General features: G+C 46.2%; 1 protein-coding gene across 1 annotated transcript; it reads right to left on the bottom strand.

The window, feature by feature from the left end:
* Nucleotides 1-7,723: 7,723 nt before the first annotated feature.
* Nucleotides 7,724-58,504, bottom strand: LOC146348957 (DEP domain-containing mTOR-interacting protein-like). Its single transcript, XM_084848416.1, has 9 exons — nucleotides 58,276-58,504; nucleotides 42,394-42,572; nucleotides 29,439-29,562; nucleotides 27,530-27,708; nucleotides 25,292-25,477; nucleotides 24,373-24,513; nucleotides 20,703-20,773; nucleotides 13,972-14,076; nucleotides 7,724-8,168 (listed from the first exon to the last, which is right to left on the bottom strand). The coding sequence occupies exons 1-9, from the start codon at nucleotides 58,464-58,466 to the stop codon at nucleotides 8,043-8,045; spliced, it is 1,302 nt and encodes a 433-aa protein (XP_084704542.1). The 5' UTR covers nucleotides 58,467-58,504; the 3' UTR covers nucleotides 7,724-8,042.
* Nucleotides 58,505-66,742: the final 8,238 nt, after the last annotated feature.

The raw sequence follows: 66,742 nt of genomic DNA, 5'->3' as shown, positions 1-66,742 counted from the left end.
GGCTAGGGTTCCAATACAGATTGGGGGCCCTGCACCATACTGGCTCCAGGATTTCGAGGACCCTTGGGCAAGACACCCTCAAATGCTCTTGCTTCTCTTCCTCTTCCTCATCATTGCTACCGCTTGCTTGACAGGCAGAGAGGCAGGGAGCCAGCAGGCTGTTTCTACTGCTCCTTCTTCTCACCACCCCCACTGTCTGGGCCAGAGCAAGAGGCAGGGGAACGAGGAAGTTGCAATGGTGAAGAGGAGGAGCGAGTCCAGGGGAATCTTGTCAGTGGGCCCCTGCTGGGGTGTGGGCCCCTGGCAGGTGCCCAGCCATGCCTGCCCTTGACGCCAGCCCCGATATATAACCAGGTGGGGAAACAGTGGAACACTCCAAACAACACGAACAGTGAGAGCAGCAGCTCTTATCACCCATGACCTTGGACAAAAGGACTCAAGCATCACAGAGGCGGCAGGTGCCCAGCCATGCCTACCTTTGATGCCCGCCCTGCACCTACTTTACAGTAAAGATGAAAGAAGAGATAGCTGCTAGGCACACTTTTAAAGTAATGTCTGTTTTGGCCCTGGGAGTTGCCCACTCCTTACAGGAAGTCAGAGAATGAGGAACATAATGAAACAGAGACAGGATACAGAATCACAGAATCATGGGGTTGGAAGGGGCCTACAAGACCATCGAGTGCAACCCCCTGCTCACTGCAGGAAGCCTGATTCCCAGGAGGTCTCCCATCCAAGTACTAACCAGGGCTGACCCTGCTTAGCTGATGAGATCAGGCACATCCAGCCCTTTGCATCTAGTCCATATATCTTTCCTTTCCTTGAGTCCCGCCTTCACACTAGCAGTTGAAATGGTAAGAGAACTCCCGTGTTTTTGTCAGCTGCCCAGTTTGCAGGTACATCGCAGACAAGGCTGCTTTTGTCCATTCCTCGAAGTAGGGGATACACAAAGGAAGTGGGATGGTTTCAAAGGTGGGAGAACAAAGGAAATGGGATAGTCAGGCTGAACTCAATTATGGCCACCTGAAAATAAATGGGATGGTTATAGGTCCCCCTGAAAAGGGGTGGGAAACCATCCCTTTCAAGCCAGGCTCCTACTGCTTCATCTCCTCACTAGGCAGGGCCAGCCCTACCATTCAATACAGTGAGGCAGCTGCCTCAGGCAAGTGAGTTTGTGTGTCATGAAAGGGCAGTGAATTGGCAGTTATTTGACTTGTTGTTGTTATTTTTACTTCCAGGAAGGGGGAGAGGCCACTGTGGGAGCTTCTGCTTCTGGTGCAAAATATTTATTTATTCGTTCATTCATTCAATTTATGAGTTGCCTTATAGCTGAAGCTCTCAAAGCACTATACATAATCAATAAATCCAATGATAAACCATATGAAATTAATTTTAAAGCAGCAGCAATAATTTAAAATAGTTTTTAAAAGAGAGATAAATATCAAAGCAGCTAAAAGATGGAAAGGGGTGATTTTAAAACCCAGCTTTAAACATATAGTTAAATATATGTTTAATATACATATAGTTAAAAAATAAAACAAGCAGCAGGTATTTTAAAAAAAGAAATAACATGGCTGCCCTTATGTACCTTGACCAGAATGGCATTGGCGGTACCATTTGCTTATCTGCCTCAGGAAGCAAAATGTCTTGGGCCATCCCTGTTGCTAAGAAAAGCTTTACTTGTTTAAATTTCCTCATGTCCGGTGGCTGTGAATGCACAAGACCTGCTAGGAGAAAAGGCTCACAGCCCTAGCTGCATGGTGTATTTACTCAGAAGTAAATCTCACCAAGTTCAATGGGACTTCCTTCCAGTTAACTGGATTGCAGCCTAAACTCTATAGTTTATTGGCTCATCAAGCCAAAGGCAAATTAAAGCCTTCAATGAATTGCTTCTAATCCTTGTGATTTGAAGGTAACCTTGAAATCTAGGGCCAAATGACCCATAACTGGGACCTCTGAATGCAGGTCTGAAGTGAGGGCTGGTGTACAGGGTTGTGTGCATAGGGGAGCCCATTATTCCATGCTTGTGGGATTTACTTTGTGGTTTTGCCCAGGTCCACCCTCTGGAGTCAGGTGTAAAATAGAGGCTGGGGGAAGAAGATCGACATAGACTTAGAATTAAGGGACGGGGTTCCTCTGAGCATGTGGAGAAGTGCAGGATTTGTTTTCAGTGCCAGAATGGAGCTCACACAGTGCTTTCAGACACAAATCCATGCCTAAATTTCCTTCAAGCTTTATTCATTTTACCAATCTATTTAAAAAAAAAATGTATCTTTTTGTTGCATCTATTGTTAAAAAAGTTAGGGATCAAGTCGGTCTACCGCAAGTTACCTAGAAATCTACCAGCAGAGCTTCATCTGTCTTCTACTGTCCCTGTTGTAGGATTAGGCACTGTTAACTAATAAAATGCTTTTATGTAGCCTGCAGAATATTCAACATGCTTCACATACATTATCTCAGCAATACTAACAGCAGCCCTGTAAAGTAGGCCAGGATCGTTGTGCTCGTATTGCATGTATGCGTGTGTATGGGTGGGGGGAAAGGTTGAGAGGGTGGCTTCCCTAAGGCCACCTACTAAGTTAATGGCAAAGAAGCAGGACGTGAAACAGTCACAATTTAGTCCAGGGGTGGACAACTTTGGAGGGTCTGGGGGCCAATTTCCAACGCCTGGTGGAACCCACCAGGGACCACCCCTTTCCCACCAAAATCACTGCCACTACCAAATTTCAGCAGCAATTTGGCAGGGCAAAAAAGCCACATTTTCCCTTTAGAACAAGGCACGTGGCGAGCGTGTGACTTGTTTTAATGCAAAATCATGCTGCGGAAAGCCCTGGGGAGTAAGATTTGGCATTAAAAGAAGCTGCACAGTCTCACAGGCCTTGTTTTAAAAGAGAAACACATCTTTTTTTCTTGCCACCACCATGCACCTCTAAAATTTGGCAGTGGCAATTTGGGTTTGGCAGGGGCCACAAAAAAGGGCAGGGGGCACTTAGTTTCTTAATTTAATCTCAGGATACTGAAGTACCACTAATAGAACAATTCTAAATTGAACTTTAAGCATCCTTTCTAATATGGTGCCATTGCCAAAGCTTCTCCTTTCATACATCTCTGGAAGGCAACAGGAACCATGTCCACCTGGTCACACTATTCAATTCTTTTGAATTATATATATACACTATATATATTGGTAAAGACAGAGGTAACATTTTTTAGAACAGCAGGACCAGTTTGAAAGTGCCCTCCCAGCATTTAGTCCAAATGTACCTTTCCTTGCCAGGAACAAGCAGGGGGGAGGGGGGGAACAGTTCTGCAAAGTTTGCAGCAGAAATTGGTTCTGCACAGTGCCAATTGGCTGGTGCCAGTGACTTAATCAAAAAAAATCCCCCCTCCCCAAGCAGTATCACACTTATATTTTCTATTAATAAGATGATAATGAATTGATAAATTATTATATTCAATGTGACACATACAAACTAAAAGGCAGGAGGCCCTCTTGAAGCATGGGAGGGGGAAAAGGGTGATCACTAAACCAGGATCCAATTGGCTGGTGTTCAAGTCATACCAGGATCTAATTTGTTGGAATGCATTCGAAGTGTGAAACTGGGAACAAGCTGGGCTCACTTTCTGCCTGAGGGGCCTGCTGAGATTCTTCTGGTGATATTGTGTCTGTCTAAACTAACTTGCTTCTTCTTAGGGATTGCAAGCCATGCACCAGTATTCTCCCCAAGCAACCAAAAAAGGCCGCCCTTTTCCCCTCCCCAACTGCTTCCCTCAGTGCAGCTATTATAACAACTTGCCAAAACAGGAAATGATGCTATATCACTACCCAGAATGATCTTCAGGGAAGGATTTTTTAACAAGTGCGCCTTTCAAGTTTCTGAAAAGCTCCTTCATGAAAATGCAGCAGGACCTGAACTCTGAATGGTGGGGAAGGGTCACGGGCTTTTGAGCTGTTGATGAAGGGTGGAATTTTCTATTCATGGGTGTGCGGTGGGCAGAGCGAACTAAAGGCAGCAGAGGATATAGTCACAGTAAGGCATTGAGGAGTAAGCCTTGGGAAGGTGGGGTGAGGGAGAGAATGAAGAAAACTTTAATGTGGTATCCAGTGAATAGGATTTTTGCCTTAGGCCACCTAATGCGAAGAGAAAACTCCCTGGAAAAGACCCCGATGCTGGGAAAGATTGAAGGCAAAAGGAGAAGGGGACGGCAGAGGATGAGATGGCTAGATAGCATCACCGATGCAATGAATATGAACTTGAGCACACTCCGGGAGAGAGCGGAGGACAGGAAGGCCTGGCGTGCTATGGTCCATGGGGTCACGAAGAGTCGGACACGACTTAACAACTGAACAACAACAAGAAGCACACATGTTTCTGTTAACTGCCATGGGAAAACTTGAATACAGAGCAAATAGTATGAAATTATGTCCCCTATAATGATGGGGGGCAGCAGAATCACTGTCCCTCTTTTGGGGAACAATCTTGTGCATGTTTAGATAGAAAAAGTCCTACAACTCCCAGCATTCTCAGGGAGTTGTAGGACGTTGTTCCATCTAAATATGCATAGGATTGTGCTGTTGGACACTTAAATAAAAGGACAGAGAGGTGCATTCCAATGGAAAGGGGGAACATTAGGGATGGTGAAGAAAGTCATTCAGTTTGCTTGCCTAATTTTGCACTTTCAAACCACTATGTGAACCAAAACTCAGTTATCCTTTGACATTCACATTTCTCCAAATTTTACAATGGAATTCTCTAATCCTGCCCTACCCCCAGTATACAAAAATGTGTATATTAGGGAAAATAATATTCAAAAAGGCATCACATTAGGAAAACGGCTTGCAAATATGTGTATATTAGGCAAAAATGCACACAAAATGCATGTATAAGGGGCAATGTGCACAAAATGCTTATGAATTTTCATGCAAACTTAAAAAATAAGAATCTGAAAAATATCTCAAAGAAAAAAACTTAAGACTGGAGAAATTTTTAAAGTTCAAGACAAACCAGACTTAAGTCTGGAAAAATGACAACTTGAGAGAAACCAAAATTGACAGATTCATCCTTCCCTAAGTAACATATGACCATTAGAAAATGAACTAAATAGTATAAGGAAACACTTTATTAGAGAGGCCTTGTGCTACAGTATCTTTTGCATCTTCCCTCCCTCTCCAGCCCTCCCTTTTAAAAATTGTCATGTGGGTTGAACTGGGGTTCAAACTTTGAATGAGAATTGTGTCATAAACGTGCATGCCAAGTTTCATCGCAAGCCCACAGTGCTCTGGGGAAATATCACACTAAGGATGGTTTTTAATCCCTCCTTGTCGCCTTGAAGACAGTCTAGGACCACCGCGCTAATGTTCAGACTTGAAATATAGAACTGGGTCCTGAAGGCATACATGAACATTTTTGATATCTCAGCCAAGCAGGCAAGTATCCTGTTATTATGTGTTTCGAAACATTTCTTTCCCCACTTGAAAATGGGTGCGTGGGTTGAGCTGGTACAGAAGTGCAATCTACACCAATCTGTACCAAATCTGTACCAGATTTCATTCCAGTCTCTTAGGGGACAAGGATGAAATCACCTTACAAACAAACAAGGGAGTACTCATCCACTTTAAATAAGTTTAAAAAAAATGTGTGTGTGTGTTTCTAAATGACATTCACAAAAATAGCTCAGATAGCCATGTGTGTATGTATGTACGTACGGGTGTGTGTGTGTGTGAGAGAGAGAGAGAGAGAGAGAGAGATGCATTACCCATCTCTATTGATGATGTCACAGTATGTAATCAGTGCCCAGAATCACTTTCACAACTGCAATGCATATTGCATCTCTCTGTGAACTATGTGTCAGAGAGAAACTGCATTTTCCTAGTGACAAAATATTGTGATTTAGATGCTGAAAAAAAATGGTATCTCTTGCAAGCTGTGAACTACTATGATGAAATACATCTGGAAATCACCTAGCAACACACAGCAAATGAGTAAGATCTCTGAATTTCTTTCTCTGGGGAAAACCCCAAGTGTGGATAGGCCATTAGAATTCATATTTTGTAGAAGGTCAATGCCAAGTCTATATATAATCAGATTGTGATCTCATATGAAAGACAGAACACAATCAGTTCATTCTTTCAGGGTACAAACATACTGACCAGCAGTACTATTATGTTCTACTCTAAATTTGTTTCCGAAGAGGAGAGCAGAATAAATGCATTTCGCTCTGCCAACGCTCTGGAGTAGGCCGTGGCAGCCACAGTGAGTTCTACAATCCATCCTGTGCATGCTCTCCACATACTTCAAGGCCTCTAATCCATGACAAGCCAGTCATATTACCAATTCCACAAGCCCCACAGTCATGGGACTGCACATGTAGGCCTATGGGAGATGGATATAGCATGACTGGGGATAAGAACATAAGAAACGCTGTGCTGGAACGGACTAAGGTCTATCTAGCCCAACATTCTGTTCCTACCGTGGTCAGTCAGATGCCCCAGTGGGAAGCCAACAGGCAGGACGTGAGCAAAGGAGCACCCTCCTGGGATGACCTGGGTTAAGAACATAAGAAGAGCCCTGCTGGATCAGACCAAGGGTCCATCTAGTCCAGCATTCTGTTTGCACAGTGGCCAACCAGCTGTTGACCAGGAACCCACAAGCAGGGCATGAGGGCAACAGCACCATCCCACCCATGTTCCCCAGCAATTGGTGTACATAGGCTCACTGCCTCTGGTACTGGAGGTAGCACAGAGCCATCAGGACTAGTAGCCATTGATAGCCTTTTCCTCCAGGAATTTGTCCAACCCCCTTTTAAAGCCATCCAAACTAGTGGCCATCACTACTTCCTGTGGTAGCAAATTCCACAGTTTAACTATGCGCTGTGTGAAGAAATGCCCACCCCTCGCATACTCAGAGGAAGCCTAGAGTAACCGGGAAGAGGTCCCCCAGGGAACACTAAGTGTCCTCTCATTTGCTCCAAGGCCTCTGAGAGACCAAGTGCCTAGCAATATCCCCTTAATGAACTAGAAACCTACTGGAATGTAAGGCAGGCTTAGTGTGACTGGGAAAACCCTGGGCCATGCTGCACCCACTGTTTATGCATTTCACATATTTCTGGAATGGGCCGAGAACTTGCCAGAAAGCATCAGGTCATGGATCCTCTCAGAAAATGCTTCCACCTCAACTGAAAGCTGTGTTTTCCATTCAGATACCTGTTGGTGCGGGACTCACCCTATTCCTTTTACAGTCCTGTTGTAAGAACTACTGAGAGAATTATGTGAAGCTCACTGAACTCCCTAGAGCATTACATCTATGCAAAGTATTATCACTCCTTCTAATACCAAACTCAGCTGGTGAGTGCCAACAAAATTGTAGGTGAAACAGGACAACTGAGAAACAAAAGGGAGGTGTCAGCATGCTCGGGGGAACTCCAAGTTTTGCAAAAGTACACAAATGTTTAGAACGCCCTCCCCGCTCCCAACCCCCTCCCCCAGCCTATTGAAGACCGAGCGTGCTCAGTGGCAACAGAATGCTGGGTGACTGTTGAAGAAAATAATGGCAGTGATGAGGAAGGGGAATGAAATGGAGTACACAAGGAGAGTGCATGGCTGGCTGGCTGGCACAGTGAAGTCAGGTAAGGATATCTGAGTGGTTGTCATCTTCTCCATTCTAGGGAAGAATTCATTCTGTTTTCTATGGTGGACAGACAATACAAGTGGGATATCACTGTATTTTGGTAACATTTTTATGAACTACTAACTGTTCATAATTACATTTATTTATTACTCTTCTTTTACAGGGAATCCTGCTTCACTATAAACCCTTTTCTCTATATGAAAAGATTCTTGGTGTTTTTACATGCCCACCTTCAAGAAGACTTCAGAATCTAAGAGACATGCTCCATCTCCCATTGGCGTAAGTTAAAACACCCCTTCAGGTTTTAGAGGAGTCACATCCCAGAATGGCTTATTCCTGGTTAACCAAGTGTGGGTCCGGTCTCAGACAAACGTTTGTGTATGTGTGGAGAAGCAAGACCAGTGTGTGCCTTTGCATTCATTCAATGGCTTCCATAACTTCCAGGACAAGAGTTCGAGGTCCTGTCATGATGAGGCTGCTGATGGTCTGATAGTCCAAATGTAAAACATACATCCCGTTCACAGAATACACAAACTGGCATACCTAAAGTGAGGGAAACAGAAGAGATGTTACACCTGGAGTTTCACTAAATTCTGCCTAAAGTGAAATTTGATGGGAATTGATTGAAAGAATCTAGCAATGTACAAGAATTTTGCTCCTGTTTGCAAATCATGTGAACATGTCCCATGCAACCCCGAAAGTGAGCAAAACGTATTTCTCTGGAAATTTTTGCAATTTCCCAAACTTGCCTTTGCATTCGAAAGTGCACATATGCACAACTGTGCACTTCCAAAAATGTGCATTTACTCACTTGTGCACATGCATAAATCCCCCCTCCCCAAAATTCATATTTTCATGCTTTAGCCTACAGGATTAAATGTGTATTTTTGATTGGGAAAAATGCACATTTGTAAAAATACGTATTTTTTTCAATTGGGGGGAAATGCACACTTTTAAAAATACATGTTTTTTCCCAATTGGAGAAGAAAGATACTTGCATTGCATATAGAAATGCAAACAAGGCAAAACGCGTTTGGGAAGAATTTGAAAAACTGCAATGACTTGTACCTTGCATGCTCACCCATCCCTAAAAGAATGTCAGTCAGGTGAAACACCTGTGGAATTTCCTGGGTAGCTAAAAACACATTTCACCATCATCATCATATCCTGTGGGGGGTGTATTTCTCTGAACATTTATGATGCAGTTGTTAGCTCAAAAAATGTGTACAAAATGTGTTTTCCATGGGAAAAGCCTACAAGAATTTCAGGAATAAAAAAAGCATGCAAATTTATTTCAGGAAAAATACATTCCATTTAAAATGTGATTTTTGGGGGGTGCAGTTTAAAAAGAAATTGCAGGCTGATGCAGAAACAGGATGGAACAGACAGATTCAACACATGCAAAACTGACAGGGACCAAAAATAGACTGAGAATCCCAAGGCATGGACAGTTGTAGGAGGCTCATAGCTGAGTGGTAGAACACACGCTTTGCCCACAGAACATCCCACAGGTTAAGTCCTTCACATCTCCAGTTAAAAGGTTCAGGTCACATGTGATGGAAAAGGACTTTCTTGGCCCGAGACCCTGAGAACTGCTGCCAGTCAGACTAAACAATGGGTAGATGAACAAATAATCTGACTGAGTGTAAGTCACCTCCCTATGTTCCCAAATCTCTAGGCATGCTAGAGGTTTAGTTGGGATGTGGACTCAGAATTCTGGAAATCTTTAGGAGCACCCCCCCCCAAAAAAAAAGAACCCTCTCAAAAACAGCCTGATGAGGACTGAGCATGCCCAGTGGCCACAGAATACTAAGTATCTACTGGGGAAAATAATGGAAAACTGGAATGGGAGAGAACAGGAATGGAGTATCTGAGAAAAGGCCATTGTTGTCTGGCTGGCAATGGTAGCTCACAATCTCCACATCACCTCTAAGCAGTTCAAGAAAGCAGCTAAGAGCTCATGAAGAAGTCAGTGTGAAATGATAAACATAATAGTATGTAGCACTTCTGTGTATATCCAAAATGCTTTGCATACATTATCACAGTAATCCTTAAAATAACTTTGCTAGTTAAGACAGTATGCTCCTCCCTATATTGCAGGTGGTGGGAGACAGGCCAAGCAAATGGCTGACTGGAGGGCAGCTTTATTTCAATACCGGTGTTTTGCATGTGAGAATGATTTAAACAGTGAGTACCCAGATGTCATGGAGTAATAAAGCAAGCCTACTCAAACACTTTCACCAGTGTGAATATATATGAATATATATTAAGTGCTGTACTAGGAAGGAGAACAAAATGGATTTCTACAGAAAACTCTGCAGAATAAGCCACCCTCCTTTTAGGAGCAAGGATGTAACTCTCAACCAGAAAGGAACCTGAGCAAGAGGTTTAATTTTCTCATCATCACCAAGGTGGTTAGACTGGTAAGTTCAAGAGAGAGGGCCTTTTCACAGGGGTCCCCACACCAATGGGGTCAGTTTCCATCAGGGCTTGGTCAGGCCCCTTCTTTGCAGGGCTTCAGGAAAGCTCTGAAGTCCCACCTGTTTTCACTGGCCTTTCTATAGTCTGTGGGCTGCAGGTTTTCTTGGCATTATCAGTTTTTATAGCATGTTATTGAATATTTATTGATTTTCTATTGTATTTGTTTTCGCATCGTTTTGCATTGTTTTCTTCTTGTACACTACCTTGAGAGAGGTCTACCCTTAAAGGCGGCCTAAAAATAAATTTAAAATACATACATTTTATAAAATCAGAATCCCATTTAAAAGAAACAGCTCTTCATGATCCAGTGAGACTGGCTCACATGTACCTATTCTATTAGTCTTTCGAGAATCCCATTCTTTCAAAAATTCATCAAACTGATTGGAAAGATAGCAAAAGTGCATTTCTATAAACCATCCCTTGTTTCTTTCTCTGCAAAGCCTTTAGGCAGCAAAGCCATCAACACTCCCCCACCCCCCAGCTTCATTCCTGAGGAACTGATCTCTAGCAAGGAGTGCAAAAACCCCTTACTTTTGGTTTGGTGGTCTCAGGTGTCATTTATTGCCTTTCGTGCTTGAGTAGACAGAGAGGATTTGCTTGTTGAATTAAGCCGTATACTTCTACCTCTATCAGCACTAACTCATCCGTCAGCTTCTAGGTGCTATAGTGGGGCTCTTCACGCAGCCTAGATCTGCTTAGCTTAGGCGTCGACCTGGCCAGCACTGCTGCAAATGTTCTCAGAAGAGAACGCTCAGCCAAATTGTGTTCGTCTGTGTGGGTGGGTGGAGGGAATGATGGTGTGAAAGAGGAGGCAAAACTTAGGCTGGCAACTACCATCCTTATTTTCCCATAATTCCCTGGAATGAGTGTGGTTCGAAATGAAATCCTGGTTGCGGGGGGGGGGGATGATTTCTAAAAGCCCCCAGGAGTGATGCTATGATGACATAGTATCACCCCCAAGGGCTGTTGGGAAAGAAAAATGGCAGCTGCCAGATGGTAGCAGTGAGTTTCATCCCCACATAACTTTACAACCCCAGATGTTTTCCAGGGGATTCGGTCCTCCTTTTGCTTACCCCACCCCCAACCAAGCCAAAACATTATCCATGGAGAACTTTCAGCTCCACCTTAATCAGGCCTCCCCACCACCCGCTTTACATATGAACTGGGTAGACAAGAGAGAAGAAAGACATCCCTATCTGCCACACTCATTGCCAGTTTGGCCAACCCCTAATTCAACTAGTAAAGGATACGATTCAGTGGATGGCCTTTGCCTTATATCAGGGGTGAGCAACTTGTGGTCCTTCACATATTTTGGCCTCCAATTCCCATCAGCCTTAGCCAGCATAGCCAATGGTGAGGCACTGTGGGAGTTGTAGGCCAAAAAATCTGGATGGATACAAGTTGCCCACCCTTGCCTTATATGCAGAGTGTGTTTGTGCGAGCACCTCGTTTGCAAGCAAAGGTATTATTGTCAGGAGTGTTTCTGAGCACAGGGCGTGGGTTAGTAGTTCAGATTCTGAAGAACTGCCAGACATGGGGGAGGTATTTTCCCAGGCTAGTCCAGACATTACTGGGCCGGCTTCTCAGGTGTCAAAGGTCCAGCTGGCGGAGGATGAGGGTCCCTCTTCACCCTCCCCCCTCCATGAGAGATAGCGAACAGGGAGAGGCGGGGTTTGGGGAGTCTGAATTAATGCCAAGGCGCAGACGCAGAGCAAAGAAGGAGAAGGCCAGGGTGGAACTTAGACGGTCTACCCGATTGGCCTTGCATGAACAGCTGCACCCAGAAACCTCATGAGAGAGACAGAGACCTCCCCCACACACACCCTTTAAGTTAGGCTAGTGAGTCCGCCTTCCTTTCAAACAGCGGGCAACTTCCTTAGCTATCTTTTGAACCCCCTGAAGGCATTTCCTTGTAGGCTGAGAGTCACTGAGAATTCGCATCTGAATTCGCACTCTGAAGTATGCATTAAAAGCTGCAGACTGAAGCCTCTTGTCTGTGTTTGATCCAGCATTTGAAATTCAGTGGGGGCAAAAGGAATCCTGACAATTATTGTTTTTTCTCCTGGTCCGATTGATTAAGAAATGACTGACCCTACCAAGCTCAGTAGGTTGTGGCTTGGCTCACTCACTCAAATCTTCTGGCCCTTGCTATGACAGACCCACTCTCCAGCACCGCACTGTGATTTGGCAACTATTGATCTGTGTAAGGATCTGCCAACACAAGACCAGGAAGCCAGCTACCCTGTGAGGTGAACGGCCAGACTGGAGTACCTCCCTAGGCAGTAAAGCATTCCCATGTAATGGAGTAACTCTGCTCATGCAGGCTGGCTGCTGGCTCAGCTCAGCAGGAAGGACAATCCGAGTTTCCTGTTCAGGTCAGGACTTTGCCTGTGCAATGAAAAGTTTTCCAAGCTCTTACAATCGGTGGGTAGGTGGTGCATAGAGGTGAGGGTCCTTTCTTGAAAGGGAGAAGAGTCAGACCTGAAAATCTTTGGGGACTTGCCAATTATGTTTGGCTAAGCACCTTTAAGGCAGGCATGGGGTTCCACAGGCTGATACAAGTTCCCCATCCAGCCTGCTATCTTCTCCCCCAGGCCACACTAGGGATGTATGAGAAATTAATTCCAGTTTGCTTTTGACCAGAATTTACCCAATTCGCACTTCCCAGACCTGAACCTGAATATAATCTGCAGTCAAAGACCCTACATTTCTGAGCTTGCAATGCGATTCACAGAATAAAAAAATGAGTTCCAAAATGCAATGCATACATTTGAAAAATGTGCATGAAAAACATGCACTTTTGAAAAATGCACACTAGCGTGCTTTAATCAGTGGGAGAAAACATTTCAGAAATTTGCACAATGGATGCAAAAAATACATATGAAAATACACACAAATATTTGCTGAAAGGGAAAAAAGCAAGCAAACAAGCTCACAATCCGGTATGCACACGAGTCAAAATGAGTTTCAAGGAGGAGTCTGGAGAACTTCAACAAGCTCATGTTTTGCTGATTTGCGCATCCCTGGGCTGCATCTCCTCTCCTGGCAGAAAAAAGCTCTGATCTCCAATCAGTAACTGATTGGAGATCAGAGCTTTTCCCTGCCAGGGAGAGGGTGTAGTGCCCAGGGACTGAGAGCATTTCTACACAAGGTTTTATTGCACGCTTATGATTAGTCACTCACTGAGGTTTGCGGGTCCTTGACAAGATGTTGTCAACCTCCAGGGCATCTCCCACGCTTTCTGACCTTTATCCCAGTTTTTTTTAAAAAAAATTGTGATAATGGGGTAATACATGTCATTCCACTTTAATGGCTGTCTGAAATTCCACAGTTTTGCTATACCACAGTGCCATCTAGTGGCTGTATAATGAAACATGTAGAAACTGCAGACAATGGAAGTCCCAGAAAAAAAAGCCTGTGTCAGCCCGTGTAAGGAGCCAGTCTTAATCCTGCAAAGAAACTGGAAGCAGAAGCCCCGGTAAGCTGCAGGATACAAAGCCTGGTGTGGAGAAACCCTGAGTGATTCAGTCCTGCTTATTTCTGAGGCTTGTCCTGCTTACTTCTGATTAGACATGCAGAGGCTTGGTATTTGAAAGAGCTGCTGAGAGATTTAGTCCTTTGTTTCTGAGTAGACATACAGAGGCTTGTCCTGCTTACTTGTGAGTAGGCTCACAACCAGAAAGAATCACATTTTGGTCCCACCCACTCTGCCTTTGGCCCCACCCAAGGGGTAATGCAGGCCTCAAGGCCATTCACAGATGGGAGTTCAGCCCTTGGACTGAGAAAGGTTCCCCACCCCTGATTTAAGGGAAGTAACTTGCATGCAGGCTCAGTTCATGAGGCTCAACTTAAGACTGGTACCTACCTTCATGCCAGCCGCAGCAGCTGGTCCTCCAGGATCTACAGCCTGGATGTGGCAAGGCTGACCTCCACGGACCACAAATCCCCAACCAACTGCATCTCCCACAATCTGTAAACAGCAGGGCAGACAAGAGCAATTGTTCTGTTTCTGCATCAACCCTGCAAAAAATGCTCTTTGGTGTAAAAACACAGAATGCTGCTCTTTCTACAATGCTGAAACCCCACCCATCAGCAATATGGAAGGGACGTGTGAGCGGGGGGGGCTGAGTCAGAAAGCAGAGGAAGGAACTAGAGGATCGGCTATCCTTGACTTGATCCTAACCAACAGAGATGACTTAGTGGATAAAGTAGCAGTTACAGGAACTCTGGGGGAAAGCGACCATGTTGTACTTGAGTTCTTGGTTCTAAGGGAAGCAAAAGCCGAGTGTAGTCAAACGCGTACCCTGGATTTTAGGAAAGCTGATTTTCATAAACTCAGAACAATGATCAGTAAGGTCCCATGGCAAGCGATGCTAGCGAGAAAAGGAGTCCAAGATGGGTGGGAGCTTTTAAAAAAGGAAATTCTCAAGGCACAATCACAAGCAATTCCAACAAGAAGAAAAGGTGGAAGACAACAGAAGAAGCCAATATGGCTTCACAAAAAGCTTAGAGATGACCTGAAAACAAAAAAGGACACATATAGGAAGTGGAAAGAAGGCCAAGTAACAAAGGAAGAGTACAGGCAGATAGCAAAGAATTGCAGGGATGGCGTCAGGAAGGCTAAAGCTGAGAATGAGATGAGGTTAGCAAGGGATGTTAAAAACAACAAAAAGGCTTTCTTCAGCTATGTGCATAGTAAAAGGCAGAGGAAAGAAATGGTGGTTCAGCTATTAAATAAGGATGGCAAAACAATAACAGATGACAAAGAAAAGGCAGAGGTGCTCAATTCCTACTTTGGCTCAGTCTTCTCCCAAAAGAAGGTCTATGACCCCCCTGGCAAAGGCGAAGTACAGGCTGAAGGGGCAGGATTGCAGCTTGAGATCGACAGGCATATGGTCAAGGAACACCTAATGACTTTGAATGAGTTCAAATCTCCAGGGCCAGATGAACTGCATCCTAGAGTCATAAAGGAACTGGCAGAAGAACTCTCAGAACCGCTGTCTATTCTCTTTGAGAAATCATGGAGGACCGGGGAAGTGCCAGATGACTGGAGGAGGGCTAACGTTGTCCCTATCTTCAAAAAGGGTAAAAAGGAGGAACCTGGGAACTACAGACCAGTCAGTCTGACATCAATCCCTGGGAAAATTCTGGAGCAGATCATAAAGCAATCCATCTGGAAGCACCTTGACAACAATGCCGTGATTACTCGAAGCCAACATGGATTTGTCAAAAACAAGTCCTGCCAGACAAATCTGATCTCATTTTTTGATCAAGTAACCTCCCTTGTAGACCGTGGGAATGCTGTAGACATCATATACCTCGACTTCAGCAAAGCTTTCGACAAAGTGCCCCATGATATCCTGATGAGCAAACTAGCTCAAAGTGGGCTAGATGAAACAATGGTCCGGTGGATCCACAGTTGGCTACAGAATCGGACTCAAAGAGTGCTTCTCAATGGGACCTTCTCAAGCTGGGGAGAGGTAACGAGCGGGGTACCGCAGGGCTCAGTCCTGGGCCCAGTGCTCTTCAACATTTTTATTAATGACTTGGAGGAGGAGGTGCAGGGAATGCTGATCAAATTTGCAGATGACACAAAATTGGGAGGGATAGCTAATACTTTGGAAGACAGAAACAAAATTCAAAGTGATCTGGATAGACTGGAGCGCTGGGCAGAAAACAACAGAATGACATTGAATAGGGACAAATGCCAAGTTCTGCACCTAGGAAAAAGAAACCAAATGCACAGTTACAAGATGGGGGATACGTGGCTCAACCACACTACGAGCGAGAAGGATCTTGGAATTGTTGTCGATCACAAGCTGAATATGAGCCAACAATGTGATGTGGCTGCAAAAAAGACAAATGCTATTTTGGGCTGCATTCATAGAAGCATCGCTTCCAAATCCAGGGAAGTACTAGTTCCACTCTACTCAGCACTGGTTAGGCCTCATCTGGAGTACTGTGTCCAGTTCTGGGCACCACACTTTAAGAAGGATGCAGACAAACTGGAGAGGGTTCAAAGGAGGGCAACAAAGATGATCAGGGGACTGGAAAGAAAGCCCTATGAAGAGAGACTGAAAGAACTGGGCATGTTTAGCCTTGAGAAGAGAAGACTGAGGGGAGATATGATAGCACTCTTCAAGTACTTGAAAGGTTGTCACAGAGAAGAAGGCCAGGATCTCTTCTTGATCATCCCAGAGTGCAGGACACGGAATAATGGGCTCAAGTTACAGGAAGCCAGATTCCGGCTGAACATCAGGAAAAACTTCCTGACTGTAAGAGCAATACGACAATGGAACCAATTACCTAGGGAGGTGGTGGGCTCTCCCACACTGGAGGCCTTTAAGATGAGGCTGGACAGCCATTTGTCAGGGATGCTCTGACTTGGATTCCTGCATTGAGCAGGGGGTTGGACTCGATGGCCTTGTGGGCCCCTTCCAGCCCTACTATTCTATGATTCTATGATTCTATGAGTCCAATCCCCCTCCCCACACTTTGCCTCTTGGTCCATGAGATTTCTGCTTCTGCTTCTTTTTTTTTAAGGCCTGGTCATCTAAGTGGCCCAGAAGAAGTTGTGGGCTCCAAAGCAGGGAGGGTTGAGTTCCAGGACAGCAAACTATGGCTAGTGAGGCCAGAGGCAGGTGTGTAGGCAAGTCAGGCAGAGGTCAGGATCCGAAGGAGCAGGCAAGCAGTGTGCTCACACTAGAGACAAGCTTTTTTAACTGAGGAGTGAGCTCCAAGGCTAGGGCATTAATAGGGCTTGGCGGTGGGGGATTTGGCCCTCGGGGACAGCTGACTGAATGTTCAGGCAGGCTGGCACTGCAGCTCATGGGGTCAACACGCCGGGACTTTTTCCTTCCCAGGGGCGATGTAAGAATGAATTGCCCTCCCTTTACACAATCAACATAACAGAGACTCAGGCAAGTCACGGCTTTTGTTAGGCTAATGGCGAGCTTTCCCACAATACAGCTTCAGTGAAACTCAAAGACCACCCCAGGGCGCAAATAGCTAATCCCGAGCTCTCTGTTAGGGAAGGCTTTTGCAAGGGAGAGAAGTTTTCACCCACCTGATGATAGGCAGCTTCCGTGAAACCCAAGAAGTGACATATGCCCCTCCCTTAGGGAGGCCCCCTTTGGAGGATGCTCTGGTGGGAGGCTATTTTGGTCTCAGGCCACTCCCTACCTCCGCCCACTTAGACCAACGACACGCCCTTGCACCAGCCAAGTTACGCCCCTCCTCCTCCTCCTCCTCAGAAAGGACTAGGTTTCCCATAGGAGGGGGGCAGTGTCTCGGCTTGGGCCACCTAGTTGTCAAGGCCTTGGGAAGGTTCTTCCTCAACTCCTGGAGATTCTTAGGGAGTTTCCTCCTATGCTCTCTGGTCTAACCGTTCCAGTTCCAGCCCTGAACCAGAATCAGAATCACCAGAAACCGCAAGGGCCCCCCCAGTCTCAGTCCTGACAGGCAGTGATGTTATCTGCCCCCCGCCCTCAGAGACTTTCTTGTTCCCTATGAACTTAGCTGTGGTCCTCACAATTAGGAGGGCTGGACTTTCCCAGAAACCATACACTGTTGTGAGCTGTCTCTGTTGTAATGCAAAGTATGGGCAACTTGAATGGGCAACTAAGACCCATGAGCTTTACCAAAGACCTGTTCCAGGTGGAGATGAGAACTGCTAGAACCAATCTGAGGATATGGATCATTACAGCTGCCTGCGCTTTTTGACTCTTCTTGGAGGTGTGGCTATGGGGACTGTCACGATGAGATGTGGAACTTCAAATTTTATCACTACACCCCTGACTGTAGCCCTAGGTGGCACTCTCAAAGCATGGAGTTCAGCCTGCTGGACCTGGAGAGGAAACAGAACGCCAGTGGCCTAGGAGGTAAGGTGCCAGCTTCTGAACTCCGCAAGCCCAGCTGGAGGCACACACAACGTGGGTACAGAGAGCTAAACAGCAGGCAGTGATGAGGCTGCCAGGAGGGCAGGAGGATTTGAACTGTGTCCCGATCATCCCAGCTCAAACCACCTGCAGCTCTCTCCTCTGACCCGATGGCGCAAAGCATGTGCGAACACTTTAAGAAGGATGCAGACAAGCTGGAGAGGGTTCAGAGGAAGGCAACGAAGATGATCAAGGGACTGGAAACAAAGCCCTCTGAGGAGAGACCGAAAGAACTGGGTATGTTTAGCCTTGAGAACAGAAGACTAAGGGGAGATAGGATTGCGCTCTTCAAGTACTTGAAAGATTGTCACAGAGAGGAAGGCCAGGATCTCTTCTCGATCATCCCGGAGTGCAGGACACGGAATAATGGGCTCAAGTTACAGGAAGCCCGATTCCGGCTGAACATCAGGAAAAACGTCCTGACTGTGAGAGCAATACGACAATGGAACTAATTCCCTAGGGAGGTGGTGGGCATTCCCACACTGGAGGCTTTCAAGATGAAGCTGGACAGCCATTTGTCAGGGATGCTTTGACTTGGATTCCTGCACTGAGCAGGGGGCTGGACTTGATGGCCTTGTAGGCCCCTTCCAACCCTACGATTCTATGGTTCTATGAACCACCAGGATTCTAGTTCAAGGCCTACTGCGCCTAGCACACCACCAGTCTCGGAGAGTGAGAGGTGCAGGTGGGTCCCAGGAGGACCCACTGTCATGGCGTGAGCATATACCCGCCTGCTCAGCATGCTCCTTAGTGTCTTCCATGATCACCTTGAAAAAAGAAACTGGGCTTTCATGCACAATGACAGAAGCTCCTTTTAGAGTACCTAGAAGCATCTCAGGGGGTGCGGGTGGCGGGAGGGCATCTCTCAAGGGACTTCACCTGGTTTAAAACAAGAGGATTAATGCAGCAGCAGCTGCTTCAGCAAGGAGAGGCAACAAGCCATGAAAGGACAAAAGATGTCCCCAGAAGACCCAGGGATTTGCAGGGCAGGACAAGTTCAGAAGTGAAGAAACGGCATGGCAGAGAGGGAGAGAAAGGACAAAACAGGAGCAGGGCTTCCTTTTGATCTATCCAATGATTTTTTTAACTGCACATGATGCTCTAGGACCAGAGAGGGCTCAGCATTAGAACATCTGCTTGCCATTCAGAAAGTCCCAGGTTCAATTCCCAGCATCTCCAGGTGAAAAGGACAAGGTCACAGGTGATAGGAAAGAGCCCAGCTGGAAACTCAGTAGACCCATTGCCAGTTGGACAACCAGCCTTCCCCAACCTGACACCCTCCAAATGGGTTGGACTACAACTCCCAGCATCCCCCAGCACTGGGGATGCTCAGAGTTGTAGTCTAACCCTGACAGCACACCTCTCCCAAAATGAACCGACCCGTACACTACGCTCTGCATCTAAGTTCCTCCTCCGGTTGCCTCCTCCAAGGAAAGTTCAGAAGGTGGCAACTAGGGAGAGGGCCTTCTTGGTGGTGGCCCCCAGTCTGTGGAACAAGCTCCACAATGAGGTCTGTCTGGCATCAACATGGTTATCTTTTCAGCACCAAGTTAAGACCGATCTCTTTTCCCAGGCATTTGGCAGCACATTATTAGCTTTAATAAGTCCTGGATGTGTCTTTAGTTCTGACTGACTGTTCAAAGTTGTTCTTAGTTATATGTTGTTTGTGTATATTGTCTGTGTGCTTTTATGTAAATGGCTTTTAAACTTTGTATATTGTATTTTAATGTTTTAACTTCTGTAAACCGCCCAGAGAGCTTTGGTTATGGGGTGGTATAGAAATTTAATTAATTAATTAATTAATCTGGAGGGCACCAGGTTGGGAAAGAGTGGCATAGACAATACTGGGTTGAATAGACTCAGTATAAGACATCTTCCCATGACCTTTACTGACCCCACCACCACCATCCTACCCCCATTTTCAGAATGACATAAGGAAATTCCGATACAGCTTAATCCAATTAATGCAGCTGCAAGGAGCCCCAAACAGTAGCTTCTTTCTCCAACCACAGTTCAGACACCACTAGGGCCCTGCAATGTAGAGTTCTCCAGTTTAGTGCTCTGCCCCTATCCCAGCTGGGAACCACACAACCCTTTTCTCCATGAGACCTGTTCTTTTCAAAGAGCCATCTGATATTGCCTGTCTCCTTCAGGACCATCTTTTGACTTGCAGGAAAATAGTGCAAGACAAACCCCCAAATGCTTTGGCCATGCTGGCTGGGGATGATTGCAACTGTAGCATGACACGTTTGGAGGGCACAAGATTGAGGAAGGCTGGATTAGACAAATTCATAGAGGAGGACAGGTCTAGCAACAGCCATGAAAGCTAAGTAGAACCTCCATGTTCCAGAGCAATATACCCCTGAATATGAAATGCAAGGGTTAACCGATGGGGAGAACGGTTACTTTCATGTCCTGTTTGTGGGCTTCCCAGAGGCATTTCACTCTCCGTCAAGGGAAGCAAAATGCCAAATTAGACGGACCGCTGGTTTGATCCATTGGGGGCTCATCTGTATCATCCAGGGAAAAAGCTTTACCGCTTGATTCTTCCGCTTGCACGTCCTGCCCTTAGGTGAGGCTTCAGTCTACAGCAAGCAGTCAGAAGGATTTATTTCAACAGTAATGCTCATGTAATGTTCTGATGACCGGGGTCACTTACCGTTAGTGTTTTCTTGAGAAAGGGCGCCCCAGGGGTCAGGAGCTCTTCATTGGTGACAGGCTTCTTTAAGACTTGGAGAGGGAAGGAAATGAATGACAGATTTCATCTGAGAGTCAGGTACGCAAAAGAGTAATGCAGCATAGTGACTGGGCAAATGAATCAGGAATGTTAAGGAGAAAAGACAGAGGCCTTTTTCCTGCATGCAGGTATTTCGGGGGGGGGGGGGAAGCACGCACACACACACACACACACACACACACGCATGCACACACCCCTGCATCAAGGTCAAAGACAATTTGAAGAGGAGCGTATGTATCTCTGGCCTCTACAATGTTAAAAAGAGATTCAAATACATTGTAACACAGCACAGACTTTGGGAAGAGGGAGGAAGGGAATCTATTGCAGCCGGGATGTTCCGAGGCTCTCCCTTCCATGTCTCTGCTGATGAATGCAATGGGCTGGGAAGACAGAAAAGGCTCTCAGACACAGAGACAAGGGAGCTGGGAGGGAGAATAGATCGGAAAGCAAAGAAAGGTGTGTATATGTGGATCTGTGTGTCTGTCTCTGCCTGCCTCTCTCTGTGTCTGTGTGTCTGTCTGACTCCCTCCCTCTCCCTTTCTAACATCTCCAATCCTAAGAATATTGCTTTGGAATTAAGTCCTGCTAACTTCACCTGCCTTAGTCCCAAGTAAGTGTGGACAGGGTTCCACCCTGATTCTAATTTGCTATGGGGGCTAGGGAGGTCAAGTTGCAGTGGCCCAACATGACTCTATCCCCCTGACCAGGTGCCCCACAATGCAGTCCTCCAGGTTTGAGTATGAAGGTGGGGTGTTTGGGACAGAATAGGAATGGTGCTGGTGTAGCGTCCACCGCTCCCTGGCCCAACAGTCTCCCTAGCCGGCATGGTCTCAGGAAGAGGTGCTGGAGTCTCCCCAGCTTCACTCACTTAGGGCAGGTGAACAGGCAGTGACAGCAAGGGGGAGGGGCAGGAGGGCAAGTGGCTCTGGGGGGTGGCAATGGACCCCCTTGCTTGGGTGTCAGCCTTGGCAGGTGCCCAACAATGCCAACTACCGATGCCAGCCCCAATTGCATAGATCAAGTATGTGAAGTGCTTTTAAATACTCAAAAAGCTGAAGAATAATAATAATAATACAATTTATTTTTTAATGAAGATAGGGAGGAAGATAGGGTGGAATGGATATGGTGGTAGACCCAAGTCCTCAAATGCAGGTTGCTACCAAATAGCCAGCAAGTGGTAAGGGGGCAATTTCCAGCAAAGGCATGAGTGGGGTGCTGAATGCTTCTCCCCCCAGCTGCTGTCCCCCTGCAATCCTCTCCCAGCCACTTCATTCTCAACCTCACCTGGATATCGAGGCACTGTATAAATATTCTTATTTATTCCAAGTCCAGTTGGAGCAAAAATTACCGGGGGGGGGGAGGAAAGTGACGGGGGGGAGGGTTAAGTACTCCCTCCCACCTGCTGTCTTTACAGTGGACGTCATCCACCTATCACCCCTTCCTGCATGATTACTGCTATTTGGCAGTGACCCGCATCCGCAGAGAAGAGCCTGCCTCTCTCATGTACTGTTCTAAGTGCTGAGAAATTGGTCAAGAGCTCTTTAGCTCAAAAACTGCATGCTCTAAAGCCCTAGCTCAAACCTAGAATGTATTTTAAAGCATTCACCAAATGGGCTTTAATACCCATTTCAAATGAGCAGGACAAGACAGATTTTGAAATCAGCACATTTAAAGAGCATGGGGCAGTCTCATGTAAAGCAGACTAAAAGGCCTTTGCCTTCTGTCCTGCTTCTTCTATGTATTCAAGGCCCAGGAAACTTGCTTTTTTAGAGGAATGTGCAACAAAGACAAAATCAAATATGGACCCTGCTGTCACTTTGGAAAGGCACTTTGGCAAGTGGGTTGATTCGCATCCAGCCTTCTTCAAACAAGCCTGCTTCACCCTTTCTGAGTGGATGGAGCCTGAGAAATTCCAGATAAATAGGGGCTAAGGTTTTTGAGCTAAGTGCCTTTATACTTCAAGGGTTGCTTTTTTAAAGGGGATGCTTATACCTTTTTGTATTCCTTGGCAGAATTGGAGGACATTTTCAATTGTAGTTGCCCCTCCGGAAGGGATTAAGTTTGCCGAATGCCAGACAGGCAGGTGCAGGGGCAATTATGCCAGGGGATTCTTTGAAGTTTTCAGGGAATGGATTTGCTTCCCTCCGTGTGTGTGTGTGTGTGTGTGTGTTTGCGTGGGTGGGGGTAGGGGGGTTTCTATGCACACACTGTACAGGTGCCCCTAGGTAAAAACCCTGCAAATTGTCAGAAGGATAGGTGTCAGGTGTAGGGAGTTGTGATAAATGAAAACAGTTTGAGGCTTTTTGTCTTCCGCTCCATTGATAACAATTGATTAAGTTCCTCCTGCATCCCTCCCCCAAAGCACTGTGACTGGAAGTAAAAAGGAGGATCCTGGTAAAGTGATTCCCTGGCTGAAACCTACAGCTGTCAGTCACAAAACTACTCTCCTGCTCCTCCCCATCTCCCCTGCCTGCCATTTTCCTTTTATGGAGATGTTGGTGGAGAAAGGTAACCCTTTTTTAACAGTCTGAGACTCCGAGCAACTCTACACCAGCCTAAAATCCCGCATTTAAAATGGGGCTTTCTTCTTCCATTTTAAATGCAGGATCATGACTGACTCCCTTTACACGTGCTTCCTTCCCCCTGCCCTTTTCCCCCTCCTTTTCCCCCTCATCTGAATCTTCCATATGTTTCATTATACAGCTGCTAGATGGCGCTGTGTGCTAGCACCTCTTATTGTCGAGTTCTCCTCTTTTCACGTGGGAACTCAAGCAAAACTCAAGCGCTGTAATTAGCTCATTATCTCCGAGCTTTTTAAACATGGAATAAAGGTCATTTAGTGCGGGAGACACCCTGGAGGTTCACAACGTCGTCTAAGGACCCACAAACTTCCGTGAGTAACCAATCTCAATTGCAGGATACAAGCTCCATGTGAAGAAGCCCTCTGACTCTGTCTGCATCTCCGAATCTCTGAGGTGATCCCAAGGCTTTGGGAGCAACCCGGATCCCTTCGAGCTGCTTTGGGAAAGCCCTGCTTCACCTTGGACAAAGCCCAAATTGTTCTGAAAGAGCAATTCACTTTGGTTTAGATGTACCCCCCTCTCCTGCTTACTTTTAACACCAAGGCTGAGGTTCGAAGTACACATCAAGTGGAGTTTGGCAATTTTTTACTGCATGTTCTTTTTTAAGCTAAAGCAGGCTGTATTTGAGCAGAGGCTGCAGGGGAGAGGTGCTTAATCCTCCCTCCCAATCCCTTTCTTTACATTTTCAGCTCGAAATCGCCCTCCCCAGGCCAGGTTTTCAACCAAATCAGGAACCTCATATCTTCCCTGTATGTTTCCCCACCACTGGGGGGAGGGGGGAATCAGCTTGAGGAAGGCAATTTTGAGACAAAAACAACTGGAAGGGAATGGGTTAAGCAAACTCCACAACAGTTGTAGCTTGAGCCTTGAATTCTTAGCCTTCTGCTATTCCATTCCACACATCCTGGGCCATATTCTACCCTCCGTGATATCGTCATGACCATTCATGGTTCCTAGCCAACTCTGCTTATGCCTAAAAGAAAGAGTAAGCACAGAGGAGAGTTCCTCACCAGATTTGGGGTTGCATTCAACAGCTGGAAGGAACCCCAAGCTTGGGGACAGATTGAAATACGAACTCGATCCTCCAGCAATTGAGGTGACGCTACTCCTTCGAACCGCTGAGACTGTCTTTATTTCCTTATTGGGTTGGACTGAAAGAGGCAAATGGAGCTCAGGTGAAACAAAAATAATCAAGACAGCATGCATGTTTCCTTATTTTAATTCTTCAAGGAGAAAGTTGAGGTTTGATTGACATTTCAGAACCTGAATCTCATCTGTGAAACACACATGTTATTTGGCTTGATGCATGCATGTCCAAGGTCTACCATTTTGAATGCATGAAAGTCATCCCATTTTGAATTTGTGCCATGTTTTGTTGTTGTTATTGTACATTCTACCTCAATCTGGTCTCTCTGTAGCTTGGCTGCTGCTGCTTCTAAGCAAGTTGGAGCCTGAGGAGAATGATTTGCACTGAAGAATTTGTACGTGGCATGTAACCCTGTTTTTTTAATCTGCTGTTTCCTCACTCCAGGTCAGGTTCGAGATCCATGTTGGTGATTGTTTTCCCCCTGGGCTTGGAAGAAAAGCTGGTGATGTAGGGTGAGGGGAAACTAGCATTCTCCTCCTGCCCAAGATGTAGAATGAGGGGGAAACCAATGGGTGAGGGAAGGGGTTAAACATCCTCCTTCCACCCAAAATATAGGGTGAGGGAAGGGGTTAAGCATTCTCTTCCTCCCAAAATGCAGGGTGAGGGGGAAACAGGTGGGTGAGGGAAGGAGTTAAGCACTATCCTCCTGCCCAAATTGTCTCCTCCCAGGGCCCAATTTGCTGAAAAGTAGCAGCAAGTGGGCTGCAAATTCACAATGTGCCCCCACGATAACGCCATCCCTCCCAAAATGCCCCTGAAAAGGCACCAACATCCAGAGTTACCTGACAGGAAGCTAGAACCATTCTGCTCAGGGTTGAGCTTGCGGAGGCAGAAGGGGCTGTCAGGGCTGTCTGAGAGAGCCCTGGGTGAGTTCTCATTGAGCAACTCCGTGAGACGCCTTCTCCGGCGGAAATTGATGCGAAACTGATAGAGGAGGTCACTGTCATAAAAATGGTGCTGGACAGAAACTGAGGAGAAGACAATGAGTGGGGGAAAACAGATTAGGGCAGTGGTTCTCCACAGCGTGCCCCCTTCCCAGGAAATATTGACATCTGTCAGGCGACAGGATTCACCAGTCTTGAAGCAGCAACCTGGGGACAATCTCTCTCTCTCTCTCTCTCTCTCTCTCTCTCTCTCTCTCTCAACCTCTCTTGCTGCACTGGCTCCCAGTCCATTTCCAGGTACAACTCACAGTACCTTCAAAGCACTGTGTAGCTTGCAACCACCAGACCTGGGTACCTAAGCACTACCTGCCTCCACATCAGCTTGCCCATAAGATCATCTTAAGAACATAAAAAGTGCTATGTTGGATCAGATCAAGGGTCCATCAAGTCCAGCAGTCTTTTCATACAGTGGCCAACCAGCTGCCCATAAGAAACCCACAAGCAGGACATGAGTGGAACAGCACCCTCCTGCCCATGTTCCCCAGCAACTGGTGTACATGGACACACTGCCTCTGATACTGGAGGTAGCACAGAGGCATCAGGACTAGTAGCCACTGATAACCTTATCATCCCTCTTCAGAGCCTCTCCTCCAGATGCCCCTTGCATCTGAGGTGAGGCAGGTGGCAAGGTGAGGCCCTTTTTGGTGGTGGCACCAACTTATAGAACGCTCTGCTCAGGGCAGTTTGCCTGGTGCCTACTTTCTTACCTTTTTGATGCCTTATTTTCCCATGGCTTTTAACATCTTTAAACCCTGTTGTAACTGCTTTGATGTTGCTTGTATCTGCTGTTAGCTTGTTATTGTTGATTTCTATTCATTTTGTCTTGTGTTTTTATGCATTTGTCAACCTGCCCTTGAAAATTTCTTTGTGCAGGGAAGGATAAAACTTATATAAAAAAAATGAAAAATAAAGTCTCTCATCTTCAGATTGGGAGAAGTCCTGCTGAATGTTCTTTTTATTCCCTTAGGTACATTGTTTTGAGCTCTGTCCACGCTTTATTCATTGGTTCCTGTTGATCCTGGTTATCTATGAAGATCCCCATGTCATCCTCCAGCTCTTATGTGAGCAATCAAACTAATCTCTGCTCTTCTGACTTTCCTGCTCCTGTAATTATCTCAGTGCTATTACTTCCCCGGTTTTCCCTACCTGACTTCTTTCTCCTTGCTGGCTGATTCCCTCCTTCCTTCCAATTCTCACAGCCTCCACAAGCCACCAGAACTCTCATGGTATGTGGGGAAACAAGCTTGATTTGTCATGAAATGCCTTCCTGCCTTCCATTCCAGATTTAGAACAAGGGGAGGCTCAAAATCTTCCCTTGGTTTCATCCTGGGTCAAGTGGCAGAATGCCAACTTGGAGCTGATATGCTCCATCCATTATACCACACTGTCTTCAATGTAAGCATCTAGGAAAGCCCTTTGTTCCCTACTCACTAACAGCTAATAACCCTCTGTGAAGGTCTGAGGCCTACAGAGGCAAAAGGAAAAATGGTCAGGCTTAAAGGCATGGAGTTTTCTAGTGGGAGAGGGTAACCCTGAGAGGAGTAGTTTCATTTCTCCAGGTAAGTGTCAGTTTCATTTCTCCACTGAAGTTTCATTTCTTCAGGTTTGAAGCAGAATTTTTGGTTTTGAGGGAGGAGGGTATATAAAGAGAGTGAGAGAGCTAGAGAGAGCTAGAGAGCAGCAGTAGCCAGAGCCTGAAGTGAGAGCAGAGTCTGAAGAGGGAGCAAGAAGCAGCAGCCTAGAAAAGTCGAAGGACAGCTAGGGTAAAGGAACTTGCATTTCACAACTTTTATTTTCTCTTAATGCTTTTTGTATTACTCAGCTCTATTGTGTAAGTACCTTTAGTTGTGATTTGCTAGCTTTAAATGTATCAGTAAACTGTTGTGGTTAAACCCCAAGTTCTGATGTGTCAGTCACCCGATGTCTACAGCTTAAATCCCACGTTATTGGGAAAGAGAGGATTAAAAGAAGGAAGGTGAGGCAAGAGATCCTTAAGGAGTTGCTCAGGGGGTCCAGGTCAGTGGTGGAACCCTGAATCCCCCTTTCCAGTTCTTCATATGATTTCCTTCCTCCTACCATGCTGGATTATCCCATGTTCAAAGAGAGTTTGGCAGAGCTCTACAGCCTCTTTCCGGTTCGCTGCCTCTCCTTCCTGAACCAGCCAGTCGATCATTTCACAACCCAGAAAGGTCCTTTGGTATTTCACAGAGTTCTCCTCTCTGACTTTCAGGATGGAGTCTTCCACGCTGATCAGTCTGGAGTCAGGAAAGAGCATGTCAAAAGGAGCATGGTGGGTGTGAGCTGCACTACATATGCAGCATGGCCACATACGATAGCCCTCATGGGACTGTACCACTTCAGACTACAGAGTGGGGGAGAGGGTCCAGCACTGAATGCTCCCCTGATTTTTCGAAACTCCCTACGCTTTGAAACTGAGCTGCTTTTCTCATGTATGAATTTTAATATGGCCACAACCACAAGAGGGCATTCCAGGCGCACTGAATATAACCAACAACTCTGATTCTTCTTCCAAATTATTATAAAGCAAACCCTGCCTATATCATTTTCCCTTCCTTCCTTTTCAAACTGTTGGCTCCCAAATGAAGAACAAGTGTAAATATAAAAACATAAGAAACACCCTGCTGGGCTGGATCAGACCAAAGGGTCACCCAAGCTGGCGAGCACCATGCAGCAGCTAATATAATCAATTAATGCATTGTGCGAAGGAGGACTTTCTTTTGTTTGTCCTAAATCTCAAGCCAGTAAGCTTAACTGGATGACTCTGAGTTCTAGTATTATGAAAGGAGGAGGAGGAAATGGCCTCTATCCACTTTTGCCACATCATGCATAGTTTTAGAAACGTCTTTCATGTCTTCCCTTACTCATCTTTTCCCCCTCTAAACAAAAAAGCCCCAAACTCTTTAGCCCCCCACACACACACACACCCCACCACCAATTTGAGCATTTTGATTGCCCCTTTCTGCACCTGCCACCGTTAAAATGTTTGGATTCACGAAACTTGAATTTCAGTGTCTGGATTGATTTTATTTATTTATTTATAATACGTATATACCACTAGTTGAAACTGTACTTCCAAAAATTCTTTTTTCAAAAAACAGCATTTGAGACTTGAACATTGGATGACGTCCTTTTAGTCTCATTTTTAAATTGAATCTAAATGTAGGCCATTAGCCTGAAATATATTCAAGCAGAAGTCTGTCTTAAAAAGTGCAAAGAGGACTTGACGGTCATGTATGTAACTACTGGAAGCAATGTGTCAACACTTGCCACCAATATTGAACAGATTTCATATTGGAACTTGTTTCTTTTCAAAATGTTTTTACTGTTTTCACATGGTATTTTATTCTTTTTTCTTTGCTGTTCACCACTCTGAAATCTTTTGATGTGGAGCGGTATATAAATATTGTAAATACATAAATAAACAGATTTTCATTTTTTTGCACCCCCCGAGCTTGAGGAATTAACTGTTCCCTTCCTCTCCCAAATCTCTCTGGAAAAAATTAAAATCTCAAAGCTCCAGACAAGTGGCAGATACAGCGGTGATAGCTCCACGTCTTTGAGGGCCCTTGGGCAAGATGCCCTCAATGGGCCCCCTCTTTCAGGGAGTCTCCCTTCTCACCACCATTGTCCCCAGCTGCTGATGCTTCTTCATGTCTTTCTCATCATTGCTACCACTTGCTTGCTTGACAGTCAGAGAGCCAGGCAGCAAGTAGGCCATGGCATCTCCTCTTCCTTTTCACCACCTCCATTCTCTAGGCCAGAGCGAGAGGCAGGTGAACAATCAAGGTGCAGGTGTGAAGAGGAGGAGCAACTCCAGGGGGCTCTGTCAGTGGGCCCCTGCTGGAGTGTGGGCCCCCGGCAGGTGCCCAGCCATGCCTACCTTTGATGCCAGCCCTGATACATAACTAGGTGGGAAAACAGTGGAAAGCTCCAAAGCACGCAAGCAGTGGATGAAAGGACTCACGTCTCATAGAGGCTCTGGCCCCTCATGAACACCTTGACATCCTTGTTGAGGGGGAAGGTTCCATCATCCTTGCGAAAGCGATACAGCAGCTTGGCATCCTTGTAGTCAAAATGTTCGTCACAAACTGAAAGGAGTGCAAGGAGAATATCAGCATCCCCTGACTTAGACTCGCATATTCTACCTCCAAATGTTTGCAGACTCGCATTCTGCAGAGCTAAAAATTCAAGGTGGATATATTTTATTAATTACTGAAAATATTTCTGTTCTGCCCATCTTTGTCAAACCGGGGTAGCCTCCAACCATTTATAATCAAAACATCACAATCTACCAAGTTCAAGGCCAGATCATGTTTGATTCCTACAGGCGACAAAAAGCTGGCTCATAAAACACATTTTAGCTTGGCTCCAGGAGGCAAGCAAGGACAAGCTATGGCAAACTTCTCAAGGAAGGACGTTCCACAGAACTGGAACCACCACCAGCAGTCATAATGCAGGAGAGATCTCTTATTGGCAGAAGCACCAAGGCCAGCTCCACCATAAGGCAGAGTGAGGCAGTGGCCTCAGGCAGCTGATTTTGGCTGTCATGAGGGGGCATCGAATTGTTGCTTTCTCTTTCCAATCAGTTCAGCAACTCTCACATTTTGCACTAGGTTATGGGCACCCACCTTCTGGCCAGTTCTGTGATCGACTATTCAAGGGCACAGTCATTTGGGTCAGGGGTGGAGAACACATGGCTCATGATATCCCCTCCTCAATGCACCACAACCTCTGCCACACTGCCAAAATTCACAGCAGTGGCAACCCCCCCCCCACCTCTTCGCCATCAAAAATAAGTGGCCAACCATTACAGAATACTACCATTGCTAAATTTACCTTGAAAACAAGTTAAATTTGACAATGTTAGCATTCTGTAGTGGGGTTGCCAGTGCTGCTGGTGCCCCACAAAATTCTCCAAGCCACTAGCAGTAGCCTCCCAAAGTTGCCCACCCCCGGTTTAGAGTATCAAGAAATGTTACCTCTTTATCATGAGCGGAACATGTATTTATCTATGTCAGGGTAACTGGTTAGACCTCATCTGGAGTACTGTGTCCAGTTCTGAGCACTGCACTTTAAGAAGCATGCAGACAAGCTTGAGAGGGTTCAGAGGAGGGCAGCAAACATGATCAGGGGACTGGAAACAAAGCCCTCTGAGAGACTGCAAGAACTGGGCATGTTTAGCCTTGAGCAGAGAAGACTGAGGGGAGAGATGATAGCGCTCTTCAAGTACTTGAAAGGCTGTCCCAGAGAGGAAGGCCAGGATCTCTTCTCGATCATCCCAGAGTGCAGGACACGGAATCATGGGCTCAAGTGACAGGAAGCCAGATTCCGGCTGAACATCAGGAAAAAAATTCCTGACTGTTAGAGCAAGACAACAATGGAACCAATGACCCAGGGAGGTGGTGGGCTCTCCCACACTGGAGGCATTCAAGATGAAGCTGGACAGCCATCTGTCAGGGATGCTCTGACTTGGATTCCTGCATTGAGCAGGGGAGCATGGGGTCATCTCTCTCTAAGCCCTACTCACATACTCTGTCATGAGGGCCCTGGTGACAGACTATGAATGGGGATGGGCAGCAACACCAGCTATAAAGCTGCTCATTTCAAGTCTAACCTTTGCTGAAGCAACATCTCCTTGGGCAACCTGTTGGACAGCTCCCCTGCTAATCTGCATCTCCAAATATTGAACTCACTGGACAGCTCCAGGTAAGGCAGGATTTTGAGCCACGTAGCAGGGGTGGAAGGAATGGGACAGGCAGGTTTTCCAGGACCCCAGACAGCAGAGGACAAAGAAGTCTATACTGAGCCATTTTATGCTTCTGGGGCCTGACTACCCCTCTCAGGCTCTGCACACTTGCTGAGGAGTTCACAGTCTCAAAGGGGCAGCCCTCTGGCTGCCCCATTCCTACCAACCCTTCCATGTGACTCAAATTCTGCTTTACTAGAGAGGCCAAGGAGTGTCCCAAGGAGTCAAAGAACAAGATGTTCTGGAAAGCAGGGGACTACAGGAGGAGGAGGTGTTGCGCAGCACTGGCCTGCACCCCAAATGGGCAGTGTTCCAGGTGGCTGTGCTACCCCATTCCTTCCTGGCATTTCTTCAGGGCCCTAACCTGAAGCATGTGAAGAGTCAGCCCTCCTCCTTATGACTGTAGGGCTCAGGGAGAGATGGCCTGCAGCTATCAGACAAGCACTGCACCGCTAGCTCTTGAGCTTCCAGTCGGACACGCCATCACCCTGGAGGTGATCAGCAGGTCTGGAGGGCGTGTGTCCAGGATACATTGTTTCCCTTGAACCTTCAGCCAATGCAAGCTGGATATCTTCCTGGGTGGTGGTCTCAAGAGGGTTATTGATCTCTGCTGAGTACCAGGCATTCTACGGCCAGCAACAGGGTCCTTCTTTTCTTCCGAGGTATCGCCTTGTTCTTGGGTGGAGCTGCCAAGGAGGTGGCCATGGTGGTTTTGTACTAGCTACAGCCTCCAATTGCTTTTCAAGGGCATCACCATATCAGGTGCATTACAAACCTTCAGCACGTTATGTGGAAGGGAGGGAGATTAGAGATCTCTATCTCCCTCCCAACCACAACAATTATGCACGTGCCGAGGCTGTTAACACCTGGCTTGAAGGGTGTTTCATATATATCTAGGAGGCAGCAGAAGGACATGTAAAAATGGGAGATGGTGAGGCCTGCCGGATCTGATCCTGCTTTTTCCAATCCTGCCTGTGCTGGCTGGGGGTGATGGGACTTGTAGTCCAATATGTCTGGAGGGCACCAGGATGGGAAAGGCTGGCACAGGGCATTCAGAGATGTTGTTGTTGTTGTTCAGTCATTCAGTGGTGTCTAACTCTTCGTAACCCCATGGACCACAGCATGCCAGGCCTTCCTGTCCTCCGCTCTCTCCCGGAGTGTGCTCAAGTTCATATTCATTGCATCGGTGATACTATCTAGCCATCTCATCCTCTGCTGTCTCCTAAACATGGGAACTCCATGCAGCTGTTGTCACTGGCAGCTGTTAATCGATTTAGCCCCCATGAGCAATCCCCCTTCCAAGCCATTACGAGACTTAATAGGTAAGCCACATATTGTGGCACCCAGTGACATAATTTGTACAAACGTTGCCACAGTGAAGGGAGAAGTGGCACCTATGGAAATTCCCCTAATAAGAACAGCCCCTCTGGATCAGACCAAAGGCCTATCTAGTCCAATATTCTGTTCCCTCAGGGGGCAACCAGATGCCTCAAGGGGAAGCCCATGAGCAGGACACGAGCGTATGAGCACCTTCTCACTCACGTTCCCCAGCAACTGGTATTCAGAGGCATACTGCATGCATTTGGTCAAAGCAAAGGGAAGCTTTATGGGAACTGATATTTTCCTGATCTGTGTTATTATGGTTAATGTAATGCCCACCATTATGATGGGCTGCATGCTAGATGGCAGCATCCTTTCCCCATAGAATCCAAAGGGAGCCATTCTGAATTGAGACTGCCATTGTCCCACCCTTCGTCTACATGTCCCCACCCCAGTCATCTGCATAGCCCACCCCTGTGTTCTCTTTCATGGTATGATGGCTAGAGTGTCATGGGGGCCAGGGATCTGCTAGTGGACCTGCAATGAAATTTGGCAGTGTGGAATGCTCCTGTTCAGGGTTCCAGCCAGCCAGCCTCTTCCTGGATACTCCATTCCCCCTTCCCCCATTAGTCAGCATTCCATAGCCACTGAACATGCTCTGTCCCCATTGGGCTGTTCTGCCCATTTCTTCTGCATTAGGTTTTCTTTTCTTTTTTTTTCTTTTTATAGCTTTGCATTTTCAGAACCTTGTCACGATCAGCACTCGGAGAATGCATTTCCTACTAGTATATACTATATATAGGTGTCGTGTTCTTTCGTCCTCTCCCTTCGCAATCAACACACTCCGAGATACCAGGCTTCAGGCTCACTACTTTATTACTTAACAAGCAGGTTCTTTACAAATGCAACTCCTAGGAGACTGTCAGGCTACAACGGAAACAGCTACTCCACACAATTATGAACACTAATAGAGGAGCCAAAGTGGAAGTTAGAGAAGTTGCTGGCAGTTTGAACAAGAACTTCCTGGCAAGATTAGCTGGGGCAGGCTCCCTTACAATTGCACCCTCCTAAGTAGGCTATCACACATAGCCAACCTGGAGGAGCATCTAAGCTCCACTTCTAACTTTTCCCGCTTCGCTCTGCGACAGACCCTAGCATCCCTCAAGTCATGCCCCTCACTCTCCTCCTCCCTGAGACCTGGGTTCTCATGGAGGAGGGGGGGGGCCTTCAGGCCGAGCCATCTGTGTGCCAAGGTCTTGAGAACGCCTTTCCATATCTGAGCTCATTAGAGAGGGAGCCTCCCCTGGTTCTGGCTGTTCCCCCATTCAGAGTCTGAGCTGCTAACTATCTCCACGTGCTCAGAATCATTCCTGAAAATAGGATCCTTTGAATCTTCCCTAGTCTTTTCAATGCTGCCATGAGAAGATGCAAGGTTTTTGGACAGGTATTTTTGTATGCTACTTGGAGTTTATATGCAATTTAGAGGATCCTGTTTACATTACCGAGAGAGCAATCCTATGGTCTCTGTGCAGAACCTCCAATATCAGAGGCTCCTTCCTATGTCCTATCAGCAAGAGACAACAGGGTGCAGATCAGGAGGTGGCAGGACTTCCGGGTTCCACCCCCACCCCATTGACAGACAAAATAAATTCCCTCCATCCATTGCTTGGAATGGACAGGAAATATTTTAATCAGCTCAAGAGCTGGTCTAAAGGTTTTCCAAGTATTGGGGCATGGCTGGGGACTGGAAGGGTGTCACGTCCATCAGATCCATGCCCCCCAACACGCCTGTCCATTCCCCACTTCCTGAGGTCAATTCCCATAGTTCTTTCCTGAGCTCAAAGTTCCTATGGCTGGAGTTCCTACCTTGGAAAAAGAGCCACAGCAGAGGTTTCTGTGGCAGCTGGGTGGTGGCAGGAGGGGGCTCTGACATCAGGAAAACCCCTCTGAGGTCAGAGCTCTGGCTAACACCTTGGGAGGAGTGCACACTCCTATGGCCCCTGAGATGCTGTCTAGAACCCAGGCCCCTGAGATGCTGTCTAGAGTTCATAGGATTGGTCTCCGAATGTAATTAAGAGTGAGTAATATATTTTTTTATGATTATACAGAATTGTGTGTCCTGCTTCAAGTTTTTTCATTGATTTGAGAATCTAGGTGTATTGGGAGCAGGGATACATGATATGACCACATCTCTGATGAAGGGGGGGTGGGATTGATTAAGACCAAGCACATTCCATAGGAAGATAACTGTTGGTTATTTAGATGCAGGGTGAAAAGGAAATTACTGTCTCATACAACTATCCTTACACCTCCCTTACACCCCCCCCCCCACAAGCCCATATGAAATAAACAAAGGAAAGTCAAACACAGCAAAAAGCCTGCCCAGCTCTGCACATTCTGAAAGGGATTAACATGGTCTGATGACGTCCTTGATAAGCAGCCAAAAAGGTTCTGTTTCTTGCCAATGTTCTATTATTTAATTAAAAGTCTTGGGATTCTTTTGAAACTACCCTCCTGGCTGTGAAAAATTAATAGCAGCTATTTGGGAGGGGGGGGGAGGTGGAATCAGATGGAAGTGTTAATAATTTACCTAAAACTAATTGCAACTGCATTAGAGTGCCACGGCAGAGTTTAATTTAATTCAAGGTAGATCAGGCTTTCCCCAGGCAGCAGATGTCAGTGAGTAGAATGTTTACCTTGCAATATCATTCAGGCAGAGTCAAAAGATCCACAGACATGGCTCCTTTGAATAACAGATTACCCATACTAAAGCTCAAAAGTCAGTCATTCCCTTCTGGAAATCTTGCCTACCTGCTTACTATTGACCCAAATGCAGGCACGATAAGTTCCCCTCCAGCAGCTGCTAGGGGTGGCATTAATATCTGTGATTTTCCATTCCCAGTGCAAAAGCCAATAGGTGTCCCAATAGGTGTCTTTTGCCAATAGGTGTCCCAACAGGTAGCCAGTTAGAGAATATGGATGTCAGATTCACCTGGGGTGGGGGGCGGGAATAGTGGTTGGATTTATTTATTTGTTTGTAATCTTTATATCCCCTGCGTGGATCACTGCCTTGTTGTGGCGAAGGGGCTTGCGTAACTCAGTGAAGCCATAAGCTATGCCGTGCAGGGCCACCCAAGATGGACAGGTCATGGCAGAGAGTTCTGACAAAATGTGGTCCACTGGAGAAGGAAATGACAACCCACTCCAGTATTCTTGCCAAGAAAACCCCATGGAACGTATCACAAGGCTAAAAGATATGACGCCGGAAGATACGCTCCGGGAGAGAGCGCAGGACAGGAAGGCCTGGCATGCTGTGGTCCATGGGGTCACGAAGAGTCGGACACGACTGAACGACTGAACAACAACCATCTTTATATCCTGCCTTTCCTCCAAGGAGCCCAAAGTGGTGTGCATGATCTTTTTCCTCCTCTCCATTTTATCCTCACAACAACCCTGCAAGGTAGTTTAGGCCAAGTCAACCAGTGAGCTTTATGGCTGAGTGGGGACTAGAACCTGGATCTTACAAGGCCCAGTCCAACACTTGAACCACTACACTACACAGCTGGCTGCCAGTGAACCAGATGTGCCGGATAGGAGGTAGGTAAGATGCACCATATAAGGCCAATTAGGATTTCAGCTTCATTACTGGCAGTAAGAGGTTTAAGCTAAAGTAGGATGCCATTTGGGGTATGTTTTGCCCTGCCCCTTTTCAGCCCCTCTTACCACTGGAATGCGGCCCCCAAGAGTTTCTCCAAAATGGAATTTGAGATTCGGAATTTGGGAGGTTCAACATCCCTTAATTAAGTCAGTTGTGCAGACAATGCTTATACTGATTCAGGTTTCCTTTGTCATGCTCTAAGGAATATTAATGCTTTTGGAATGGAGGGATATGATGGGCAGTGAAGCCTGCTCTAGGAAATAATGTAAGTGAGATGTGCAGCTACGATTTGGATCTGCAGCGCGAAAACTGCGTATCAGTGGAGAAATTCAGTACTTGAATTATGGCAGGGGAGCGGGGAGGTAGAAGGGCCTTTAACGACATCTACAAACCTCACCTCTCAACTCTCGCCATTTTAAGTCAAATCATAGCCCCCCTGTACTCTTAAAGAAAGAAAATAAAAGCAGCTAAGGGCGCAATGCTATGCATGTTTAGACAGAGAAAAGGCCTACAGCTCCCAGCATGCCCCAGCCAGCCATGCTGGCTGGGGCATGCTGGGAGTTGTAGGCCTTTTCTCTGTCTAAACATGCATAGCATTGCACCCTACGGGCAATTACAAAAGGTAATTTCCTCCAATGGGGAGGAATAGACTAAGCCAGCTCAAGGACCCCAGTTAAAGCCCCTACCACGTAACACTGCTGTTGGTGGTACATCTACACCGTTGGAGCTTTCCCCCAGTGTACTGGGTGGGGGTGTCTTCCAGGGGTGTAAATACTGTTCGCCAGTAGAGCTGCACTCAAGTCACTTCTTATGTGTCCAATTTCCTTCAGCTGACTTTAGTGCTGCAGCCGGAGGGAGCAATTCTATGGCCCCTAGACAGTGCCAGCGGGGGATAGGATAACTCGGATTCCTGTATCCGAGGTTGGAGACAGTACACTGACCTCGGATCTGGGAATCCATGCTCCACCCCGCCTCCCCCTTGCAGCTGATTCAGAAAGAAGAACGCTGGCAGACTCTCCAAGGTTGGGAACTTGACTTCAGAGAGGGGGTCCAGGGGGTGTTTTGGTGGGCAGGGAGGGGAGGGGACTGGAGAGGCTGGGATATGAGCAATGCTGAGGCTTCTTCTGCCTCTTTCCCTCCCCCTCTGACGTGCCCCAGCTAGACAGGCAAAAAAGCCCATCTAGCGAAAATGCAGAGCGACGATCACCTCTGCCACTCCTCCCGCTCTGCACTGGATGCTCGTAAGCCTCCGAGTCCAGAGGCTTATGAGCATCGGGGTTGTCACAGGATTACGCCCTTACTCTCTCCTCTTTTAATGGTTTATTCTTTTTAAAAAAAAAAAAAAAAAGAAGATCCCAGTTGTACCTTTAAGATTCACTGATCAAGCTTTCATTGGGGATTACCTACTTCATGAGATGCCAGGATGAAAATGTGGACTGGCATTCAGCGAAAGCAGCTAACTGAATGGTTTTCTCACAATTGCCCTCAGTCCTGAAAGAGGGAGTTAGCTACTCTACACTGGAAAACCCAGGGCACCGAATTAGAAATGCTTCTTTTAGCTTTTATGATGCGAGAAGGGACCACACCCCTTTTAGGTTCCAAGTGGATCAGGGAAACGTTTATTCTTTCAATGAAATTGTTTCAGTTAGCCTTGAAGGTGCAACAGGATTTTTAACATAGACTTTTCGAATTATTTAATCAAATTTGTAAACATCTCTTCCTCGTGCCGGTCCATTGCTTGACTCACAATTTCTAAACCTAAAGCAGAAGAGAGAGGAGGAAAGGATTGCATTCTTAGGGCACAATCCAATGCATGTTTAGACAAAAGTCCTACAACTCCCAGTACCCCCCCAGCCAGCTGGGAGTTGTTGGACTTTCGTCTGTCTAAACATGCATAGGAATGCACCTTTAATCTTCTCTACACCTTCCAAGATGAGATACAATATGCCCCTCCATACTAGTTGCTCATGAACACAAGCAGGAGTGAGCTATTGCCTTCTTGTCCTGCTTGTGGACTTCCCCTTAGGGCATCTGTTAGGCCACTGTGGGAAAGAGAATGCTGGACTAAGCCGACCTTTAGTCTGATCCCTCAGGGCCCTTCTTATGTCCTTATCAAGCCATTCCCAACCTGGTTCCATCCAGATGTGTTGGGCTACAACTTCCATCATCCCCAACTAGCATGGCTAGAGGTGATGGGAGATGTAGTCCAGCACATCTGGATGGGGCCATCTTGGAAAAGGCTGTCCTTATGGCTTCTGTCCCAAATGTGGCTTCTGTTGAATAGAGAGAAGACAAAAGAGGTGACTGCCCTTCCTGGATGATTCCCCCCTGCCCCCCCACCTTATGAAAAACGACATGCAGCAGACACCAATTGCCACATGTGCCCAACAGACACACACCAATCAAAGCCCGTCTGCATGCTTTTTCTATGCTCAGTTCACATCCATGGAAGAAAACCTGTCAAAGTGGCCCTCGATCTCTGTAGCTTGAATTTTCAGAAGTGGACACAAATGTGCCACGTAGACATGGACATTCCCTGCCCTGCTCCACGATGCTGTCCTGACGTTCTTCTCCTCTACCCCTGTGCACATTACCAGTGCATCTCTCAAAGCTGCTGCTTCTGCTTCTTCACTTTTTTCAGCCCTGCTTCGGACTATGTAAAGCATCCCACAAGCCGGTGTATATTTTGATTTCCGACAGCCTCAGGCTGTGAGCGACACAGACACAAACCCAACCCTTGTGCAGCTCCTTGGGAACAGCGATGCCTCGCAGGGTCTCTGCCAGACAAACCTGAAAGGGGAGCATTCATCAGCCAGCACGAGACGAGGCACCCCACAACTCCTCACACGGCCATCACTTTCTCAATGGCCAGCTTCATCACAGCCGACTCTCTCCGCGAACCCAAGCACCAATCCTTTAAAAAGAACACATACCTCTCCTATCAAGAATTTGGAGCTGTTCTAGAACAAAGTTCTACCTTCACAAAGCATCGAGGTTTTGTTTAACTTACTGCATTCAAATGTCACATTTTATCCCAGGTTCAGAGCTCGAACCCTTTACCACAGCTTGAGACGAATAGACTGAAGTGGAGTATCAGTTTATGCAGACTTGTTTTTTTTATAGGAAGGCAATATATGCAAAGCAATTAAGGCAGAACTCTGACATTAATCTTTCTGCAGGGCACTGTATTGTACGAGGCAGCCTTGAATCTACAGCTTAGGATACTCTATGGCAGCAGAAGGCAGAAGGCAGATCTCCAGATGTTTTGGACTTCAACTCCCAGAAACCTCTGCTGCCAGCATGGCCAACAGTCAGGAAAGCTGTGTGTTGAAGTCCAAAACTTCTGGAGATGTACTTTCTGCCCACCCCTGCTCCATGGATCGCAGGTTAATGCACACTCCAAAATTCTGGTGTAATGAACTATGTATCAGGGAATAATTAATATAAGAATGTATGCTTTGGTACAATTTCTCAAGAAATGTAGAACCAACCAGTGATGCACGGGTAAATTCTGAAGTGAAGAGCTCATCATGATACTGTATGCAGAGATACACCAAAGATACGCAGTACATAGCATAATACCCAATTTATTAGGATCAGCATGACTGCAATCCCATGCACAGTTACCTGGCAGAAACTCAGTGTAGCTTACTTTCGAATGCATAGGTTCAACTTGCAAAACACATTGAGCTTTAACACTCTGCTCTTCTTCAGTCAGCTAAAATGCAGGCTTTGCTTTTAATTAGAAATGCAAAGAACCTTGCAAAGAGGTGTTATCATTTAACCTACTAGGGTGAAGTAGGAAGAACCCCATCAAAGAAAAGGAAAGACGTATCCACTTGATTATTTTCCTCATTCTCTGACTTCCTCCAGGCTAATCTGTGGCAAAATTTAGTAAAATGTGAAAGCCTCATTATCACCTCATTAACTTGCCAGAGCAAAGAGGGTTCGTCAGTTGCCCTGGCTGGCACTCTGGCAAATGACATCACTGCTCCTGTGCTGGAAAAAAAAGACCAGAGCTGTGCTCCCCCTCCAGCAAGGGAAGCCAATATGACCTAGTGGTTAGAGTGCTGGTCATAGTCCATGGTGACCCAGATTCAAATCCCCACTCTCCTGCATAGCTTGCTGGGTAACCTTGGGCCACTCACTGTTGCTCAACCTAACATACCTCGCAGGGTTGTTTTTATGATGTCAGAAGGTGAGAGAGCCATGGGTGCTACCATAAGCTCCTTGGAAGGAGGGTGGGATAAAAATGTAATGACCAAATAATCACACAAGTATTTTAAAAACCAGCAGAGAGAAAAAACGCACACTGAGAATTACATGGGTTTTGAATTCTGTGAACCCTTCAAGGAGGCTCTGGTCTTTCATATCATCATCATCAACATCATCATCAACAACATTTCTATACTGCCCCATAGCTGAAGCTCTCTGGGTGTTTTACAGAAGTTAAAACATTAAAATACAATATACAAAGTTTAAAAGCCACCAGTCATTTCATGGCTTCCCAGCTTTTGTGCAGTTTATCCCTCACTTTCAAAAGTGGACATGCCTTTCCTAAAGTTTAGTTCTGGTAGTAAGAGCTTTAAGCTACAATATGCTGGTATTGGGGTATTTGACCCCTCCCCCTTGCCTCTGGCCCCACCCCTTTTGCCCTTGGTCCTGCCCACTGGTGGAATGCAGTCCTCAAGAGCTTCACTGACCTGGAATGCAGCCCTTGGGCTGAAAGAGGTTCAACACCCCAGTTTAAGAAGTTAACTTGGTCCGGAAATTCTAAGCCTCTTCATGTCCACAAGTTCTTGTATACTCGCCCACCTGCTTAAAGAAGCACCCTGGACAGCTGCTTGGCTTCTTCTTCTTCTTCTTCTTCTTCTTCTGATGATGATGATGATTACATTTATATCTCACATTTTTGCTCTTGCAAGGAACCAGAACACATATAACTCCTCTCCAATTTAACCTCACACTGCGGTGTTTTTGTAGGCAGTGTACGTTTAAGAGAGCTGGGATTGTACCCAGTTAAAGGGAGCCAGCCTATAAAAGGAAATAGGAAGTAGCAATAGACTATGCTTAGTTCTAGGTATAGGTGCTAGTTCTGCTATCGTTGTTATGTATATTTTTTGAATAAGGATGTATGGATTTTGTAAAATCCGTTCTGTCTCCATTTCATGAATTGTCAGGTGTCTTTCGTTCCATTGTCCCCTCATTGGTGGAACTGGACTTTTTCCAATTTCCCAGATTTGCGCAAATGCACAAATCCCCCCCCCAATGTGCAAATCCACCCCCCAATGAGGATTTTCATGTTTTAGCCTATTAGGGAAATGCACATTTTCAGCTGGTACTTTTTTATTTTACACATTTTTCTACCACTAAATTTGCTTAAAATTCCGGAAAGTAAAACAACAACAACAACCCCAGTCTGCGGCACCCATGTGACTCAGGAAGAGCCGGCCCACTGTGGAATCTATGGGGCGGATTCATAGAAATTCAAAGTCATTTGATTCTGTTGTGGATTTCTCAGATATCCCTACTTTTAAATAAAGGGTTTTATACCTTACTCTTGCCTCTCTTACTGGATACAACACTACTAGGGATGTACAGACTGTGTAAAATCTGCTCCTTCTGTGTTTTGTGGATTGTCAGGCGCCTTTCATTCTGTCATCCACCCACAGACGGATGCAAATTTTTTTTTTCTGTCATGCAGAAAAATACAGAAATAATTACGTAAATATTTACGTAAGTATTTACGTAAGTATTTACATAATTTACCTCAGTACGGAACATTTAGTGTATGGTCCCCCATCCCATTCAATGTTTCCTTAGCAGAAACGTATGTATTATTCTACGGATGTATATGCGTAAATTTTGGGAAAGTAAAAAATCATCGGGAAGTCCATTGACTCCGCACGGCCTGAGAGGGTCGCTCCACAGCGGATTCCACAGGTCGGATTATTAGAGATCCGAGCTCATTTTAATCCATCTCGAATTTCTCCAGCATCCCTAATACACTACCCTGTGAGGCAGGTTAGGCTGAGAAGTCAGTGACTGGCCCAAATTCACGCAGTGAGCTTCATGGCCAAGTAGGGACTAGCACCCAGATTTCCCGAGTCCCAGACCAACATTTTAACCACACCGGCTCTCCTGCAACTGAGCAGGGAGTCCTCACGTTCTGTCAGAACTGAGAAGCTCACAAACCGTGATGGATGATGTAGTGGTCCATGAGTTTCTGCATCAGCCGGATGCCCGTTTCCCGATCGGGGGCTTCTTTGTGGTCAATCAACCAATCGGTGAGCTCCTTGGCCACGAAGCAGTTGGGGTACGTGCGGAGGTGGTAGCGCCTGTCCTTAATGAGCTTGCCATCGTGGAGTCGAAGCCTAGAACAGACAGAAAAATGGATGGGAGCTGCGGTGGCCGCAGTTGGCATAGCAAACGTTTGCACTTGAAATGTGAGCAGCAAGGTCTTTCGCCTGCCATGCTATTCGAAACGTGCTCAGCCAGTCTCTGTTATTATGTCCTCTCTTGGGCCCAATTACTTCAGTAATTGCTAGTGCCGAGTGATAGCAAGGTCAACAGCTCCGAACACATGAAAAACATGATGAACAGTTTCTAAAGGCCTTTTGCCATACCCCAACGCTTTTCTTAGGCATTCATCACTACTAAATGTTCTTTCCTGCCCTTGCTCCTTTTTGCTCAAGGCCTATCCAGGGCCAGGCCTGGTGTCAATTTGTGGATGTGTATTTAGAACATTTAGATCTTGCTTTGGCCGTAAATACACTCAAAGCAATCTATAAAAGCAGAACGCTACAAAACACACGCACCCCAACTTAAACAGACATAATTAAAGAACACTTGAAAAACAGCAATAAATCAGCAAAGGGGAATCACACAGCAGCCTACAAGGCAGAACTAAGCAAATACAAAAAAAGCCAACGGAGGCTGGTGTCTCCAATTTCGGTGGGGCTGTGAGTTCATTCCGAGTTTCAGTCAGAACCAGTCAGAACTCTAAAGGAGCTGTCTGAGGAGCTGAACTCATTTTGCAGATAGGGTACAGCACTTTGGATAGCTCCTGCAGGGTCCTGGCTGGTTCTGGCTGGTTCTGACTGAAACCCAGAAGGGATCCACAGTCCCACCAAAATCGGAGTCACCAGCCCCCACTGCAAAAGCTGCTTAACTTGCCCTTAAAACAGGGGTGGGGAACCTCATGCTTCAGGGCCAAATCTAGCCCTCCATGGTTCCCCAGATGGTGACACCCTCTTTCAACCAACCACTGATAGCTTGGTGGTTTCATGGCTTTTGTGCAGGTTATAAGGCTCAGCGGCTGGTATTCCTGGCCCCGCCCCTTTTGCCATTGGCACTGCCCCCTTTTGCCTTCAGCCCCATCTGTCACTGCAATGCGGCCCGTGAGAGCTTCTCCCAAATTGAATCCAGTCGTCCGGCTGAAAAAGTCCCCCACCCCTGCCTTTAAAAGGATATGAGGAAATGGGGCTTGCGATTCCCTTGGGGAAAAAGAATAATTTCAAAGTTTTGGGTATTAGGGCTGCCACTAGAGATTGACCCAAAAAAGAGGAAATGCATCACCAAAAAAGGACAAAAGAGGACACCGATTGCATAAAATGCAGGTACGCACATTGATATGATCAGATGCCAATTTAGAGATAATGAGTACTATCTAAATAGAAATACATCTCTCCATCGTGGGGCAAAGTGTATCAAGGTGACCTCCATGCCGACTCAGTCTGCTGGTCAGGTACCAACTGTTGATGGTAGAGTTGTGCACAAATGGCCCCTTGAAATTCTCCGCCCTCTTTGTGGTACAATTTCACCAAATTGCTCCGGGGGGAGGAGAAATGCTCAACCGTTTCTCACAGGTAGGGCTCACCATTGGCAGAACTGTAGTAAAGCTTCTTTCTTTTCTCCTAAGGGGGGTGTGTGTGGTGTGTGCTGTCCCTGCAAGTGGCAACAGCATCAACTGTATTGGCAGGCTGGCCCCCGTTTTGTAACCACCACAATGCAGGTGTGAGGGGGGCAGTGTTGTGTCTAGCTCCAGGGAAGAGGTGAAGCTAGTGCTGAGCCAAAATCTGTCCCCCAATTTCCTGAAAGTTTCCCCCCCCCCCACAAAAGAGGCTTCCATTTTTCTGCTTCATTCTCGGAGTGTTTTATAATTAATTTGTGTGGTGTTTTCAAGCTTACCTAATCATTGTGAGGTGGCCACAGGTGCCGTGTGTGTGTGTATGTGTGTGTTTGTTCTATTACACATCTCTCAATTGCTCTGCGGCCTCTCAGGCTGCCCACGCTTCCTGATCTAAAAAAAAGCCTTACGGGAGGAATTACCTCATGATGTCTTCCCCTGGGCTTTAATTGATGTGTGGGAAGCTGAGGAGGCTACAGGCTGCCGGAGAGATGATGGTACAATGAAATAAAAAAAGACACTTGTGCACACTCCTCAGCCACCACTAAGGTAAGAAACCCAAACCCAACCCATGAGAATTTCTCTGAAATGTTCTTCACCATTGAATTTCTTTTTGAAAACAATTTCTTTTCTACGAAATTGCACGAGAATGGTTGAAAAATATGTGGCAGGATCAGGCCACTCTATAGGACAACCTTACCCAATCTGCCACCCCTCAGATGTGCTGGACTACAACTCCCAGAATTCCTGAACAGTGACCATGCTAGTTGGGGCTGATGGGAGTTGTAGTCCAGAACATCTGGAGAGCTACCTTCTGCCCTCCCCCTGGACCAGGAGAATGATTCTGGAAAGAACAAGCCCTCTAAACATGTCAATGTCTTCTTCGCCCTGCTACAATTCCATAAGATTCCCAAACTCACTGCAGGCCCTTGGCCTCACTGGGGTAGCAGGGGAGACAGAACAGGACCAGTACCTCAAAGCTCGACATCAGTATGAGCCCATGCACATTGGTGGGGGCTTGCAAAAGTGGAATCTATTAGAGATCCCTCCCACAGCCTCTCTGGAAAACCTGGCGCTACGCGCAACAGTGTTACTTCGTCAAGGTCGATAGAGGACAGAACTGTCCTCTGCGATCTTGTTCAAAGGCGAGGCCTCGGCACATTAAACAAAAATAAATCTGAAGCTATCCAATGCCAACAAAATAGCCTCCAGGGCTCTTCCAAATATTGTTTTTGTTCAAACAAAGGAAGGCTGTGCACACAGCACAGGGCCTTGTTGCTATCAGACTCAAGCTTGACTTCAAGCGACTTCTGACAACAGTCCAATGCGTCGCTCCATCTCCAGGCCTCGTGTTCACTGTTTACTCTGTGTGTGTGTGCGCACATGCACGCTGCTGTCTGGGCACTTGCACATTCATCCATTGCCACTGTTGGTCAAAGTCATTCCACGCAACGTAACGAGAGCGCCATTGAAGGGTGTGAAGTGAAGAGAGGGCCATCTCTAAGCTTTTTGTGGTGCTCACACCTCAAGGTGTTCACTGATAGACACTGACGATCAATCAGTGTATATGGTGCCTTCTTAAATGAGCATGAGTGGCCTCCAAGGCTGGTGGCTTCTAGCAAACATATACATCCTCACCTGCTTGGATGGGGGAGGCTGAAGGAAATGGTTGGAATGCAACAAAAATAAGGAGGAAGAAGTCTAAGATGTTGCAGCTTGGTGTGTGTAAGTGTATGTGGGGACTCTACGGGCATGCAGTTTGCTTTAAAGGACTCTAAGGGCATGCAGTTTGCTTTAGGTGGTGGAGAACAAAAAAAAGGAGCCATCTAAGATTTTGCAGCTGGGTGGGAGACTCTAAGGTCATGCAGTTTGCTTTAAGGGACTCTAAGGGCATGCAGTTTGCTTTAAATGGTGGATAACAAAAAAAAGGAGAATGATGTCTTAAGATTTTGCAGCTGTGTAGGGGATCCTAAGGGCATGCTGTTTGCTTTAAGGCACTGGTGGCCCACAGAGCACACAGAGCCTCCTTGGATTGCTCCATGCCCTTCCCCTTGCAGGGATCCCCCTAGAGAAATCCCCACTGATCTTGTATATGACATAGGAGATAACAGGGATGTGGGCAGCCGGGGACTTGACTAGTGCTAGGAGCAGCAGTTGCCAAGTCCCTTTCTCTGTGCTGAGGGAAGCACAGAACTCCTTGCTTGAAAAGAGATGTAAGTTGCCGGCAACCTCATGTGGCAATCCGTTCCACAGGCTGCTTCTGTGTGACAAGTTATTTGCTTGCCAGCTGCCTCTCACTTCTAGCAGGTGAACCTGAGTTCTCATGATTTTTAAAGATGAAAATTGTTTTCATTCTCCATATCAAAGATTTGTCTTTTACACACACCCCACTGCTCTGAGTGGTGAGAAGTTGCAAGGGTGCAGCGCTTACCCGTATCTTGCTTCCTTTGGAGGGAGATCAGTGGAGGCTTATTGGCATTTTGTAATATGGGGGGGGGGGAGTAAGTGAAAGACAGAGACAAGGAAGTTCCATTGCAATCAAACACTGTGGGAAAGAGAAAGGTAGAAGTTTCAAGGGGCCTTTCGAAAACAACTCCTTTAAATATTTAAAAAGAAATTTTATGTTTTTTGCATGGTTGAGCACAGCTGGAGGCACACAGCTTAAAACAGCTTTCCCCAACCTGGTGCCCTCCAGATCTGCTAGCCTACACATGCAGCAGACTACATGATAGCTGGAGGGTACCTTGTCTGGGAAGCCTGGTTTAAACATCCCAACAGATAGCCAATGTCCACCGCTCCCAAATCAGGTCTCCGGGGATACTGCCAGTCCCTAAGATGCTTACTGAGCCCAAATATACTCTTTGTCTGATCTCCTTTTAGCCCCCCTCTCATACTACTGTCTCTCTTCACACAGGCACTTGGATTACTTCACCTTTCATAGAATCGTTGGGTTGGAAGGGGCCTCTAAGACCATCAAGTCCAACCCCCTTCTCAATGCAGGGATCCAAGTCAAAGCATCCCTGACAGATGGCTGTCCAGCCTTGACTTGAATGTCTCCAGTGAGGGAGAGCCCACCACCTCCCTGGGTAATTGGTTCCATTGTCATATTGCTCTAACAGTCAAGACATTTCTCCTATGTTCAGCCAGAATCTGGCTTCCTGTAACTTGAGCCTATGATTCCATGTCCTGCATTCTGGGATGATGGAGAAGAGATCCTGGCCTTCCTCTCTGTGACAGCCTTTCAAGCACTTGAAGAGTGCTATCATATCTCCCCTCAGTCTTCTCTTCTCAAGGCTAGACATGCCCAATTCTTTCAGTCTCTCCTCCTAGGGCTTTGTTTCCAATCCCCTGATCATCTTCATTGCCCTCCTCTAAACCCTCTCCAGCTTGTCTGCATCCTTCTTTAATTGGAGGCAGGTGGAATTAAGGTCTTCCTTCTGCTCTGATCAGTTTTCCCATTCAGAACATTCCCCAAATGGTCCTGTACGAAGAAGCAATTGTCTAACCTGTGGCTTACCTAAGAAAAGGATGTGCCTGGCCAGACCCAGCCTGATGGTTTGACCAACTTGAAGCAGTCCTTCTGACCCATTAACCCTCCCCTGTCCAACCCCTCCCCTCAAACATTCAACACTATACACTTTATAAACCACCCTTCTTAAGCTTTTCCCTAGGGACAGATGGATCTGTCAATTTCAGTTTCTCATTTTTCCAATCTTAACTTTGGTTCTTCTTGAACTTTGAGGATTTCTTGGGTCTTAAATTTGGTTCATCCCAAACTTTGTGATTTTTTTTAAAGAACTTTGCACAAATATTCATCAGCATTCTTGTGCACATTTGTGCAAATATAAGCATTTTTGCCTTAAATGTGCAATGTAATATGCATATTTTTGCAAGCAATTTTCCTAATGTGATACATTTCTTAATATTGTTTCCCCTAATACATGCATTTTGTAAGCATTTTTTATTAGAGAACTCCACTGCAAATTCAGAGAAGTGCAAATGTCAAACGATAACTAAGTTTTAGTTTACAGAGTGGTTCAAAAGTGCAAAATGAGGTGAGTTTGTATAAAAATGCAAACTGCAAGAGTTTCTCCCCACCCCTTCTTTTCTCCATAAATGGTATCTAGACAGTGCTACAGCAACATCCAACTGGATGCAGCAAAAAGGTCTGAAAATACTATAGCCAATTTTTGTCTGGCCCATTTGGGAGTAAGTTGAGGTGGTAAAAGGATGTTAAGGCATTGGGGTACATGAGGTTTCTTTCTGAGGAACAAAAAGCAGGACATCTGGAAGACTTTATTTATACATCCCAGGCAGTTCTATTGGCCAAGTGATCTGGTTTGACAGGTAACTGGTTTTGCGTCCACAGCCAGTCTGAACTAGAAGTGGCTGGGAAATCACATTAAGTCCCAGTTAGCATGAAACCAGATTTCTACCACCCAACACAGTGGAAGGGCAGGGCAGAAAAACAGGGAATCATAGTGGTTTGGCTGTGTTTACTGAAAAAACAGTCGTGAAGGCAGAGATGCCAATCAGACCCCTGTTTGTCCTCAGGGCTTCCCTGCACATAACAAAAAGAAAGAAAAGAAAAAAAAGACGTAATCCTGCTTATATTGTCTGTAACAGCACATGTGATCCTTTTGGTGCATGAAAAAATTGTTCAGTGTCAGGTAAAGCATGAGGATCTCCATGTGTGAAGACACGCAACCGTGCATTTCACTCCACATGCAGGGCTCGGGTAATCACAGCCAAATACAGCTTCCCTGATTGTGCACACAGAGATGCCAGCAATATTCTCCAAAGCCAGGCTCCGGTAAAAAGCCTACTTCAGACAGGAGGCGAGCTTTTACAGCCCCCAAATTCTTATCTGTCTCAGAACAAAATCTGCGAGCCAGAGAAGAAGTTCCAGCTTATTTATTTTTAGCCTGCTCTTCTGCTGAAACAGCGTTTTTATATAATATCAATCATAAGCAAGACCGTCATGGCTTGCAGGCTTACAACCTAAAAGACATGACAGAAAAGGAAGAGGGGGTGGGGAGGGATGAGGAAAACAAGCGTACCAGTTTTTAAAGTTACGAAGTTCTTATAATGGCCAGCTAGAATGGAAGCATTCAAGCAGAGGAGGAGTGTGATGGAGCTGGTCTCTCAACAAAGCTGATGGAGTGGCTCCTGCCAGCCCTTCTTTTCCTCTGCTTCCACCCACACATCCCACTAGTCCCGACTGTGCACCCCAGGTCCCCACACTCCCTCTTCCCTTCAAGCAGTTGCAGGAGCACATGGAAAGAGGAGATGAAGGAGGTTCTTCCCCTCCCTTCCCCCTGCCTGGATGTGCTGGGTAACCGCATTCCAGGACACACAACCTGGGGGACCATGGTAGAGGTTACTACAATTCATGTGGATTTCATGCTTTTTCAGACACCACCTCTTATTTTCTTCTAAGGATCTAAATATTCCAGTTGTGGAAAAGGAGATAGTTATTCCAGTGTTTTTCCACTCTCTTGGCCAGAATATTGGAAGGTGGGAGCAGTTTTACTACTTAGTGAGCAACCAAGAAGCACAATAGTTCACACATCACAATTAACCCAGAAGCATGTGTGTGTGTGTGTGTGTCTCTCTCTCTCTCACACACACACACACACAACCACTCCATCCGTGGATTGTTTGCCATGATGTATGAACCAGGAACTCTGGCTTGTCTCTTCCCTGATGAGCCAGAGATGGAACTTAGGGGGGAGCGATTGAGCTGAATGAACCAGCACGCGCACTCATTCATGACAACCCAAGATTTGTTTGTTAAAAAAAAAAAAGGTTGTTGTTATGTGTCAACCAGGCCACTGTCTACACGCTTTCCTTTCTATTTCCACAATTCTTTACAATTCCGTATGTGGTGGGCTTGTGAACACTTGGAAGCATGTTGGATAGCCATGTTCAATTAAATTTCTCAAATAACAAAACAAGCAGTTCATGGCACCCCAGGTAGTGAAAAGGGGGTAGCTGCATCTAAACCACACCCCTTTTTCAAAAGTGACAGGTGCTCTGCCCCCTTTGAAGACCGGAAGCCATGCCCTAGCCGGAAGTCCCACCTTCAGAAGTCCTGCCCCACAAGGAGCGATCCTAGGAAGAGGATTTAGAGCCCTAACAGGTAGAGGTGCGGAAATGCCCCAAAGGGCAATTTCGAAACCCTCCCCGGATTGGCCCAGAGAGGTTATGTGACCCCTCTACGAACCTGTCATGCCACCGTGGACCAATAGGATGAGGTTTTAGAGCCCTGACATGGCAGGGAACCTGGATTGGCCTGGGAGGGCCCACGTGGCCCTGTAAGGTCACGCCCCACCCCACCGACCAATAGGAACAGTTTTACCCCCAGAAAAACATCCTTTCCTACCACCCAATCAAAAGCAGGGGCAGCCAGATCCGATCAGTGTAGCCATTTAGCTGGTCCAGACACGTTTCCTGCATAGAGAACATGGAGACGCCAGGCACCCTTGAATACTGAACCCCGGAAAGGCTGTAAGCCGAGTCATGCCTACATACTTTTAAAAAGAACTAGAAAGAGAGAGCCTGCTATAGCTCCCATGAATGTAAGAAGAAAAGATGCAGCTGTGCCTGGATCTTCCATTCGTGGGAGCTATAGCAGGCTCTTCCTTTCTAGTTCTTTCTAAAAGTATGTAGGCATGACTCGGCTTACAGCCTTTCCGGGGTTCAGTATTCAAGGGTGCCTGGCGTCTCCATGTTCTCTATGCAGGAAACATGTCTGGACAAGCTAAATGGCTACATTGATTGAATCTGAGTGCACGTCTTCTGACTGGCTGATGAGGTAGGATGTTTCTGGGCCTAAAATTGTTCGTATTGGCCTGTTGGGGGTGGGGATGTGACCGTATACAGTTCCAGGGCCCCTGAACATGTCAGGGGGCTAAAACCTCTTCCTATTGGTTCATTGTGATGGGGCGAGTTCTTAGAGGGGACACATGACCCCTCTGGACCAATCTGGGGAGGGTTGGAAGTGGCCCTTTGGGCCATTTCCACACCCATACCTGTTAGGGCTCTAAAACCTCTTCCTACTGGTCCATGGTGGCATGACAAGTTCATAGAGGGATCACATGATACCTGTCAGGTGACCCTGGAAGGTCATATGACTTGACCAGCTGATCGCTCCTTCCGGGGCAGGACTTCTGAAGGTGCGACTTCTGGCTAGGGCGTGACTTCCGGTCTCCAAAGGGGGCAGGGCACCTGTCACTTTTGAAAAAGGGGTGTGGTTTAGAGTTTGATGCGGGTACCCCCTTTTCACTTCTACCCCATTATTAGCTCTTCCCTCTCTCTCTTTAATCACAAACAAAAGCAGCTGTTACATAAAGACCTATTTTACCATTACTAGCAGCATCAAGAATGGTTAGAGCACGATACTGGAAAATGAAAACAGGATACACTGTGAATGGATGATTTCTGAAAATCTGGGAGGGGGCTTTTGCTGAGAAACAAACACAACATAAGCAATTGATCAGAGGGATAATCGAGCAGGACTTGTTCTTTGAAATGTGGCTCCCTTTCATTACATACATTAATGCAGGGTCTGCAAACCAGCATCCACCCAGAGTGCAGTCCTATTTTCGAAAAGGTGTAATATCCAGCAAGGCTAATAACTGAAAAGTGATTATTTTGTGGTTGTAACAGAGCTTAATATGTACACAACAACAGTATGTTCAGGGACGATTCTAAAATACGTATAGAATCTGTGATGAATAATGTAAAAGTCTGTGTGTGTTGATGTTTTTGTTGTTATATAGTTGTTACCTTATATTTCTTAAATAAAATACTTTAAAATGGGGAGGGAGAGCTGAACATTCAGGGAGGGGGCCAGGAATATCCAAGGTGGCCCAGCCCCCACAGGTTCCCCTGTGGCTATGGTCCTGGGTTATGGGGTACTTCATTTCATTCTACATCTGGGCAGGAGGTAGCGAAGCAGCCAACCCAGGGCTGTACCATCTACCCACCTTCAGTTCCCTGAAACAGTACAGCCACATGTACATTAAGAAGAGAACTCAAAATGTGCTCATAACATTGTGGGTCTCTTTTCAAATATACATCTGCTGGTACCCTTAACCTTCATTTGCTCAGAGATAAAGAGTGTTTCGATACTAGGCTTTTATTGTGCTCTCGTGATTGCTCACTCATGGTAGTCTGTGGGTCCTTTACATGGCGTTGTCATCCTCCAGTGCCCCCCCCCACTTCCCAACCATTATCATGGTTTTTTTTCTTAATGAGGAAAGTGTGGCAGTTTTTCTGAATGGCATTATAAAGCCCTGTGTAATTGTGCAAGTCTGCTACACCACAGCACCACCTAGTGGTTGTGTAATGGGACATATACAAAGGCAGAGAGAGAAACCTCCCAGAAAAAAGCAAGTGTAAAGGAGCCAAACTTAATCCCGCAAAGAATCCAGAAGCAGAAACCTGGGTAAAGGTGTGGGATAAAACCATCATGTAGAAATGCCCAAAGGCACAAGGCAAGTGGAGCAGCAAGCTTATTTACAGCTGGCTATGCTCTCCAAGACTGATGTATGTATAAGGGGAGAGGGTTCCTGGACCTTGAATAATTGTGAAGAAGAGAAAATACTGGTAAGCTCAGGTTCTCTCACCCACACATGTCCAAAGGATCCTTGACTGGTCTATTATTCAAGCAATAAAAGGCACGCAAGTATCAAGTGGGCATCTTGCCCCCAATTAGCAAAAAGGAATACAATATCTAGCAAAACAAATACAATGGTGGCAATAAGGCAAACGTGATGGATGGGTCTGCCAATGGCGATAAACCGAAACAGGCCATGAAACCGAAACAGACCCCCTGCCCCAAAGTCAGAGGCATTGTCACTCTTTCTATTTCCGATGTTCAAGGTAGAGCTGTGAGCAAATAGCCTCTCAAAAAAATTCTCCACCCTATTTGTGAGCAGAAAAATGGGGGGGGGGATAATTTCACTGAATTTCTCCAGTGGGAGAAGAAATTCTCAACTGTTTCTCACAGGGAGGGCTCCCCATTGGCAGCAGGGGTTATAACACAGCTTCTTTCTCTTTTCCGAAGGATTTTTCTTTTCTTTATTTGCACTGCCAACTGTGTGGGCAGTCTGGCCCCCATTTTGCATCCTCCACAGTGGTGGTGTGAGGGGGGAAGTGTTGCGTCCCGCTCCAGGGAAGAGGTGGAGTGAGCGCTGAGCCAAAATCTGTCCTCTTAATTTCCTGAAAGTTTTCTTCCCCTGTGAAAGAGGCTTCCATTGTTCTGCCTCATTCTCTGGGCATTTTATAATTTATTTTTGTGGTGTTTTTGAGCTTACCTAAGCACCATGCGGTGACCGTGGGAGCTGTGTGCATTTTCTTTCTATTTCACATCTCTCCATTGCTCTGCAGCCTCCCAGGCTGCCTGCGCTTCCTGGTCTGAGAAAGCCCTATGGGAGGAATTACTTCTTATGTTTCCCTCTGGGCTTTAACTGAAAGTGCAGGAAGCCAAGGAGGCTACAGGCTGCCAGAGAGAAGATTGTACAATGAAAGACAGGACACCTTTGCACACTCCTTGACCACCTCCCAAGTAAAGTAAGCACATGAAACCCAACCCCAACCCATGAGCATTTCTCTGAAGTTTTCTTCACCTTTGAATTTATTTTCAAAAGCAATTTCTTTTCTATCAAATTGAATGAGAATGGTCAAAAAAATGGGGAAGAAGTTTTCAGCACAGTTTAAAGGCAAGTTCCATTGCTAGTGCAGCCACAACAGCCCCACCCATGCACAAAAGGGAAGTACCAAAAGACTTAGGGCAGGGGAAGCTGTTTTGGACTACAGCTCCCATAAACTCTGACCACTGGCCATACTGGCTGGGTTTTATGGGAGTTGTAGTCCACAACATCTCAAGGGCACCAGGTTGCCTGCTCCTGGCTTAAGGGAACCCCAAGGTTTGTGGAAGTATTAAAAAAAAGAGACACCCCCCTATGATTGGGGGGGGGGAACCCTAGAAACAGCCCCATGAGGGCTATGGATGTTTAATGGCCATGAAATGCAGACTATTGGGGGTGGGAACAGAAAGCCAGATGAGAGAGGGAACAGAATGGAGTATCATGAACAAAGCCCTGGCTGGCTGGCTGGCTGGCTGAGCCAGTGAAACATTCCGTCCTGCAACGTTCTGTGGCAAGTTCTGCTTGTACCTCTGAATTCCAACTGCTGGGCAGCAAACAGTGGGGAAGGCAGAGGTGTTCCTACCAGCTATGGGGTTCCCTAAAGCATCCAGTGGACTGTTTTTCAGAGCAGGATGCTGAAGGAGAATGAGTGATGTCAGGACGGGGTAAGCTCCACAGGTCAGATGGGGAGGCCGGAGGGCCAAATTTGGCCCGTGGGCTGGAGATTCTGCAATTCTGGAGTATATGGACCTTTGGTCTTAGGTTCTTCAGCTGCACTTGCTAATATTTCTTCAGTTTCATGGGGAAGGAAAACCCCACATACGAATGCAGCACAAACCCATCATTCTAATTGTTCACAGAATGAAAAGTATTCTTGAATTGTCAAACGTTCCACCACTTTCTTTCCTCATTGCTACAATATAATATAAAATCTCACTTTTAGGAAGGAAGGAAGGAAGGAAGGAAGGAAGGAAGGAAGGAAAGAGATGGGTGACCAGCCAGATGGGCGATTAATAAATCTAATAAATAAATCTAATAAATAAGATCGTATGTTTGTAAGCACAGCCTCTCATTTTATATTGTGTACAGCACTTAGTTTTTTTAGAGGCTCCATAAATAGTAAATACTATTATTAGCAGTTCTTCCCCCAAAAGATGGTATACGCCTATATTTGCTCCCCAGTGAAAAGTACACGGAATACGACCTTCCCAAGTCCTTTCGCTGCCAACACTTCGCTTGAGTCAAACCTTGTAAAAATGATTTTATTCATGCTACCGTTAACCCTACCCATCACATTCCCTGCTGCCACAAAATTATAGGCCAGACCTGCTCCATTCCATAGCTATTGGTGGTGGTCATCTCGTGCATTCGCCTTGCATGCCATTCTGCTTGCAGCAATCTCAGGCCACGGAAATCTTGTCCTGAAATACCCCCTGCAGTTCAGAAAATCCACAAGTATTCCTCCCGCTTGAGATCTTCTGGAATTCATGCCATGATTTTTATTTGAAAGACGTGGTTCATGCAGACTCTCTCAGCTAGCAGTGAAAGCTTAGGCTACTTCCATCAGGCCTGTTCAACAGGGGCTTTTACAAAATCATTCTTGCATGGAACTTGAAATGTAGCTTTCATTTTTTGTAAAACACACACACACACATCAGGCTTCTAGCCCTTATGAATGCACAGTTGTATTTGTAAGCTTTCAGACTGTGCCTATGAAAGCACTGCCTCTGGCATTGCTTTTTCACAACTAGCTCGAAGCAGAATTAAAGTGGAGGCTCCACAGAGAACTTTAATATGATCCTATATTATTCAGCCGTGTCCTTCCTCATGGCCAAGATCCTTCTAGAATGTTTACTCACAAATAAGTCCCATTCAGCCAAGGTCATTTCCAATGTGAATCAAAACTTTCCTGATTGCAGTTCTGCTCATTTTATTACTTCCTGTTCAGCATGGCTTGGGGAATAGTGATTAATTGTCCCTTAACTGTTGTTCCACATGTTGTGGAGGGGGTGAGAGAGCTGGTTTTCTTGCATTACTACAGTTGTCTATTATAGTGAAACTGGATAATGATTTTTGCTCTTTAAAATATGAAAAGAAATGCAAGGGAATTTGTAACTAAAGCTGCTCTGCTTGCAGGGAACTAACTAATAAGCAGCAATTCATCACTAATCCCCAACCATGCTGAACAGGAAGCAATAAAGAGGGTTGAACACGCAAACAGAACACTTTTCATTAAAAAGCTTAAAGGATTGCCTTCCCCAATACTGACCAATCCAGGAATTAAGATTGGCCAGGGAGACTTTGCTTGTGGTGCCCTTGAGAAATGTGGCCCATGGAGTTACCACATGTGGCAGGGCCTTTTGGATGGCATCACCCTGGCTGTGGAAGTCCTTGCGAGTAGAGATTTGTCTGTTCCGCATGCTGCTGTCATTTAGGCAACAGTTAGACCTATTTAATTGTGCCGGCTTTTGACTTATAGGCAAGTCCTTTATTTGTTTTTATTGATTGACTGATTGATTGCTTTAATGGTTTAATTGTATTTCATTATATATCTGTAATCTAGAGGTGCAGAGATGGGCTGGGTGAAGCTCCCCATAATCATCTAAAGCTCCCTTACCATTGTCCCCCTGACTTCATTATTAGTGTACATTTATCAAGGAGGTTCTCAGATTTACAACTGTCACATTTATCATTTGTACCTGTATCTCATTTTGTCTTCACAATAACACTGGGGTGGAATGCCACTTTTATTTCCTTTTTTGCAAATGTGGAACTGAGCAACTGCCTGTTCTTTGGCAAGTCACTATGAATTAATCCATTGGAGAAGCAGGACTGGAACTCAGGATTCCAATGGCTGAGCCCAACTCTTGTTGGAACAGCAGTGTTTTCAGACTTGGACCCACATTTATCTCCATTCTGCTGCAGAATGCAGGTAAACCCTGACCACAGTTTACATGTACATTTTACTAGGGAAGTACATATCCCTCTGTTTGCTGTTTTGCTCCCCCCGACTCCCCAGCCACTTTTCCCCTTGCCAAACCCCAGCATTTTTCCTAGGCAGAAGAAGACTTTGGGAAACATGTTGGTCAGCATGCATGTTTTCCACACTTCCACTCCCTCCTGAAACCACCTATTGTGGAGGCCAGCAGGAGTTCCAAGACTTCTTTTGGATGTTACAACAGAACCGGTGAGGCATGTGGGCTGATTACACCGTTGGACCATCAGTTGCTTATCATTGGCCTAGGAAGAACATCAGAAGAGCCCTGCTGGATCATACCAAGGGTCCATCTAGTCCAGCATTCTGTTCATACAGTGGCCAACCAGCTGCCCACAGGAGGAAACCCACAAGCAGGACATGAGTGCAACAGCACCCTCCCGCCCATGTTCCCCAGCAACTGGTGGACATAGTCATCCAGCCTCTGACACTGGAGGTAGCATAAAGTCATCGGGAGCAGTAGCCATTGATAGCCTTCTCCATGGAGATTTGTCTAATCACCTTTGAAAGTCATTCAAATTGGTGGCCATTACTGAAGATACTGCTTCAGTGTAGAAACACTGAAGATTTCTTAGAAAACATTTGAGCCAACAAGCACAGCAAAGATAGAGAATAAGTGAAGGGGTTGCTGCAGGCAAGACCCTCCTCAGATGGGGACATGACTCACTTGGGGCCAAGTTCCTTAGGCCGCTCTACTTTTTTACCAATCACGTTTTCTGAAGTCACCCGCTCCTGCTAAGCCAGACCCCTCCAGGTGTATTGAAGTTACCCAGTCCTTCCCCAGCCTGACACCCTCAGGTGTATTGGACTACAACTCCCATCATGACTCATCGTGCTGGTTGGGGTGATGGGAGTTGTAGTCCAACACCTCTCAAGGGCACCAGGCTAGGGAAAGCTGTGCTAAACTAATGAACCATCCTCACACTTTCCAAGTTTAATGCTACTTCTGCACACCCACATCTATTGAAAACATGGCGTTTATTTGCAAGCCATTGGAACAGAAATTACTGAGATAACATACAGCCTTATGTACTGGTTTCACTTATACAAGGCTTGAATTCTTACACTATAAATTGAAAGTCTGTGCGGCGTAGTGGTTAAAGTGTTGGACTGGGACTTGGGAGATCTGGGTTCTAGTCCCCACTTGGCCATGAAGGTCACTGGGTGACTTTGGGCCAGTCACTGCCTAACCTACCTCACAGGGTTGTTGTGAGGATAAAATGGAGAGGAGGGGGACCCTGTGAGCTGCCTTGGGTTCCTTGCAAGAGGAAAAAGGTGGAATATAAATGTGATGATGGTGGTGGTGATGATGTTTGTATTTCTCCATTCGATATAAACCATTCCTAGGGCAAAAAGAGGGTGGGGGGGATGTTAAGCCTGGAACTATAATCTCCTTTAGGTGTATATGTAACACCAAGTATTCCAAAGTCGCAACTGGACACTTTTCAGAAGGAAAAATGGGAGCCTCTGAGAGAGAGAGAGAGAGAGAGAGAGAGAAGCTGAAGCTCAAAACTTACCTCAGTTGTTCCCCTGCAATCATGACCTCAGCTCTGTGATGCCTTTCAGTTGCTTTTTGCTTCAGGACACTACTCAGGCTCTCCATCCTGACCCATTGGTGAGAGTACCCGGGAGAAAAAAGGGAGTCGTGCCTTGCAGGCTTCTTTGCAGCTACGGCTGGCTTCCCGTGCACCTCTTTGCTTTTCTGCATACAGTACTGCTTCCTGCTAGAACCATCTTTGCAAGAGCCAGTGCAGGCTGCTTACAGTTTGCCAGGCAGGAGAGGGAGGCAGGAGAGGGAGGGAGGGAGGGGCGGTCCCAAAGTGAAGCGATTGAGCAGGGCTTGCCCCCAACTTTCCCCCAGATGTAGCCCCTCCTTAGCTGGAAGCAGGTAAGTATGCATAGGTAAAGCCTAGATTTCCTCTCCAAGGAGAAGGGAAATTCATAAGCTTCTAAGAGCAGCTCTGTGGGACCAGATCCAAAGTCCAACTAGACCAGCAACCAGCTGGATGCTTCAGAGTAGCCCTCCAAGCAAGGCATGGAAGTAATAGCCCTCTCCCACTGCTGCCTTCTAGCGAGTGCTATTTAGCAGCAGACTGCCCTTGAACATGGAGGTTTTATACAGCCATCCGGATTATGCGCTTTGCAAACAGACCCTCTGATTGCTTTAGTTCGGGGATGGCCAGCTTCCTGCCCCTGTTGCACTACTGAAATTTGGTGGGGCGGCAGCAAGGAAACATCAGCTCCTGTTGAAAACCAAACGTGGCAGTTTGCCACTAAAACCCAGTGGCACAGCAGCAGCAGGAAAAGGGAGCTATTTTGCTTTCCTATCGACCCTTTTGCCCATCACCCCACTGGATTTTGGTGGCAAACTGTCACTTCTGGCTTGTACACGGAGGCTGTTTTGAGCTGCGCGCCACAACAAATTCAGCAGCGTGGTGGCAGAGGTAGAGTGGAGGGGGAAGCAAGGAAGTCAAGAAACGCTGCATGCAGCTAAAGGGGTGCATTTTGCCCACCTCTGCTTCCGTCTCTAGCAGTGGAGGCTGATGTCTCCAGTGTCAGTGGGGCAGTGAATCTGCTCCGGGTTTCAGTCAAAACTCTAGAAGCTATCCAAGGTTAAAACCATATGGAGGGAGCAATCCTATGGCTGCTGGTCAGTGGCTAGATGGCTATAGGATATGTGGCATTCTGGGACCGACCTTGGAGCCCATGCTTCAAGGCCAGTTCCCAGAGAACCGACCTTCCCCCCTTCCGCGCTGCTTCACAGGCAGCGCGGAATGGCCTCGCACTCCGCGATCAGAAGAGGAGCACGGAGTGGCCAAAACAGGGCGTTCCGGGGAGCGTTCTGGGGCAGGGATGGTGGAAATGCTGGTATGACACATCCTATGTGTCATCCGGCAGCTTCCCCCCACGCTCCACCTTCCCGCAGCTAGATAGCTGAAATCGGCAGTCTAGCCGCAAATGCAGGGCAGGAGAAGCTCAGAGGAAACGATCCCCTCTGTGCTTCTCCTGCCCTCCATTGGATAGGTGGTTGCCTCCGAGTTCAGATGCGGCCACCTGTCCCCATAGGATTTCACCTTTAATGAATCCAACAGCAGGCCTTTCAACCGGGTGGAAAATCTCCAACCTCTGTCTGCAAGGGCACCATGGCACCACCACTTCGCATGCGTGCATGAAGTTTATTTACTTATTTATTTAGAGAAAGAAAAAGAGAAAGAGTGGGAGACTTCTGAAAGAAGTCAGAGGGAGAACGGAAAGAATATGTTAAAAATAAATGTTTTCTGGTTGGGTTAAAACTTGTTCTTAGGTTGTCGAGCTCAGACCCAGCATTGGTCTGATCCATCAAGGATGATTTTGGTTCAGTTGGCCTCACTTGCCAATGTGGGAGATGTTCTTGATGGTGTGAAGAACCCTCAAAAAGCGATCTGTGCACATTTTTTCCAATTAGAAAGATCTAGCGGGGTTTAACACCATATTGAGCAAAGGACAGATGTAGGATGGCCTCAAATTGCCTGTCCCTTGTCACTTCAGTCTAACTTAGGTTTCCCGAAGCAGTTACTAGCAGCCTCCTCTTTGGGGAGAAACTACTCTTGGGGAGCAGTTGCACTGGAAATTTCAGATGTAATAGATTAGAGTACAGTTCCTAGACCTGTTCTGATTAGTTTTGGGTGTGTGCACAGCACCGAGGCTGTAATTCTTCGGACAGCAATAGACGCCTAGATGGCTTTTGGTTCCATTGATCATGAGGTGGTGTTGGCGATGCATCTTTCGGACCTCATGTGGATTTGTCTGTTTTGTTGAGTGGTTCTACTCATCCTTAGTAGAAAGGCGCAACAGCCTCCTCCCCTACATCCCAGTCCATCACTGAAGGTGACTCATAGAATCATAGAATAGTAGGGTTGGAAGGGGCCTATAAGACTATCGAGTCCAGCCCCCTGCTCAGTGCAGGAATCCAAGTCAGAGCATCCCCAACGGATGGCTGTCCAGCCTCGTCTTGAATGCCTGCAGCGTGGGAGAGCCCACCACCTCCCTAGGTCATTGGTTCCATTGTCATATTGCTTTAACAGTCAGGACGTTTTTCCTGATGTTCAGCCAGAACATCTTTTTGACTTTCATATGACCATTTTTTATCAGTGCAAGCATGATATTTTCTAATCAAAGTACTTTCAAGTACAGATACTCTCAGGTAGCTTGTTGAAGACAGATGACTGAGGGCTCTCTGCTGTGGCTGCCTCATGTGCGATTGGCAGCCACACGCAAGAGGACCTTTTCCTTCGCTGTCCCAGTTGTGGAACGACCTGCCGGTCAAAATGCGCCTGCTGACCTCCTTGAAGGTTTTTGAGCAGGCAGGAAAGCCTCTGTTATTCTGGCAGGCCTTCCCTTTTTAGCACTCTCGTTCCTTTTGCTGGCTTTTGTATACTGTTTTTAAGCTGTGTTTTATTGTTGGTTTTTTTAAAAAAAAAGTTTTAGTTCAAAGTTGTTTGCAGATATATGTTGTTTGTACATATTGTCCATATGTGTTTATGTAAATGGTTTTTAAACTTTGAATACTGTATTTTAATGTTTTAACTTTTGTAAACCGCCCAGAGAGCTTCAGCTACAAGGCAGTATACAAAGAAGAAGAAGAAGAAGAAGAAGAAGAAGAAGAAGAAGAAGAAGAAGACAGCAAAGATACTCTCCCCTAGCATCCCCTGTGGCATCCTACAAGTTCCATCTTGCCTATCCTCTCCTTTTCAATGTGTCCATGAGGACACTGGAAGTGATCTCCTGGAGGTATGGCAGTAAAGTACCATTTATATTGCACTGATGCAGCTGTACACAAGAGCTGCATATGTACTCCTAATTTAAAATTGTATCGCTAAGCTTGGAAATGTGACATAAAAAGAGGCATGGGAAAAATCCACTACCGATCTTAGAAATCAACCTGTGGAAATGCCATGGTGTTCTCTGATCCCACAACCACAAATTAGGGATGGACAAATCAGTCAGTTCTGCTGTCTCCTGCACTCCTTTCTTTTTTAATCTTAAGTTCTTTCCATGTCAAATATGAAGAAATTTGCAAATTTTGGCCAATTCTTATCAAAAACAAACCAAGATGAAATTCTCAACCACCTGCACCAGGTAGATACATGGAGTTAACCATGTTGTACCTGTCTGCCATGTAGTTGGCTCAAGATGAGGAGCCTGTAAGGAAAAAAAGACGTGGCAACGCTAATTCAGTACCACAAACATGCTTGAATGCACAGGAATTAGAACCCAGACTTAAGAGGCAATACTGAAAGCCCTGAGACTGGTTGGGTGAATCCCACCAGTTTCGGTTTCTCCCACATTGGATTAAAAAAAAAATAAATCTCAAGTTCTTTCTGTCCCAGACATGAAGACATTGGCAAACTTTGGTAAATTCTTATCAAAAACAAACTCAAATAAAACCCTCAGCCATCCCTACCATCAACCATGGTAGGCCAGAGGAGAATCAGTTTTGGATGCTTAACTACAACCTCCCTGAGATGTACCCTTCGGTCAATCACGCGCTGACTTTGGATGTGGGACAGATAAATATGAAGGAGTGCAGGAAATGCAGAAAGGAAAAGGTTGGCATCAAATCGAATGCAACCCAACAGAGGGTAGTGGGCTGTGAGTGTGTGGTATGTAATGTTAGTTGGGTAATATTTTTAATTAGAAGCCTAATATGGCAGCTATAAACCAGATGTCCTGCTTAATTACATAAACTCTACTTGCTGTTAAGACATCCTGGATCTGGTGGGCATAATCCTTCCCAGACCAGCAGCAGTGAGACATGAACAGACTCCATCAACAATGATGAAAAGAACAAGGTCTTGTTAGCAGTGGAGTCTGGTGGCTCCAATACCAGTGGGGTGATGAATCTGCTCCAGGTTTCAGTCAGAACCAGTCAAACTCTAAAGGAGCTATCCAAGGTTCTGACTGAAACCCGGAGCAGATTCAAAGCCCCACTGACATTGGAGCCACCAGCCTCCACTGCTTGTTAGTCCACATCAGTATATGCATTCAGACCAGCACACAAGATATAAGAAGGACCTGTACCATTCATTCGTTCGTTCGTTCGTTCATTCATTCATTCATTCCTACTTTTCTTTCGAACTAAACAAAGCAGCTGGACAGGCATATAGTTGCAGCCTATTTAAAATCTTAAGAACAGAAAGCAAATAGCAGCAGCGAAACCCAACCTACAAGCAAAACATACCCCAAGAGCAGGAGGGCCACAATTCTCAGAAGCACAAGGAAAAAAGTATCAGCTCCCCATGAACAAAGTCCTCGTGGAACAACTGTGATTCAGCCAGGTAACAGAAAGCTGAATGTCTTCCAGACAGAGGGTAGCTAGACATAAATAAACATAATGAAAGTTTCTTAAAAACAGAATACCAATAAAAAATGTGCCTGGTCAATTGAGGCTTGTTAAAATAAATGTTTTCAGGAGACATCAAAGACAACATGGTGACTGCCTGACCTCCAGAGGCAGGGAGTTCCAAAGGAAGGGGGCCACCACACTGAATGCTCTTCACCGAGTGGATTCCAGTCAGGCCATGGGTCCATATGGAACCACCAGGAGCATGACCTCCAATGACCTCAGTAACCGGGCAGGTTGGTAAGGGAGAAGGTGCTCTCTCAGGTGTTCTGGTCCCAAGTTATTTAGATCTTTATACACTACTAAAGGTAAAGGTGTCCCCAACCAGTCGTGTCTGACTCTAGGGTGCGGTGCTCATCCCCGTTTCTAAGCCGAAGAGCCAGCGCTGTCCGAAGACGCTTCCGTGGTCACGTGGCCGGCATGACTGAACACCGAGGTGCACGGAATGCTGTTACCTTTCCTGCCGAGGCGGTACCTATTTATCTACTTGCAATTTCTTGCTTTCGAACTGCTAGGTTGGCAGAATTATACACTACTACCAAAACCTTAAACCTGTAGGCAACCAGTGCAGTTCCCTCAGCAAAGGAGTTGCATGCTGAAAGGGGGCAGCTTCCAATAACAGCCAAGCTGCTGCATTCTGCACTAGCTCCAGCTTCTGGAGCAGCTTCAGGGCAGCCCCACATAGAACACATTGCAGTAATCCAGTCTTGAGGCTACTTGCACCTGTACCACCATGGCCAAGCTATCCCTGTCCAGGAGAGGCTGCAGCTGGCGAACCAGCCGAAGCCGGTAAAAGGCACTTTGAGCCGCCATGGCCACTTGGGCCTCCAGTGACAGTGATGGGTCTAGGAGTACCCCCAGACTACGAACCTGATCTTTCAGAGGGAGTGCAACCCCAGCCAGAAGAGGCGATGAGCCAAGCAACAATGAGGCACCATATCTAACATCAGCTATTAAATACTTTCCAAAACACACCTTTTACAACAGGGGTGGCAAACCCAAGGTCTGGGTGCCACATCCAGCCCTCCGGGGTTGCCCAGATAGCCACACCCCCTTTCCCCCAACCAGCAACCGTTAGGTGGTTTCCCGGCTTTTGTGCTGTTTTCTCCCCTATTCTAACGGTTGAAATGCTCCTCCCAAGGCTTCTTTACTGGCAGGAAGAGCTTTAAGGTGAAATTCTCTCTCTCTCCCCGTGTGTGTGTGTGTGTGTGTGTGTGTGTGTTAGCTCTGACCCACCTTGTGGCCCCCAAGACCTTCTCCGAAATGGAATCTGGATCTCAGGCTGAAAAAGGCTTGCCACCACTGTTTTACAATTATGGAAGGTGAAAAGAGCAGCACTGCGATATTTTTTTTATCAACCTCTATGCGCTGAGCAAATTCTCATCCCGATGTAAGAGGAACAGCTGGGATTAGGAGAATAAAATGGGTCAGGAGCACATGTGTCTTCTCACATCTGAGTTCAACTGTGCATAATCTTTCCAGCAGGGTAGCAGCTACACGTTAGTTTCTGCTACAGCAGACCAACCAATGTATTATGGCTTCAACTTTAATTTTATTTGATATATTGCTTAACATTAAAAAAGCGATGTGCAGCATAAAACACAATCCATAAAACAGTGTATTCGTTTGTTTATTATTTACAATATTTGTATACTGCTCCATATCTGGAGAACTGGTGTACAAAGCCTGGAGAGGGTTCAGAGGAGGGCAGCGAAGATAATCAGGGGACTGGAAACAGAGCCCTATGAAGAGAGACTGAAAGAGCTGGGCTTGTTTAGCCTCGAGAAGACTGAGGGGAGATAGGATAGCGCTCTTCAAGCGCTTGAAAGGTTGTCACAGAGAGGAAGGCCAGGATCTCTTCTCGATCATCCCAGAGTGCAGGACATGGAATCATGGGCTCAGGTTACAGGAAGCCAGATTCCAGCTGAACATCAGGAGAAACTTCTTGACTGTGTTTGAGCAATACAACAATGGAACCCATTCCCTAGGGACGTGGTGGGCTCTCCCATACTGGAGGCATTCAAAACAAGGCTGGAGAGCCATCTGTCGGGGATGCTCTGACTTGGATTCCTGCATTGAGCAGGGGTTTGGAATTGATGGCCTTGTAGGCCCCTTCCAACCCCACTATTCTATGATTCTATGATCGAAAACAGATTTTGGAGCGGTGAACACAAAAGATTAAATAGTAAAAGAATAAAAAGATTAGAACACCTTATTAAAATTATGCTTTTTAAAAAACAGAATGCCAGTAGAAACTGTGGCTGGTCAGTTAAGGAATGCCTCCTGGAACAGGAAACAACACAGCGTTGGTGCCTGCCTGACCTCCAGGGGCAGGGAGTTCAAAAGAAAAGGGGCCACCATGCTGAAGGCTCTTCTCCTGGTGGACTCCAATTGGGCCATGGGTCCATGTGGAATCACCAGGAGCAAGCCCTCTGATGACCTCAGTGACTGGGCAGGTTGGTAAGGGAGAAGGCACACTCTCAGGTATCCTGCTCCCAAGTTGTTTAGGGCTTTGTACACAAGACCTGGAGCTGACTGTGGCTCAGATCATGAGCTGCTTCTTGCAAAATTTCAGCTTAAATTGAAGAACGTAGGGAAAACCACTAAACCATTCAGGTATGACCTCAATCATATCCCTTATGAATATACAGTGGAGGTGAGGAATAGATTTCAGGGATTAGACCTGATAGACAGAGTGCCTGAGGAACTATAGACGGAGGTCCGTAACATTGTTCAGGAGGCAGCAACTCAATCCATCCCAAAGAAAAAGAAATGCAAGAAAGCAAAGTGTCTGTCTGATGAGGCTTTGCAAATAGCTGAGGAAAGAAGGGAAGCGAAAAGCAAGGGAGAAAGGGGAAGATATATCCAACTGAATGCAGAGTTCCAGAGAATAGCAAGGAGAGACAAGAAGGCCTTCTTAAATGAACAATGCAAAGAAATCGAGGAAAACAACAGAATGGGAAAGACTAGAGATATCTTCTAGAAAATCGGAGATCTCAAGGGAACGTTTTGTGCAAAGACGGGCATGATAAAGGATAAAGAAGGCAGGGGCCTAACAGAAGCAGATGAGATTAAGAAGAGGTGGAAAGAATACACAGAAGAACAATACACGAAAGATCTTAATGTCCCTGATAGCCATGATAGTGCGGTCACTGAACTTGAGCCAGACATCCTAGAGAGTGAAGTCAAGTGGGCCTTAGGAAGCATTACTAACAACAAAGATAGCGGAGATGACAGTCTTCCAGCTGAGCTATTTAAAATCCTAAAAGATGATGCTGTTAAAGTGCTGCACTCAATATGCCAACAAATTTGGAACACTCAACAGTGGCCACAAGACTGGAAAAGGTCAGTTTACATTCCAATTCCAAAGAAGGGCAACGCCAAAGAGTGTTCAAACTACCGCACAATTGCACTCATTTCACATGCCAGCAAGGTTATGCTCAAAATCCTACAACCTAGGCTTCAGCAGTATGCGAACCGAGAACTACGAGAAGTACAAGCTGGGTTTCAAAGAGGCAGAGGAACTAGAGATCAAATTGCCAACTTTCGCTGGATCATGGAGAAAGCAGGAGAATTCCAGAAAAACGTCTATTTCTGCTTCA

The sequence above is a fragment of the Heloderma suspectum genome, chromosome 4, assembly GCF_057233095.1.
Source record: "Heloderma suspectum isolate Gila_16-S chromosome 4, 16-S_ref, whole genome shotgun sequence".
Classification (NCBI taxonomy): domain Eukaryota; kingdom Metazoa; phylum Chordata; class Lepidosauria; order Squamata; family Helodermatidae; genus Heloderma; species Heloderma suspectum.
Note: the sequence above shows the minus strand (reverse complement) of the source record. Positions and strands in the feature narration are given on the sequence as shown.

What these genes read in the sequence shown, in the direction of transcription:
- LOC146348957 (XM_084848416.1), bottom strand. Translation starts at nt 58,466, where the DNA reads ATGCAGAAAAGCAAAGAGGTGCACGGGAAGCCAGCCGTAGCTGCAAAG. An exon ending in ATTGCAGGGGAACAACTGAG is followed by an intron (nt 42,573 to 58,275) that starts GTAAGTTTTGAG and finishes TGTCTGTTCTAG; the next exon opens with GCTTCGACTCCACGATGGCA. An exon ending in CTGCTGCGGCTGGCATGAAG is followed by an intron (nt 8,169 to 13,971) that starts GTAGGTACCAGT and finishes CCCTCACTTTAG; the next exon opens with GTATGCCAGTTTGTGTATTC.